The 72089-nt window shown below is 45.9% G+C and overlaps 2 pseudogenes; both read right to left on the bottom strand.

Annotated features, from left to right (window-relative positions):
• Window positions 1–27089: 27089 nt before the first annotated feature.
• LOC109786125 (probable L-type lectin-domain containing receptor kinase S.5) lies at window positions 27090–30328 on the bottom strand (annotated as a pseudogene).
• A 6597-nt stretch (window positions 30329–36925) lies between these two features.
• On the bottom strand, window positions 36926–61826 carry LOC109786090 (uncharacterized; annotated as a pseudogene).
• Between the last annotated feature and the right edge of the window lie 10263 nt (window positions 61827–72089).

The following is a 72089-nucleotide window of genomic DNA, read 5'->3' as shown; positions in this document are numbered from 1 at the left end:
CTAGAGTTCGTACTAAAGTAACACCTTAAGACACACATCAACCAAAACCCTAATGTCACCTAGATAGTCCAATGTCACCACAAGTATCCGCAGGTTTGATTATGTAACACCCCAAAAATTTGACCCTGTTTTATTAATTAAAATTTTGCCAGGAAATTAAATTTTTATTTTTCTGGATTTCTCCTTTGATTTCAGAACACCTCTTCTCTTTAATATTGTGGGATTTTACCTCAAGTGGAAACTTTCCAAAAATGTTTTTTGGACTTGTATGCCCCCTTTATAAAATCAATTCTTTATCAGTGGATTTATTTGCATAATTGTTTTTCATGAGCTTTATTCTTTCAAAATGATCTTTCATAAATTTGGAGCCCCTTTTGCACTGCAACCATTTGATAAATGCTTCTAATATTTTCACCAAAATTTTGGGGATGTCATGTGAGGTTTCCACATCACTTTTATGCAAAAATATCTTTTGGTTATTGGAGATTTTGAGCTCTACATCAATTTTTCAAATCTAGTTCAGTAGGTATTTTTGCACTACAACCTATTTAAACATTTCCCTAAAAATTCTTCCAAGTGTTTGGAGATGTCAGCAGATGCTTATAACTCAGCTTCATGCAAAAACCCAGTGATGTTCTTTGAAAAATTTGAGTGAATCATCTCCATTTTCATTCTGGTCCAGTTTGGTGATTTGTACTGCAACCCTGTTTTATTTTGCTCTAGTGCCCATGATCTTTTTCCTACTTATAGTTCTCCCTACCAAACCCTTAAGTCCAGGAGTTTGGACCCATTGGAGTATTTTTAGTGCATGCAATGATAGCCTTTAGTTTCTGCCCAAAACTGGTTTTCTCAAAAACTTGCACTAACAAATCTCTGTTTTTGCCAAACTAACCTTACCACCTTCTTTAGCTCCTAAAGAGACTAGGATCTGGAGATTTTAGCCACCCAAAGAGTTGCCTAGATGCCCACGGCATTCTGTCGAACACCCTGTGTGCAGGAACAGTTTTGGCATGTTTTCTAGTTTGCAATGTGAGCTTGAGCCCCTGACCCATCCAGCGTGTCCACTAACCTCCTAGCTATCCCTAACCCCGGCCTGTTAACTACCCGCATCACCCAAGCCCTCTAGAGCGCGCTGGCTTTTCGTCGAACACCTGGTGTGCGTGCTCTGGGCGCGGCCAGAGCGCGCGTTTTGCACGTGCGTGCGCTCGGGTCGACACGTCCCGTCACTGACCCCAGCTCGCCTGCAGAGCCGCGCCATGCACTCGCCCACTCACCGAAAACCTCCAAGCCGCACTGGCGCCCTACAGCGCCGCCGTCAGAGCTCCCTTGGCGGCACGCCGGCGTCGGCAGCGGGCTCTGCCGTGGACGGCACCGCCCAAGCCACCCGCGCGCGCCAGCTGCCCCCTGGGAACAGCCCGAGCTTATCCGCAAGCCGTCGGCACGCGCTCGTCGCCGCCACGTAGCCCTGCAACCACAGTACAGCGGTCGCCGGTGATCTTATCCTTGGCCGCCGCGGGACCGACCTCGAGCGCCTATTTAAGGAGGCCCCGAGCTCCTCCAAGCACTCAGGCAACCCCAGTCCACCCCCATAGTACTCCCGCAGCTAGCAATCGACGGGGAGGGGCCTTCTTCCTCGTCTCCGGCCAGTTCGGCCGCCGCCGAGCTCCGGTGCAATACGTCGCAGCCAGACCCTCCCCCGCCCATCCAACGCCACCAAGAGTCTCCCCATAGTCTTGCAGAGCTGCCTAGCACCTCAGCCTCGACCAAGAACCACCGGAGCCCAAAACCCACTTTGCCTCCGAACCACCGTCCGCCGCGGAACTCGCCGCTGGTGACTTCCTCCGTCCCCTCCTGCCTAGCACCCACCGGGAGGACCGCCCCAGTCTGGCGGATCCATCCCTGCCCTCGGGGCCCCGTGGGGAGCTGCCGTTCGCCGACGGCGATCGCCGGAGTCCCGCCCCGTTCGGACAGAGAGAAAGGAGGGAGAGGGAGACCAGTCAAACCTGACCAGTGGGCCCCCTGGACCCACTGTCAGTGACTCGCACGCCCGTCCCCTCTGGTTAAGTGATAGCGCAAAGTCCCGAGTACGTCTCCTCTGCTTCGAAAGCGTATTTTCCCCGAAACGTTTTCTTTTCTGGTTTTATTTAAAAACAGAACTTTGACTAATCTTTGACTGGCTATAACTTTTAAAATAAAACTCCAAATGAGTTGATTCTTTTTCCTACCTCTTTCAAATTTCATATAGTTTATTTTAAGATTTATTTCAAAAATATTTGGGACAACTTTTTTACTGTTTTTGAAATGTGTGTTATTTGAATATTTCTCAAAATAGGATTTTTGGAGAAAAGGCAACCTTCAAAAATGCACCCCCACATGCATACACTTGAAGGCAAGCATTCTGAACCCTGGTTTAATATTTTTGGATGTTGTTGATACGGCTAAAACATCACCTTGACTTGGAGCATACGCTATTTTGTGTGACGATATGATCATACGCATGGGTGCGCAAAATGGAAATTTCCTTGCTGTTATAAATGGATATGCTGATGGTATTCATCCTTGTAAGCTTCTCTTGCATACCGGAAGGAAGCCGGGAGAGTCGTGGTCTTGGGTAGACACGAGCTTGTCCCTAGTTCCTCGTCGGGACAAGTATGTCCGGTATGGCATGGTGAGGCTTGACGAGTGGTAAGTTTTACCTGTTAATGGAAATATTTTGTTATGCTAATCATGCAGAGAATACTTGAACCTCCTGAGTCGGCCGTAGATCGAGTCTTGTCCAGTAACCCCCATACTTGCTTCGTACTACCACTTGTCCCTGCCATAGGTAGGGTACGGTTCAGTAAGTTGTCAACCCCTTTCTAGCACACACCGTACAGAGAGGCCGTGATGAGGGTCCCATGGCCATGGATTAAAGCCAGTCATCCGGTCCGGGGGCATGGGTGTTTCGGTTGTAGCCGAAGGGGTAGCTCCCCTAGTTTGCGCGCGGTATAAATTTTTGTGATCCCATGCTACGTCGAGGTTGTAGCCTCCCCACTTAGAGTTTCGCTTGACAGGTGTCGTGGGTGATTCCAGACACCGGTAAAGTTAAGCTGGTGTGTGCAGGTCAGGCGTGTTTTCAATTAAAAGACCGTAGACGGAATTAGTCCCGATGGACTAAAGAAATCCGTTACCCGTGGGTAAAGAGTACACCCTCTGCAGAGATTATACATCTATTCGAATAGCCGTGTCCATGGTTAAGGACTACAGTCTGGGATAGGTCAAGTGTCGGTCTAAGTGTCGGTCTTCGGAGGAAAAACTGTTAAACCAGAACTTGGATCATGACTTGTGACTTGTGATGATTATGATTACTATTATGATGGACTAACCATTTACATTATTTTGAACTATTGAGTATCCCTGGGACGGTTCCACCTCCTGGATACTCACTGCAACTATTCTATTATAAGCCCTTTATGTGGTGTCGCTCAGACGCCCGACTGCGGCATGTTTGTTATTTAATTATCCTTTATAAGCCCTTTATGTGGTGTCGCATAGACACCCGACTGTGGCATGTTTGTCATTTGTTTTTTTAATTAAGCCCTTTATGTGGTGTCGCATAGACGCCCGACTGTGGCATGCATATTATTTCTTTTATTTATAAGCCCTTATGTGGTGTCGCTCAGACGCCCGACCGAGGCATGATTTATTTTACTTTCCTTTTCGAGGCGTCACTTCAGACACTCGATCGGTGCATTCTATGTCTACTCCCGTAATGCATTTTTAACTTGCATGCGTGCATCATGAATATTTTGTTTATCTCGTGACTGACGTTATGGTCATAAAATATTTCGGAGCATGATTACCCCTGGTTATATTATACCCGTGTTCTTGATGTTTGCGAGTACATTCAAACGTACTCACTGGCTTGTCCCTGGCTATTGTCTTGGCCAGGTTTCTTGCATGGAGAAGAGCGTTACGACGACAGCCCCGGAACCTATGCAGTGTTGACAGCAGCCTCGCGAAGATAGGAGTTATCCTGGTCAGCTGTTCTTGTGGGAAATGGAGTCCCATAGACGCAGATGAACCACAAACCGCTTCCGCCATCAACCATTAGAAACCAAGTGTTGTACTCATAGGCCACAATGGTCTTGTACTACATATTTTTGTACCTTGCTTGGAATTTCTGTATCAAGTTAGTGCCTCATCAGCTAACAGTAATCCTGGGGCTGGTGAGCACAAGGGCCATTTTCTGGAGAATTATTATCCCGAAAATCCGGTCCTGACAGATTATACGATATGCATCACACAATCTCAGATTCATCTATTCAAACCAACACAAAGAACCTCAAAGAGTGCCCCAAAGTTTCTACCGGAGATTCGAGACGAAAACGTGTGCCAACCCCTATGCATAAGTTCACAAGGTCACAGAACCCGCAAGTTGATCACCAAAACATACATCAAGTGGATCACGTGAATATCCCATTGTCACCACAGATAAGCACATGCAAGACATACATCAAGTGTTCTCAAATCCTTAAAGACTCATCCAATCAGATAACTTCAAAGGGAAAACTCAATCCATTACAAGAAGGTAGAGGGGGAGAAACATCATAAGATCCAACTATAGTAGCAAAGCTCGTGGTACATCAAGATCGTGCCAAATAAAGAACACGAGAGAGAGAGAGAGAGAGATCAAACACATAGCTACTAGTACATACCCTCAGCCCCGAGGGTGAACTACTCCCTCCTCGTCATGGAGAGTGCCGGGATGATGAAGATGGCCACCGGTGATGGTTTCCCCCTCCGGCAGGGTGCCGGAACGGGCTCCCGATTGGTTTTTGGAGGCTACAGAGGCTTGCGGCGGCGGAACTCCCGATCTAGGTTTCTTTTCGGGGGTTTCTGTATTTATAAGAATTTTTGGCGTCGATTTCAAGTCAGGGGGTCCATGAGGAGCCCACAAGGTCGGAGGGCGCGCCCGGGGGAGGGGGGGTAGGGCGCGCCCTCCACCCTTGTGGAGGCCTCGTGGCTCTTCTGGCCCAAGTCTTTTGCTTCGGGGGCTTCTTCTGGTCCATAAAAAATCACCGTAATTTTTTTGGTCAACTGGACTCCGTTTGATATTCATTTTCTGCGAAACTCAAAAATAAGAAAAAAAACAGAAACTGGCACTGGCTCTAGGTTAATAGGTTAGTCTCAAAAATCATATAAAATAGCATATAAATGCATATAAAACATTCAAGATAGATAATATAATAGCATGGAACAATCAAAAATTATAAATACATTGGAGACGTATCATCTATCGTGGCAACAAATTTTGGGCATACTCTCTTCCCTCGGTAAATAATGAAATTTATTTTTTTCATCTTGGATTGCCTGATTTATAAAGATTTGAAGGGATCCAATGGAGTTTTTTTTTTTGAACACAAGTACAGACGCAAGCGCTCATATACACGTGCATACACTCACCCCTATGAACGCACACACGCACACCCTACCCCTATGAGCACCTCCGAAAGACTGAGCCGTCATATCATCTTGAAATTTACGAAGTCACTGTAGGCACCTCGTCGTCGACGAGAACGTCTCCTCCCACGAATGCGCGTTGCCGGAACTCCTGAAATAAATCCAAGAATAAATGCGAGCACCAGGATTTGAACCGTGATGGACTAGAGATACCACAGTCCCTCTAACCATCGAACCATAAATTGGTTCGCGGGATCCAATGGAGTTAATACATAGAGAAAGAGCTAGTAATGAAATGGCCGTAAATGCATTCCAATATACATGGTGGAAACTGAACATCCCACTATTGCAAACCACCCAATTAGCTGAGAGGACGATGAAAACCATAGCACAATGCATCCTAAAATTAAAATTTGGCCTACCATGGCAGCAAAAAGACATAGCCTACCCCAACTTGTTTGGGACTAAAGGCTTTGTTGTTGTTGATGGCAACAAAAAAACATAAGGCGACTGAGATTAGCTATATATGTCGACATAAGAAAAAAAAGACGATCTAATGTAAATTTAGGGCTAGCATCTAGCTTACCTAGTTAGAAATAAGAGGATGGATAAACACAAACATCAAATTGGAGTCCTGGATCATGAAAATCATCCCTCAATCCTCATAATCAAACGAAAATATTAATTAACAGAACATCATGATATCACGTCTAGAAGATTATGCCGGAAACAACAACTACAGAAAAAAATCTTTTCAAGCATATCAACAAGAAAATGATACCTCTCACAAAGCAAGGTTGAAGAAATGGGCAGTGTGTTGGACAACACAATCGATAGATAACAATCCCAGCTTGGCACGTACATAAAACACACCAATTGTCCTTCTTACTCTTGCAGAAATGTGGTAGGATGGTAAAAAAGAAATTCACCTGTCTGAAACTAGTTAATTAAGTAATGAAGTAGCAGGTCAATACAAATGATTCCGCCGATTAAGTCCAACATTGCGCCTGTCAAAAAATCAAGCTGATCCTCAACAACACAAATAGAATATTTTTATTGTTGCCATCTTCAAGATATCTATATATACTGCACCACAATATAAAAATAAGATACTAATTGAGATGTCTTATTCATTCGAGCCTCTGACAAATGGAAATCTACCTCCGTTTTTCATTGTTAAAGAAAAGGAGCCGATTTTTCATTGTTTTTTTTCTTCAGTTTTTTTGTTTTTATATTGTTTTTCTATGTTTCTTTCTCCGTTTATTGTTTTTTCTTTTCTTTGCTTTTTTTGGTTTTCTTTGTTTCCTTTTTCGTTTTCACTAGCTTTTCTTTATTTCCCTTCTCTTCATTTTTTCTTTGGTTTTATTTGTTTTTTCTTGTTTGTTGTTATTTTTTTATGTTTTCTCTCGGGTTTCCATTTTTATATACATTTTTCGTATATATAGTACATTTTTCTAATATACTTTTAAAATTTTCCAAATACAAGTTTAACATTCTCCGAAAAGAATACAAGTTTAAAATTTATTGAATACACAATCAACATTTTTTCTACAAAGATTTACATTTTTCAAATATCGGATTAACATTTTTTGAATACATGGTCTACATATCTTCTATAAACATTTTACATTTTTTCAAATCCATGATTAATATTTATCAAATACAAGTTTAACTTTTTTTCAATACATGGTCAACATTTTTCTCATACACATTTAACAATTTTTTTAAATGCTTTGTTAATATTTTCAGAATACAAGTTTAATTTTTTTTCAATACATGGTGAACATTGTTTCCATACACATTTTTTTCAAATGTTGATTAAAATTATCCAAATAAAAGTTTAACAGACAAAAATGAGGCATTGGCCTCCCGCACACTGGGCCGGCCCATATGCTCGCGGGGCAGCGAGACGCTTCAGCGACGCCGGTTACAGTACATACTGTAAACCAGAGCACACCCGTCGCTCCGTTCTGGGCTATAAATTCTCTATTTTCTCTGTTAAATAGTGCGGCCGTGCTGGTTCAAACTCACAACCTCAACATTCTAAGGATACAACAACAACCACTAGGATATTTACCAGCTCGTGCACATTATCTTTTTTCCTTTCCCTTTTATTTCTTTCTTAAGTTCACGGGTTTTTTTTCGGGTTCGCTTGTCATTTTTTTGTATGTTTTTATTTAGTTATTCTTTATTCTTTCTTTTTTCCTTTTTTGTTTTCTTAAATAAGCGGGTCTTGTTTTCAAATTTGTCAATTCTCTCTTTTCAAAACCGATGAACTTTTATTCAAATTTGTTAAATTTTTTTCAAATTTGATGAGCCTTTTTTCAGAATCAATGAACTTTTTCATTTTTTGTGAACTTTTTTCAAATTCCATGATTTTTTAGTTAGATGAACTTATTTTCCAAAATCAGTGAATGATTTACAAAATTGATGAACATTTTGCAAACGCGATGAACATTTATTTCGAAATCGATGAAAATTTATAAAAAAAGTTATTTTCAAATTGGATAAACTTTTTTCAATTTGACTGAACTTATTTTCAAAATAGATGAACTTTTTTCAAAACCGTGAACTTTTTTCTATATCAGTTAACATTTTTCAATTAGATGAATTTTTTTTTTCAAAATAGATGAACATTTTTTTCCAAGTTGTGAAGCTTTTTCAAATTGATGATTTTTTTTTTCAAAACTGATGAACCCTTTTCAAACTCACTATAGTTTTTCAAAATCGATGATTTGTTTTTCAAATCGACTATAATTTTTTAAATTCTTGTACTTTTTTCTCAAATTAGTGGACTTTTTTAAAATTTTAATAAACCTTTTTGAATATGCTAGTTTGACTCAAATAGCGCCGCTACAAATCCAAGCATGCGCACTACAAGTAGTCACTAGCATTGAGGTGATACATTGGTAGCCAACCTCTTTCACAATTGTTGTGGTGTGAGTTCGATTCCTCGTGACAACTTCTTTTTTGGTGGGTTTTTGCATACATACTTTGGTGCACTGAGCGTTCATGAGACGTCCCACTAGATGCTGCGTGTGAGCGCCAGTTCGCTTCCGTGACGCTTAAAGCGCGGAATAGGAGGTCCCATGCCTTGCAACATGTCGGATGGTAGGAGCAACTAACGAAGGAGTGCTCCTTCGCGAGCCACGCCAGGGTCACCCTTTGGGGCGCTCCCTTCGATTTTTATTTTTTATTTTTCCACATGCGTTTTTGGCTTTTTATATTTTTTTTGTTTTTCATCTCTTCAGTTTTTCATTGGTCTTTTTAGCTTTTGGACAGAATTTTTTCTATATTTTGAGCATAAAAATACCTTTTTTACTTCCGGGATAGGCACATATTTGCTTCTGTTAGAGGCATGACCGTGTCTTGTGCCTCTTGTAAATGAAAAAACACGCTTTTTGCCTTCCGCGAGAGGCACGGTTGTGCCTCTTGAAAACTGAAAAACATGATTTTTTTTCCTTCTATAAGAGGCACGGATTTGCTTTCATAAGAGGCACGAATTTGCTTCCGCGAGAGACACAGTCGTGCCTCTTGGAAATGAAAAAATATTTTTTTTTCTTTTCGCGAGAGGCACGGCCGTGCCTCTTTCGGAAAGAAAAAAAGTGCTCCCAGGGTTTTTATTGAAAAAAAGTTTGTTAAAATCTATTAACATGGAACCTAGTTTTGAAGATTTGGACGTGAGAAATTCAACGGTGAAAACGCTTTAAGATTTGGACGCATAGTTTAAGAGATAGAATGTTTTGAATAAACTGATCTATGAAAAAAAAGGAAAACTCCCACAAGTAACGCACATGTAGTGCGTCACTTGTAGTAACGCGCATATAGTGTGTCACTCGTCAAAACCTGGGGAGGCGAGAATCTCTTTTTAAAAGAGTCCTCCTTAATTTATGATTTCGTCGAATGGTACCATTTTTTAAAGCTGGGGCTTATGTTTTTTTTGAGGCATAGTTGGGGCGTATGTGCGTCCTGCAACGAAGCGGATTCCAAAGCCCGTCGTCGCCCGCCTGGGCCTCGACATATGGCCCAACGAAGCCCAATCCTACATCCAGAAGAAGCGAGCAGGAAAGCGTCGGTCGGAGACTCGGAGTCCTTCTTCCCCACGGACTTCCCCGCGCGTCCTAAAATACCAGAGAGCCACCGCCGCCTCTTCGATTCCCCAATCCCCACTTCCCCGTCTCCTCCACGGACCCCCCAAAAATCCCAAATTGCCGGCGGAACCCTAGCTAGCTCTGGTGCTACTGCCACCTCCTCCGGCGGAATCGGCGGCGGCTCCTTCCCGGCGCCACACCTCGGAGGTTGCGCTGCTCGGCGCGTCCCCGTCGCGTCCTTCCTTCGGCTACACCTTCAGGATTTCGCGCCGCTCTCGTCCGAGGGCTTTGAACCGTCCTCTTACCTCTGTGCACATGTATGATTTTGCCCTTGGTAGCAGTAGTCTCTGTTCTTGGCCCTTCTATCGTTGATGTAGGTATACGCACCAGGGCCGGCCCTGGGCCATGGCGACGAGTGCGACGGCCTAGGGCCCATCCTCAGCAGGGGCCCATATGTCCCTAGAGAAATAGAGACTAGTACACAAGAGAAGCAGGCCCGACCCATTAAGAAGGAAACAAGTCACGCACGAACAGCAATCCGTAGATCCTTCTCCTTCGCTGGCTCCTTGTATCACGCCCTCCTTCGTCTCCGTTCCCCGTCTTAATTAATTGCCCGAACCTTTCAAAAGAAATTTTTAATTGCCCCAAGTTCCTAAGAGGCCAGGTCCCAATTCCCAAAGCTAATCAATGAATTTCTTTGATTCCTCGCATCCTCTAAACTGCCCCAAGGGCCCCCGATGGATGGAGGCTAGCCGGCGACACATCCTGGTCCTGGGCCAAGAACGCGAGAACAGCAACCTACACCATGGCCGTCCATCGTCAGAGCCATGGTCAGTGTCCGAGGGCAGGCGATGCAGACGTGAAGTCCAGGAACTGTTCAAGCGAAGCTCCTCCAGGTAATTTTTAGATCTCAATTCTGGATGTTGCAATAGTGTTGAGCAGAACTGTGGATAATAGGTTTGGATGAAGTAAATTGCAAAAAACCACCACAATTGAGGACCCTAATTTAGAAAATCACAACCTTCCGTTTTCTTTTTCTTCAAAAACCTGCTGCAATTGTGCTGACAATTTTCAGAAAACACTGATTGACTGATTAGAGCGGCTTCAGTGAAAACCTGACGCCTACAACCCGCGTGTAAGTGATGACGTGTCAAGAAAGGTCAACAATGTTTGCATAGCTCGTAAGTTGATATAGGCCCACTTGTCAGCATCTCCCGTCTCTCTCGATCCCTCTTTGGCATTCCGTCGAGCAGCTCATGAGGTCGCCGGAGAGCTCGCTATCGGCACCTGGACTCATCCATGGCGGCTACTGTGATGGACGATGTAGACCGGCGACATTGTGGAGTAGCTCCTCACCAGAGTCGATGGCGGCGAGGTCCTGGTTCCAGCTTGGATTAGGAGTCGTACCAATGCCCATCCTATGGAGAGGTGCTGCCCGCCGCCTTCCACCCTACCGTCCCCGTCGACGCTCAATGGCCGCCGTCCCGCACGATGGTGCGCACGAGCGGCCAAACTCCCGTTGCCTCTCCCTACTGGCCGAGGCCCGGCAACCACGGCGGTTCCGTGGCCCCCTCGTTCTCTTTCATAAGTTGGCCGCTTTTGCGGTCCCGGTGCTCCCCGTGGAGGCAAGCAAGGCTCTCGGTGGCTGGAGGCAGTGGCGCTGCAAGGCGGCTCGCTGGCAGGCGCGGGGCGGCGGCGCTGCAAGGCATGCTTGCGGGCGGGTGTGCGGCGGCGCTGCAAGGCAGACTCGCTAGCGGGCGCGGGGCAGCGGCGGGTGTGCTGCGGCATGATGGCTGTGATTTGGACTTGGACTGATGATTTGCTTTTGCTGAAACGCGAGCTGGTCAAACCTTAGCGTCGTGAGTACATGCATGACGGGCACCATCTAAACCCAGCCATGTGGCACCTGACAATTGGACCCATTTGTTAAATTCGCATCAAACTTCTCTCTAATCGATCAATCGACATTTTCTGAAAACTGTCAGTACAATGGTGGTGGGTTTTGAAAAAAAAATGAAAGATGCTGGTTTTTTGAGTTAGGGTCCTCAATTGTGGTGATTTTTTGCAGTTTATTCGTTTGGTATGATGCGTTTTTGTCTGCCTGCAGTGTTAACTTGTTCATTCCACTATCTGCGCAGTTTTTTTTCCTGTATAAAACACAAACTGACTATTATTGACCGAATAAATTACTCCGTGGGGTGGGTCGTGGTGGTTGGTCAATGTTGATCGACATTCCGTCATCCCGTGGAGTAAGTACTAACGCCTGTTTGTTTCAGTTCTAGTTGGCTTCGAATCACTTGTGGATTCGCTTCACTAGCAAGGTTACAGAATCAGCTTTGACACAGAAGTACACTTAAACGGGTTTCAGGAAATCGCATTGTGGCCTGAACCAGCCATCATGTAGGCATATTTCTCCTCCCGTGGCCTCTTTTGGACTCAAGTTCAGTGGGTCGCTTTTGCCAGTTTACTAGTTGATGGATGGAATTGTACATCCTCACCAACTTGATGGACCCACCATGTAATTTTCTCGATAAGTTGCACCAATGCCGCATGTCCTCCTACATTTGGAAGGAAGGGGGATAGCGTGGGCAATAAGATTTGTCAGCGGTGACGCTCTTCGCCGTTCTTTCTTTTGGGGGCATTGTCGTGGAGCTTAGGTGTGCTAGGTTCTAGTGTGGGGGTGTTTAGTGCTTCCGGTGCTTGTAGTTGGTAGTGTAGTCGTGTGCGTTGTGCGTTTACCGGATATCTCAGGATCGGCTTTGTAAGAGAGCTATCTTATCATTTTGTATTGTTCGCCCGTGTACATTCGGTCGTTGCTTTATATATAAAGCGGGACGAAAGCCTGTTTCGAGGAGGAATAAGATTGTCTTGCCTCTTGTGTACTACCTATGTTGTCCTGCTTTGGACTCAAGAGTCAAGATTGAGGATATTAATCTCTCATTTTACTACTACCTTTTTTTCAAACCCGAACAGTAGAACAATTGTTTTATGTTTAATTTTCATTAATATAAAAGTAATATTTACAGACAAGAAAAGAATAAATGCGGTGACTAATATACAGAAATGTTGTGCTACTACTACTTGGTTGGTGTGACTGATATGCACAAATGTTATGTTTGACTGAGTGAAGTAAAAGATGCGTTCCCGCAAAAGACATGTGGTTTGATAAAAATATCCTGATCTTTTCCCAGTCTCAGTTGTAGCTGCCCGCAAGCCAAGTATGATGAATCACGCACAATATGTCCTTTCGGTTCTTGATGGTACATACATAGACAGATCGTCCTTGTTGATTTGCAGTCTCCAACAAAAATTATTTGGGCAGTTGGGCCATACTTTCCGGCCTCCCTCCGTATATATTAGAAATAAGTAAAGAACCTAGGCGAAAATTCATCTTTGCACCCGAGCACATTTGCTCCCATGCCCCCTTAATTTTGTTTTTGCTCTCAGATATAGTAAATTAGAAAAATGCTAGAAAAATAAAAAGAAATTAAATTATATTTGCATGAAAGACGTTCAAGGTCATGATGTCCAGGCAAAAAATCATATTGTTTGGACATCTGAGGAGCTCGTGGGGATCGCCGGGGGTTCAACGCGGAGCTCACCAGCGACCTCCGCGTCCAGGTGCGCCAGCTCGCCATCTCCGACGGGATCATGTTGTGCCATCGCGTCGCCTGATCGATCGGCAGGTGCAGAGGATTGATTGATGCCGATGTTGGTGCTTAGTTGGTGTCGATCGACACATATTGTATAAGTCTGAATAAGAATAAGCACGTTGGATGTTGCAATAGTGTTGAGGATAAGTGTGGATAATGGGTTTGGGCGGAGTAAATTGCAAAAAACCACCACAATTGGGGACCTCACTTTAGAAAACCACCACCTTTCGTTTTCTTTTTCTTCAAAAAAACTGCCGTAATTATGCTGATAGTTTTTAGAAAACACTGATTGACCGATTAGAGCGGTTTAAGCGGAAACCTGACGCTTGGAGCCCAAGTTTAGCTGATGACGTGGCAAGAAAAGTCAACAACATTTGCATAGACCGCTAAGTTGATACAGGCCCACTTGCCAGCATCTCCCGTCTCTCTCCTTCCCTTCTCTGGCATTCCGTCGAGAAGCTCACGAGCTCGCCGGAGAGCTCGCTGACGGCACCTTGGCTCACCCATGGCCGCTACTCTAATGGACGATGCAGACCGGCGACGTTATGGAGGAGCTCCACATTGGAGCCAGCGGTGGCGAGGTCCTGGTTCAGCTCGGACAAGGAGTCGCACGGGTGCCCATCCCGTCACGAGGTGCTCCTCGCCACCTTACACCCTGTCGCCTCCGTCGACGCTCAATGGCCGCTGTCCCGCACGGCCAAACTCTCGTCGCCTCTCCCTGTTGGCCGAGGCCCATTAGCCATGATGATTCCCGTGCCCCCCCCCTCGTTCCCCTTCACAAGCTGGTCGCTTCTATGTCCCTGGTGCTCCCTGATGGAGGCAGGGAAGGCTCGGTGGCTGGAGGCAGTGGCTCTGAAAGGCAGGCTCACCGGCGAGCGCGGGGCGGCGGCGGGTGCGCGGCGGCGCTACAAGGGAGGCTCGCTAGCGGGTGCGCGGCGGCGGTGCAAGGCGGGCTCGCTGGCAGGCACGGGGTGGTGACTGGACTGGTGATTTGTTTTTCATGAAACACGAGCTGGTCAAACCTTAGTGTCGTGAGTACGTGCGTGACGGGCGCCGTCTAAACCCCAGCCATGTGGCATCTGACAGTGGGATCCACATGTCAGATTTTATATCAAACTTGTCTAAACGGTCAATCGGCATTTTTTGAAAACTGTTAGTACAGTGGTGTGGTTTTTGATTATTTTTTTGAAAGATGGTAGTTTTTCGAGTTAGGGTCCTCAATTGTGGTGCTTTTTTTGCAATTTATTCGTTTGATACTATGCGTTTCTGTCTGCCTACAGTATTAATTTGTTCGTTTCACTGTCCGCACAGTTTTTTTAAAACACAAACTGACTTTATTATTGTCTGAATAAATTACTCCGTGGGGTGGGTCGTGGTGGTTGGTCAATCTTGATCAACATTTCGTCATTCCATGGAGTAACTGCTAAGGCCTGATTGTTTCAGTTCTAGTTGGCTTTTGAATCATTCGTGGATTCGCTTCACTAGCAAAGTTACAGAATCAGCGGATTCGCTTCACTAGCAAAGTTACAGAATCAGCTTTGTCGCTGAAGTACACTTAAACGTGTTTCAGGCAATTGTATTGTGGCATTAACAAGCCTCACGTAGGCATATATCCCCTCGCGTGGCCTCTTTTGGACTAAACTATCACCACTATGTTATCATTAGTGCCAAATTTAGTGGGTCACTTTTGTCAGTTTACTAGTTGATGGATGGAATTGTTGTACATCCTCACCAAGTTGATGGATCCACCATGTAATTTTCTCGATAAACTGCATCCATGCCGCATGTCCTCTTACATTTGGAAGGATGGGGGACAGCGTGGGCAATAAGATTTGTCAACGGCGATGCTCCACGCCGTTCTCCCTCTTTGGGGTGTTGTCGTGCAGTTTGGGTGTGCTAGGTCTTAGCATGTGGGTGTTTAGTGCTACCGGTGCTTGTAGCTGGTAATGTAATCGTGTGCGCTTTGTTTTTGCCGGATATCTCAGAATCGGCTTTGTAAGAGGGCTACCTCACCATCTTGTATTGGTCGGCCGTGTACTTCGGTTGTTGCTTTACACATAAAGCGGGATGAAAGCCTGTTCCGAGAAGGAATAAGATTGTCTTGCCTCTTGTGTACTACGTATGGTCCTGTTTTGGACTCAAGATAAGCTCTCATGTTACTACTACTCTCTTTTTTTCAAACCCGAACCGTAGAACTGTTGTTTTATGTGTAATTTTCATTAATATAAAAGTCATATTTACAGACAAGAAAAGCAAAAATGTTGTGACTGATATACAGACATGTTGTGCTACTACTACTAGGTTGGTGTGACTGATATGCACAAATGTTGTATTTGACTGAGTGAAGTAAAAGATGTGTTCCCGCAAAAGAAAAGAAAAAGGTAAAAGATGTGGTTTCGATGAAAATGTCCAGATCTTTTCCCAGTGTCAGTTGTAGCTGCCCGCAAGCCGAGTTTGAAGAATCACGCACAATATGTCCTCTCGGTTCTTGATGGTACGTACATAGACAGATCGTCCTTGCTGATTTGCAATCTCCCACAAAAAATATTTGGGCAGTTGGGCCATACTTTCCGGTCTCCCTCCGATATATATTAGAAAGAAGTAAAGAACCTAGGCGAAAATCCATCTCTGCACTCGAGCCCCCTAAAAAAAAAATCCTGCTCTTGAACTACAGTAAATTCAAAAAACATGCTAGAAAAAAAATTAAACTTTTTGATTTTTTTTCATGAAAGATGTTCAAGTGCGTGATGTCCGGGCAAAAATTCGTCCTGTTTGAACATCTAAGGGGTTCGTGGCAGAAAAAAGAAAATCGGTGCGAATAGTGTGTGAACAGTAAACTTACTCACAAAGCCAAATTTTGTTTTGCGCGCTTCTCGAATGTCCGAACTCCACCAAATTTTGTACAAACATGACGCATACGAGCATATTGCTTGCAAAAAAAATTCGGAACTTTTTTATTTTTATCTCCTGTTTTTAGCGATTTTTGGATTTTGCTCGGGCTCATTTGAGCCCGGGAGCAGAAACGCGTGGGGAGTGGGTGTGAATTACTTATAAATTTATAGGGCATTTCTTCCCTTTTTCGTGGATAGATGTCCCTGATTTATCTGATCTCGTTAGCGCAGCGGTATTATCAAAGATTCAAATGGGTGTTCAAAGAAAAAAGATTCCAAGAGAAGACACGAATTTAGATGAAAGGCCTACAAAGAACTTATTACAGTGATGTTTAAGCAAAATGTAGACTAGAACTTGCACGCTGGCAAAAACTGGAACTAGACCGGACGACAGAGTACAGAAAACTAAAGCGACCAGGTGATGATCAACAGCAACGTACTGAGAAGCAGGCACGGCTGCAATTTCATAACTAATCACCCTTGCATGGCGGGCGGCGGCGGTGACCACGGCTCATGATCCACGGGAGTTGGTGTTGTCGGTAGTCCTCTAGCCGGACGAGGCAGACGAGGAAGCGGCCGGGCGAGTGACCGCGGGGCATGATCCGCCGGAGCTCGGCGTGTCGGTAGTCCTCTGGCCGGACGATGCAGACGATGAAGCGCCGGGGACGAGTTGGCGGCGAGCGACGGGGGCACTGCTCCGGCTGCACAACACCCGGAAATTTGTTCATATCGAGTAAAGAGCAAGGAAACAATCGAAACATAGCTAGCTGTTCCGAAGAGTTCGCAAGTAGTAGTAGTATTACCGTGCATGCGAGGGGCGCCATCTGCAGTGGGCACGCAGGATGGCTGCGCCGTGGCTCCTGACCGCGCTCCGACGGTGGCCGCCATGGCCAGGAGCATCACAAAGATGATGCCATGTTCCATTTCTCTCGGTCGCTCCTCTACCTAGCTAGCTGTATTGTATACCCGACCCTAGCCAGCTCGCTGCCCTGGGCATCGGTGGTTTCTTCGCATTCGGCATTACGAATATATAGGACAGCCTTACTGCTTGCCCATGAGCAAGGACGAGCAGTAACAGAAAAGCAGCATGGCTCGCGTGAACAACCACCCTTTTTTTTACACAAGGGCGAACGATTCATTCGGTTGCTACACGAGGGTCGCATGTATTTGTCGCATTGCATGAGCACAGAGCATCCGCAACCAGACTAGGCAAATTCAAACCCTAAACGGTGGATCGCACGTCCACTTTTAAAACCTCAAATCCATGCAAACACATGTACATTGATCATTTGATGATATAACTACACGTAACAATGAATGCTGCACAGTAATAATACTTATTCATACATAAAAATACATAGTTCAAACCCATCAGAATATTCAAATATAGAGTTTATTGATTTCCACCCACATATATGCTTCACGAGATCATTGAATAGTTGCACGTGTTGATCTAGAAGTTGTTGACGCATTTCTGCACCCCCTCTCGCCGGCCGAGGCCTGGCTGCGCCGTGAGCTCAAGCGAATCTACCTGGGCCTCGCTTCGCTCGAGAGATCTATTGCGCGCGAGCGGGCTTGTTTCTGTTGGTTGCGCGAGGGCGACACCAACACGGCCTTTTACAAAATCCACGCCGCTCACCGCAACCAGAAAAACCACATCTTCGGCCTGCAGACTCGCAATGGCACTATCACCGACGGCGATGCCATGTCCCTGGCCGCCTTCGAGCACTTCTCTGCCATCCTCGGTTCTGCGCCTACGCGCGCCCACTCCTTGCACATGCTATGTGGATGAAATGATGATACCATGCCAACTTTCAACCTTTTCAGAGTTCATTTGAAATGCTTTTCAATTTTAGGGTCTTATAGCTCAAAATAATTAGTAAATGTATGAAAAATGGTGCATGAAAAATAGCAAATAAAATAAATAAGTAATTAGAAACAAAATAATATAAACTTTATTAAAATATATAAGTAGAAACAAAATAAAATAAACTTTAATAAAATTTATGAAACTAAAATTAACAAAGTATTTTCTGTTCAAAACATTATAAGAAACCTCTAGTATTATTGAAACTAAAATCATATAAAATTGATGCAACTAAAATTATCGAAGTATTTTCTGTTCAAAATCATTAAAAGCAAAAAGAATTTTCATAAAGAACTTTTTTTGATAGAAACTTTAATAGCAAAAGAATTATCATAAAGTAAAATAAATAAGTAATTAGAAACGAAATAAAATAAAATAAATAAGTATTTTGTTGTAAGTAGAAACAAAATAAAATAAATAAAGCAAAAAAGGAAACAAAATAACTGGGGAAAAATAAAAAAATGCCACCTACTGGGCCACCACGGCCTGAATACGACTAGAAACCCATCCATGGGCCAGGATTCAGGCCCGCAGAAGGCCCAGCAGGCCCACAGGCATAGCAGTGCAAGATTAGGCCAGAGGCCTGCAGTTCAGAGGAGTTCAATGGAGATGGCGGGGCAGGGCTTATAAACAGGTCATGCCGCTCCTCGGCTAGCGAGGTGGGACTAAACATCCCACCGCACAGCGGCTTTGGCAGGCGCAGGACATTGGTCCCGATGGTGCCACGAACCGGGACCAATGCCCCCTTTGGTCCCGGTTCGTAGCACTAACCGGTACCAATGCCCCCCTTTAGTCCCGGTTGGTGCCACCAACCGGGACCAAAGCCCTCTGCTTCCCGCCCTTTGGGCTGCTGAAAAGAGGCCTTTGGTCCCGATTGGTACCACCAACCGGGATCAAAGAGGGGCATTTGTCCCGGTCCGTGACAAGAACCGGGACTAAAGCTTCATGTAGATAAGGCACACTTGTGAAATTTTTGGTTTGCATCTTGCAGTTCGCCCCCGACGACGCGCGCGGAGAGGACGCCGCCAGGCTGCCGGACGCCGTCGCCGTCGCCCCCGCCCCAGAGCCCACGCCGACGCCGTCGCCGTCCGCCGCCCCCCCCCCCCCCCCCCCGTCGCCCCCGCCCCAGAGCCCACGCCGACGCCGTCCGCCGCCCACGCCGTCGCCGTCCGCCGCCAACGCCGTCGCCGTCGCCCGTGCCCTGCTCCGCGCGCCCGCCCGGATCCTCTGCACGCCGACGCCGTCCGCCGGCCCCACCGTAGCCGTCGTCGACGCCGTCACCGCCCCTGCCGTCGCCCTAGCCGGCCGGCCCCGCTGTGAGCCGCCGTCGCCCCGAATCCTTTTTTTCATTTTTTTTGTATATGTATTTTTTCCATGTATATATACTAGTAAGTGTTTAATAAAATTAGTTAGATTAGTTGAATTAGATGTTTTTCCATGTATTTTAGATTGGTTGAATTAGATCTTTTTCTGTCAATTTATGTATATATATGTGCATATTTAGAAAAATTTTGTGTTGAACTAGTTAAATATAATAGAACTAGTTAAACAAGTTTATTTTTAGTAAGTGCTTAGTAGTTGAACTAGTTGATTTAATAAAACTACTTTATTTTACTATAGAAGTAGTTTATTTTAGTAAGTACTATTTTATTTTATTTATACTAAGTGCTTAATTAGTAGTTGAACTAGTTGATTTAATAAAACTACTTTATTTTACTATATATAGAAGTAGTTTATTTTTAGTAAAAACTACTTTATTTTATTTATTTATAGTAAGTGCTTAGTAGTTGAACTAGTTGAACTACTTTATTTTAGCAAGAAAATTAATAGAACTAGTTTATTTTTTTAGTTCAAGCAATTAATCCCGCATCGACGTCGACGATGCCTATCCCGCATCCTCGTCGTCGACTCGGTGGAGGAGGCCGGCTTGATCAGAGGGGCCATGTCCGGGACTGGGCTCCGCCGGGCTGGTTTTGGGAGGTGCTACCTTCCGGTGGGTGTAGGTTGGTGAGGAGCCAGCCCGTCGTTGACCCGATCCTTGTTTGGTGGCGGTCGCGTGGGCCAGTGACGGTGCCGAGGCTTCCGGACACCGCGGAGGTGGTACGTCACCGTGTCAGCGAGGAGGACCAGCACGTCCATCGGTACATGGTTGCGTTGGAGGGCAGGTTCGACTATACCTGGCAGGTTCTTCAGGGATCTCACTGGAGCTATTATCCTGTGATGGTTCCGTCCCTTTGGGTGTCCACCGCCCGCGCCGATATCCGTCGGACGCTACTGTTCTAGCTGTACTAGCGATGCTATATGTATGATAGTATTCGAGGTGTATTAGTGATAATATTCGACGATGTGCGGACGCATGGAGATGATGTAGTTTTGCTTATAATTGAATGCATCCTAATTTGAGTACTACTTTATTTTGTGATTTGATTTTGCTTATTGAATGCTCAAAGGGGAAAACTACTCCTACTTTGAATGCTAAAATTGGAGAGCACTATGCAAGGCGTATACATATGATTAGTTGATAGCTTATAGGGTTTTTGTTTTCGCAGAAATCTAGGAGCCCCGGCCCCTCCATCATCCCCGCCGTCGTCCCCGTCACCGCCCCCTCCGACATCGAGGTGAGACTAGCCAAATCCTCTTTTAAAAAGATAATTAAACGATATTTTGGGTTGACTGTAAGTCTGTCGAGTCTCCACCATATATGAGAGGACGAAGAATCCCGACTGTTGTCGTGGGGGTAGCTTCTCCTTCGTTCCCGTGTGCTAGACAATTTGGTGTAATGCACTCGAGAATGAAAGGAGGAGCTACCATACCATCACCGACGGTCGCAAATGTCAGAGAGGAATCAGTGAGGGAGAGTTCCACCATATATATATGAGAGGACGAAGAATCCCAACTGTTGTCGTGGGGGTCGCTTCTTCTTTGTTCCCGTGTGCTAGACATTTTGGTGTAATGCACTCGGGGACAAATGGAGGAGCGACCATTATCAACGGTCGAATGTATACACCACGTGAGCTGAGAGTTTTCAAGAAAAGACTCAACAAACCGATAGTCAACCCGTGATGAATAATAATGATCTAACTTAAGTTTTTTAGTACATATATTTAATTGTAGACGTTTAATATTTGAATTATGAACATAGGAAATGTCGTACTCGGACGACGAAAGTCTCCCGGGGGAGTGCGACTGGTGCCACGACGACCGAGGTCAGTGCGACAGGCCTCACCTGGACGAAGATCGGCGCTTCAGTATTAAGCTGAAGGAGACTTTCGATGTTGGAACGGTACGCAACGACGACAAGTGTTATTTTTTCGTAATTAAGCACGATTTCAACTATTTCAACGTGTACTTTTCATCTTTTACAATTCGGCTAGCTTATCCCATGCCATACAAGACGCTACGTCTTGGAGAGGATGGGTTTTGAAGACCATGAAAGTATGGAAACAAAGAAAATTCACCTAAGGACCCATCATGATATAGATTTTGAAGTAAATCTGTATAACTCTGAGAGCGTAACCCATTTTGGTTGTAAAAATTGGGAAGCATTTTGCAAGATGTATGGTTTTGATGAGGGTATGCTTGTCACCATGGATCTTGGTGATCCTAACATCGAGCAAGACAATATGGACATTTGGGTCCTTGTTGATACGCCTCCAATTCTATCGCTATGTGAGTTTCTCAAACATAGTTATTAGCTAATTTATATTGTTCATTTCAAAATAGTTGACAGCTTATTTTCATTGACAGCTTATTTCGATTGTTCAAACAATGTGCAGAACATGGTAGACAGAACCTACTACACCGATGGCTCTGAGTTAACTTATAAGGAGAAAACTCATCTGGTCGGATTTTGTACAATATCTATTGTAAAACTCCTCCACATTATGGTCAATATGTGCCACTAGTGCACGTGTTGAACTACGGTAACTACTATGAAGATACCCTGGTAAGATTTCTTACTATTACGACATCCGTGCATCTTTTGCATACTTCTAAAACTAGTACATCATTGCTAACTATGAAGTTATTACTATGTTTTTCAACAGATAATCCCAGAGGATTGTGTGCCTCATTTGATGTATCAGAATGGTAGGCTTGATGTTTTGAACATACAACCAGGTCATCCTACGAATCTCAACTATCCATACCGGATTTCTAAAAGAAGTGGAGACATGCAAATCAAAGAATGGAAAAAATGTATGGACAGTCGCAAGGAGGTTCTTGGAAGCAAAAGGAAGCGAAGCGCAAGAATTGGAGACAGGATGATCTCCATTCTCCATAATGGAGAGTCAGGGTCTATATTGTTTTATGCTATTTTACCTTAAAAAGGGTATTTCGGTCCTACCTAATACTGATGATCATGTGCTAAGAACAATTAAGTAGGGTTGGTTCGATGACTATGAGGATGATGATCGTATGACTGGTTATTAATAACGAGTAGAAGTTGTATGATGATGATTAGTATGACTTGTTATTATATATGATGATGCATGATGCGCGCATGAAGAGTTATTATATATCAGCGGGTGAAATGAACATGGATTGGATTCAAGTGAAGGCAACATGCATGTGGTGCATGTCGAAAGTAGTACAATCCAAACTTGATCAAGTTAGGATTAGTATTACTTTCGACATGCACCACATGTTGCCTTCACTTCAATCTAAGCCATGTTTAGGCATAGCAGTACGTAGCGTTGGTAAACCAAGCACGAAGATATAAGAGAGGACACTTCTCTCTAATAGCTACCTAATAACAACCTAAATTAACCCCCAAAACTCCTAAATCAGCCCCTTTAAAAAAAACAAAAACCTCAGCTGCAGTCAGATGCTAACGCGTGGATGCCTATTGATCCCGGTTGGTGTCACCAACCGGGACCAAAGGCCCCCCGGCTTGGGCTGGCCGCAGCAGCCACGTGGAGGCCCATCTGTCCCGGTTCATGTAAGAACCGGGACTAAAGGGTTAGGGCATTAGTAACGACCCTTTATTCCCGGTTCAAAAACCAGGACAAAAGGTCCTTACCAACCGGGACAATATGCCCTTTTTCTACTAGTGCTTGACTGCTCACGGGCCGTGACGCCCCCAACAGAAGAGCACAGCTTCTACGGGGATTCGTCGCTGCCGATGGAGAGCTCCTGCTTGTTCGCATTGTGGTGCCTGTGAAAGAGGAGTACGGCGGCTACAGCTACCCTGAAGAGTATTTTGTTTACCATGCCAACCCGTCAGGCCCCTCAATTAGGCGCCTACCTTTTTTTGACTGGGCGCGACAGCCTGGGGTTGTTCTTGGTATCATCAATGGCCGCAGACAGTTCTTTACGGTCGTGACCTTCAGAAAAATGTTAGTTTTCGGGGATACGTCTGAAGACACTGACAAGGAGCTGGTTGAGCTTGGTAGGTTCTCTGAAAAGGACCCGCTGTGGCGTGTGCAGGAAATAGGGTTGCCGTATGACCTTGAGAATGGGCTGGAGCCATTCCAGTGGCACACCGCCTTCTCCTTCTCCTATGAAAACAAAATGTGCTTTGTTGATTATAGAACTGGACTTATGTTCTATGATATTTGTGAATGTCCTCACGAGCTCCAGTTCGTCAAATTCCCTGTACCGGTGATAAAAGTTAACTTGAGTGATGGTAATGTGGAAGAAGTCGGCGCGCCGATCGAATCATACAGGACTGTTGGTGTCTGTGATGGAAAAATCAAGTTCGTTAACGTTGATAGTTTCTGCATCAAGACATGGACACTGTGCATCCCGGATATGAGGTGGGTGGAAGAAGGCAGCCTCGTTGTAAGCGAGCTATTGGTTGCCTTGGAAGCTTCCCACCTGCCTCTGTGTGTTCCGCGGCTCCCTGTTGTGGATGCACAAGACCCAGGTATACTACACTTCCGATTGTGGGGGGCGGATTATCATGATGACAGTGTGTGGTTAGTCAGTATCGAAATGAAGGCGCAGATACCGATATCCTGGAAGAAGTACAGTAAAGCTGAGCAGCATGACGATGACAAAGGGATGTTTATGTACAAACCCTTCATAAGTGGTGTACTATCCAAAGACCATGCATCAGGCAATTAAAGAATTTTATGCTTTATCATGTTCCATATTTGTTGATTCTTGTAGTACACAGTAACTTCTGCTTTATTTCATGAATATTAAATTCTGGAAAACACGGGCCAATCTTTTTATTGTCTTTGTTGTTGTATGTGTGTTATTAGTCATGTATATCTGTCTATGCCTTTCTTAGAAACCAGACTGTGTTGCATGCACAACTGCACCATCTTTCTAGATCTCCTAGGGCATCCCAAGTCTTATAGGCTGACGTATGGCCAGGCGATAGGAACCGGGTCCCTACCAGGACGAGCTCTTAGGTTGTAGGGGTGGACGGAGGGTTGGCGTGGAGGAAGGCAAGACCGGTGGCGCGCGGCGCGCGCGAGAGAGAGAGAGAGAGAGAGAGAGAGAGAGAGAGAGAGAGAGAGGGCGTAGGGGCGGCTAGGGTTAGGTCTCTCAGCTCCCTTCAGGAAGCCGAGCAAATATGTTTGCTTCTGCTTAATCTCAAAACGGGTCCTTACATGAGTTTATATAATCCTCCTAATAAGATAATTGGGCTAAGCCCCTAACACGATAACATAACTTGGGCCGGGCCCCTAACTGCCTGCGCCATGAGGCCTCATCCGGTTATAGTGTATGCCGGTCATTACATCTCTCCCCGCCTGCGCAAACAGCTCGTCCTCGAGCTGAAAGTCGCGAAAGTGCTTGCGGAACTGGTCAAGGTGCTCTCAAGTGGCGTCCTCCTCCGGAAGTCCCTGCCACTGAATCAACAAGCGCCACGCACCCCGGCTCTGCTGGGCCTTCAAAACCTTTGTTGGACCGGGAAGTAGACAGCCCTCGGAGGTCGTAGGAAGATCCGGCGTGGCCGCCGGTGGCTCGCCGCGAAAAGGCTTCAACAAGCCCACATGGAAAACGTCATGGATGTGAGGGCCCGGTGGCAGCTGAAGGCAGTAGGCGACGTTGCCGATGCGCTCCAACACCGGAAATGGCCCAGCATAGCGGGGACCCAACTTACGCTTTGCGCGCGGGTCCAGTGACTGCGTAGAGTGGTGGAGTAGGCGCAGCCAGTCGCCCACCGCGAACTCCGCCTCGCGGTGGTGGGCGTCGTAGTACTTCTTGGATAGCTATTGGGCCTGGAGGAGACGCTAGCGCACCTCGGCAAGGATCTCATCCCTGCCGCAGAGAAGCTCGGCCGCCGCCTCGGCCCGGGCCATCTTAGGCTGGAACGGCAAGATGGGTGGCGGAGGACGACCGTAGACCACCTCGAAGGGCGTGGCACGCAGGGTGGAGTGGTAGGAGGTGTTGTAGCAGTACTCCTCCCAAGAGAGCCAGTCGACCCATGCATGGGGGCGATCACCTGTAACACAACGTAAGTACATAGCAATCACCTTGTTGACCACCTCGGATTGGCCGTCGTTTCGGGGTGGAATGCCGCACTGAGGCGGAGCTTCACACCGGCCATCCGAAACAGATCGCGCCAGAGATGTCCCGTGAACACCGGGTCACGGTCGCTGACGATCGAGGAAGGAAACCCGTGGAGGCGGACGATGCTGTCGAAGAAGGCCCGTGCGACGGAGGTGGCGGTGTAGGGATGGCCCAGCGCGATGAAGTGCGCCTACTTAGAGAAGCGGTCGACCACCGTAAGGATGACGGACTTGCCGCCCACCTTGGGAAGGCCCTCGATGAAGTCCATGGAGATGTCGGCCCAGACCTGAGAGGGCACCTCAAGGGGCTATAGCAGCCCCGCCAGCTGCAGTGTCTCCGTCTTGTTGTGCTGACACGTCACGCAAGACCGCACCCAGTCCCGCACCAGCGCGCCGTCGCCGGGGATGTAGAAATCTGCTCGGAGACGGTGAAGGGTCTTCTGCACGCCCTCGTGGCCGGCCGAGTGGGCCAGCAGCAGGGCCTGGTGACGGAGGTCGCCATGATCCAGCACGAAGAGCCGGCGCCCGTGGAGGAGGAGACCATCGGCCAGCCGCCACGGCTCCTCGAGGTCGCCATCCTCGAGGCACTGACGGAGGAGCTGCGCATCCGTGGCGCTAGCGGTAGCTCGGCGGATGTCGTTGATGAAGGCGAAGGAGGGTCCCGAGCAGATGCAGAGGGCCGCCCCCGCGGAGTCGACGGCGTCCGTGTCAAGGTACGGAAATAAATTAAAAGAATATGTACTAGTAATGGCGTTTCCAATCCCATGTCATAGTACGTACCCACGTAACACCAGCTCTCTCCCGCTAATTTTTTTAAATAATACATTTTTATTAATTTTCATAAATATTACGCTGGATTCATAGTTTTCAAAAATAATGCACCATCGGCCCGCTGCTGGCCGACGGGCCAGCTGTCGGCCCAGTCGGCCTGCTGTGGGCTGACTAGGCCCAATTGGCCAGCAGAGGGCCGATGGTGTATTATTTTTGAAAATTTTGTATCAAGCGTAATATTTATGAAAATTAATAAAAAAATGTATTATTTTTTAAAAAAATTAGCCTCTCTCTCCATCCCCTCTCTCACATGACCATCAGGGCCGGCCCTGGGGGGTATGGCGGGAGGGGCGACGGCCCAGGGCCCAGGCCGGGAGAGGGCCCATGATGTAGGATACATAGCCCAGCAAAAAATAGGTATGAAAACAAATTATACATGAGAAAAGGAATGGGATGGGCCGGCTCTGCAGATAGCTAGATAGCTTTTTCTGATGATTATTCATCTGATGTTGATCTTGATGATTCTGTCTCTGAGTTAAAAGTGTTAGGTAACTTTGCCAGATGGTTTGATGTCAGCGCTTGAGATTCTTTAGTTTGTTATGAATGTAGATTGCTATCCAAATGTATCTCTTGCCTATCGGACCCTCTCAACAGTTCTTGTGTCTATAGCCTCAGCTGAAAGAAGTTTCTTTAAGCTGAAACTATTGGAAAATTATTTGAGGTCAACTATGTTGCAAGACAGATTGAGTGACTGCTGCATTGAGAAGGATATCTTGGACAATGTTGATCTTGATTGTGCCATTAATGCCTTGCATCAAGAAATGCCCGAAGAAACTTTTTCTGAAGCACCGAAGTATTATTGTTGTCAATGAGGTCAGTCGAATTTGATTCTTATTTAAGGTAATCATGTCATGGAATGCTATATTTTTAGTATTTGTCGTAATATGACATTGTCCTATAGTCAAATCTAAACTAAAGAAGTGTGGTTGAAAGTTTATTCTTAATAGGTTTATGTATCACGCACACGAATACATATATATGGTCTTAACACATAGGAGCCCATAGCCTCGAGTTCGCCTAGGGCCTCCCGAAACACAGGGCCGGCCCTGATGACCATCGAATTGCACCTAACTCGCCGGGTCGTGATATTGTGAGTTTGTGACCATCAATCCACCATTATACTATCTCAACAGCGACGAGGTCATCACCGTGCTGCAGGTGGCCGAGCTGCCGGAGGTATACATCTCCTCGTCGCCCTTCACGAGCACAGCCGGCCACATGAACGCGGGCCTCGACGCCGGCACGTCCGGCGGCGGGGCGGAGTGCGTCAGGATCTGCAGGATGGCCTGCGCCTGGGGCCGCTCCCCGGGGTTCGGGTGGCTGCACGCGAGGCCCAGCAGCAGGAGCCGCTCCGCCTCGGCCTCGTCGAACGCGCCGGCGAGCCTCGGGTCGACGGCCTCGAGGAGGCTCCCCGCGCCATGCAGCTCCCACGCCTCCTCCAGCAGCTGGCTGCACCCGGCGGGGTGGCAGCAGGAGTTCCGGCGGCCGCAGACGATCTCCAGCACGACGGCGCCGAAGCCGAAGACGTCCGACTCCCTGGTGGCCCTGCCGGTGTGGAAGCACTCGGGCGCGATGTAGCCCAGCGTGCCCGGCAGGCCGGCCCGGTCGGTGTAGGAGGTCTTGTCGGCGTCGAGCGCGCGGGCGAGGCCGAAGTCGCCGAGGCGGGCGTTGAAGGCGGCGTCCAGCATGATGTTGGACGGCTTCATGTCCCGGTGGATCACCACGTGGTCGTAGTCGTGGTGGAGGTAGTTGAGCGCCGACGCGACGCCGGCGGCCACCTTGTAGCGCTGCTCCCAGCTGAGGGTCCGAGACGGGGCGTCGCCGGAGCGGGGGAAGAGGTGCCGGTCCAGGCTGCCGTTGGGCATCAGGTCGTACACCAGCAGCAACACGCCGTTCTGGTGGCACCACCCTGCAAACAAACAAACAAGCGCGTCCATTATTCTTGAGCTGTTAATTAATCTACCTTTGTTCTTTGAAGATCACATGGGAACAGCTAAGTGTGATGACTGGTGAGTGCTCTCAGCTGTTAATCTATCTTTCTTTTCTTAAGATCACATGGGAACAGTCACGTCTCCATCACCCCAAAAGTTTTATACTAATGCAATTGGGGTGCTGGTGTGTGATGATGACTGATGAGTGTGAACTGCTGCTGCCGATTGGGAATTAGTTAAGTCAGAGGTGACCCATTTTCCGGCGACCTACCCTACGGATATTTTACTCAGAAAACTAAGGAATCAGGTCAAATTTGCATCATCGGAATGTGACGCATTGCTCACGTTCGATTCGACCATATCGCTTTATTTTGTGCAACTCCTCCAATTGCATGCAGATGCAGTCGCCAGCCCGTGAAATCATTTTTTTATTTCCAACGCCTAGCTAGTTGCCTACGTCGTGTAGTTTATTACTATACTGGTTCCAAGTTTGACAGAAATGCCCTATTCAACTGATCTGATTTTGATAAAAGCTACTCCCTCGGTTTTAAAATAGATGACTTAATTTTATACTAATTTTAGTACAAAGTTAGTATAAAATTGGGTCATCTATTTTGAAACAGAGGTACATGCAAAACACGTAGTGTAGCAAGTCAAAAAAAGTCAAACCTTTTTAACACATGACCAAACTAACTAAGAAATGAACATTCTGATCTGGACAGACTAACTGAGCATATAATGAGCAGTAATTCAGCAAGGAAAACAAAGATGAGAAATGATCTGGGATATGATTAAGCAATTCCTTACCGATGAGCTTGACGAGATTACGGTGGCGGAGGCGGTTGATGATGCTCAGCTCGGCGAGGAAGTTCTCCTGCCCCTTGGTGTTGGCCCCGGAGAACTGCTTCACGGCCACCTCCATGCTCCGCCCACCTTCCCCGGCCACGGTGGCGCGGTACACCACGCCGTACCCTCCCTGCCCCAGCTTCATCTTCTCGTCGAAGTTGTTGGTTCCTCTCTTGAGCTCCCTGAAGTCGAACTCCCTCGGCATCCCCGGGATAGCGCTCAGGTCAACGGCGGTAACGCCGGCAACCATCTTGCTCTTCCTCCTGATGTACAGGCCGGCGAGCAGCCCGATGGCGAGCACGATGGCGCACGGCACGCCCACGGCCGCCCCGATCTTCCGGCCGGAAATGGACCTGCCGGCGGTGCTGGAGTCGAGGAGCCTCTCCACCGTCATGTTCCACATGCGCACGCAGTTGAACTGGTACTTGACGCCGGTGGACGCCGAGAAGCCGAAGTAGGCCCGCTTGCCGAGGAGGACCGCCGAGAGGTCCAGCGGCGCGTCGAGCACGGGGACGCCGGGCCTGCTCCCGTTCTTGGCAACGTACGCCCGCACGCGCCGCGACTCGCCGTCGTAGTCGACCCAGACCATGTAGAAGCCGTCGTTGACGGTGGTGTCGATGGGGGCGAGTTGGATGCCGAAGGGCGTGAGCGAGGCGGCGTGGGTGGAGCGGACGCCATTCACGTCGAGGCCGACGTGGTTGTCGTCGGGGTCGTAGGGCTGCTTCACCGTGTCCAGCTCCACGGCCGCGAACCCGTTGGCGGCGTCGCCGTCCGTGGACGCGTTGGTGAGGCCGAGGTACCCGCCGTGGCTGCCCGGGGGCGGGCCGCCGCCGCCGTTGCTGGACGCGACGACGAACGCGAGGCCTTCGCCCTTGTTGGTCGCGTTGGCGCGGTAGAGGTTGATCCGGAACACGGTGGAGAAGGAGGCGACGTACCTGCCGCCGGCGCCGGCGCGGAGGCCCACAGGACGAACGGCGAAGAGAGGAAGACGCTGCCGGTCTGGTTGACGAGGAAGTTGTCGGGCCCGCTGGCGCTGTTGCTGTCCGGGGTGATCTGGAGCGTGTTCTGGGTGACGCTGGAGTTGCCGGCGAAGGTCAGGTTTGCGGGGAGCTGCATGAGGGACCGGTCGAACGTGGGGAAGGAGAAGGTGGTGAACTCCTTGCCGGCGACGGTGCTGGTGAAGGTGGCGGACTGGGCGCGGACGGCGTGGAGGGTCAGGCAGACGGTGATGCACCACAGCAGGACAGCGACGGTGGTGGAGCAGGGAAGGTGGCAGGAAGGCCCCATGGGGATGATCGAGCAGAGTTGACGGTGGTCAGATGGCAAGGGGTGATGTACGTATACGTGCACTGATGTACCAATCCAACACGGGGTTCCTCTTCCCACTTTTTCTTTACAGTACAAAAGCAAGCGTTCATATACACGCGCATACATTCATTCATATGAATGTACACACGCACACCCTATTTTTATGAGCACCTTCGAAAGTCTGAGCCGGCATATCATCTTGAAATTTACGAAGGCACCTCGTCGTCGACGGGATCATCTCCTCCCACTAAATGTGCATTGCTGGAAATCCTGAATAAATTCAGAAATAAATGCAAGCACCAGGACTTGAACCCTGATGGGTTGGAAATACCACAGTCCCTCTAACCATCCAACCACAGGTTGGTTCGCCCTCTTCCCACTTGTTGCTATATGTCCAATGCTCCTCCCAGAGCAGCCACAAATCAGCGTCTATATATTTGTGGACGGGCCTCAAGTTTTGCCATTTACAACCATAAACCATGTTTCCAAAACACTAAATACATGTAAACACATGCACGTCGATTATTTTAGTTAAATTGTTCGATGCACACATGCAACATACAATAGTTTCATGACAGAGGCGTTTTGGCACATGGGAGCATATGCTCCTCGTTTAAAAAAATGTGTTTTAAATATATTTTGAAATGTCACAAAATTCTGACAATGATCCTCGCGTACATCTCAACATTCTATGTGCACACAAACTCCTTTGGCGAAAAACCGACAACTTTTGTGTCACATGTAAAAAAGACAAGATTTAGTGTTAAAATAGGCTTTTCCTGAGACTTTTTTTTTGTCTTTTTTACACAAGGCTTATAAAACATCGGATTTTCACGAAACATGGCGTGCACACATACAATGATGAGATGTACACGTCAAATTTGTGTTCGGAATTTTTTTGACATTTTGAAATATATTTTTCAATGGCAGGAGCATATGCTCCCATGTGCCAAAGTGAGTTTCCGTAGTTTCACCTGCAAAAAAAAATACAAATAGTTCAATGCACATAAATACAAATTGATCGTACTTCAGATTTCCAGCGTGGATGTAACATCTGTGTTGGGCCGGTGTGGTTGGGGGCTTAGTCCCACCTCGCTGCGCGAGGAGCGACGCGACCGGCTTAAATTGCCGTGTTGTCCAAAAGCGGTAAGCTTCTCTCTCGGTATGGCCATCAATCTTCGCTTTGTCAAGGGTGAGTTCACGCCCTTCACAAATGCGAGCATTGATGACCCCTACTCACAATGAGAGAGAGTTTTTAAGTATGATAGCACCTTTTGAATCATTTCATCAAGCTGCGTCGGTCCATACTACTCATCCGGTGAGCCATCGGAATCCATCGTTCTGCCTACGGAAAAATCACAAAAAAACGCGTGAACAGATAGAGGGCAAGGTGTAGTCCGACTGTCCGAGAGTACCACGGGGGAGTCCGGGTCGTCGACGATGTCCGCGGCGGCGAGCACGAATGGAAGGACTGTTGTGTCGGTGCTGGCGGGGTTGAGGCTGAGAACAGTGGCGGAGCAAGGGTGGTGATGGAGCTAGGAGACGATCGTCGCGGAGGAGGGAGAAGAGAGGAGAGGAGCAAGTGAAATCAAGTAGGTCGAAGGAGGGATTTGATGAATTTTTGATGGGGTCGGGCTGTCAGGTCCGACGTGGCGGACGCGTCCGGGCCGCCCCATATCGGCCCCAGATTTAGGTTGGATATGAGGGGTGCTGGTCAGCTCGGACGTTTCAGGTCAGTTTGAGGCATCTGGGTCGCATTTCTTTTACCAGTCACTGATCGAGCCGTCCATACAGTCATTTGAAGGGGTTTGAGACATCCGGCTCTAGATGCTCTCATCTTCTTGTGCCCTGCTCGACGAGTTGGTCGTAGCAGCTTGATCGTGCTGACTTCATCTAAATAAAGCACCTTGGGCCTTTGGGAGTTACTACCTTCGTCCGGGTTTACTAGTCTCACTCGTATTTTGGGTCATATTTTGGCCATAATTTTTAGATCCAGTACTGACCAATCGTCAGATCTGAGAGCTTGTTCGAGCAAATTTGTTCATGCTCGATGGGGAGTGGATCGGACAATTTTGCTCGTTGGCAAAGAAGCCCCAATGCGACCCCTCCCCCAGTCAGGATTAAAGTTCTTGTTACACAAAAAAAACACGTTCCAATAGACAAAGTGGGCAAAAAATGGCCCAACTTGAAAAGTAAAAAAGCGGGCCTTAAAAAAGAGATAATATTCTGCACATGACTTATTTTAGCTAAAAACACACAAGAACTTGCCATCTCTTTTACAGTAAAACAACGCCACTAGTTAAAGATTCAAAACAATATAATTGCCATGACTTGTAGAAAAATTGTCATGTAAAGAAACCATTTGGCATTTTTCTGAATTTTAACATTGCTAAAAAATGTCATGGATTTAAAATTAGCCATTGTCCAGCAAATGCAAATCGCCATGGCTAGGAAGTTGGATTTGCAAGAAAATTGTAAAACTTACCACCTAAATGAAATTGGCCGAACTATTTTGATAATGCAAATGAAAATTTCCAAAATAATTGCCATTCGAGTTGGCCGAACTATTTTACGATTTGGCATGATGCTATTATTAACAATGGCAGTTTTACAAATTTTGGATTTCTAACAAAAAGCATGGAAAAATATTATAGCAACATCTCTGATAATGCTCACATGGCAATTTTATGGAGTTACCATGTCAAATATTTATATTTGGAAATTGACATGGAAAAAATAACATGTAAAAAAGAGTGAACAATAGAAACAAAAATTATGAACAAAAAAATTGCTATGGCAGATTCATATAAAAATTTTCCATGCTATTTTAATTTACATTTCCATGTGTTATATGATAAATTTTCCGTGTATGTAAAATAACACAAAATATGGACAGAATTGACATGGCAGATATACATTAAAATTTGCCATTGTGTTTTAATTAAATTTGACATGCTTTGTATGTAAATTCCACTGGCAAAAAGAATGAACAATACCAACACAAATTATAAACAAATTGTCATTGTAGATTCATATTAAAATTTGCCATGTTTTGTATGAGAATTTTGACGTGTATGTAAAATACACAAAAAATGAACAAATTGCTATTACAGATTCATATTAAAATTTGCCATGGTATTTAATTAAAATTGTTGTGTTTTTATATGGGAATTTTGCCGTGTATGTAAAAAAATGAAATTGCCATGGCATATGCAAATGAAAATTTGCCATGGTGTTTTAGTTATAATTGTCATGCTTTGTATAAGAATTGGGGAATAGGCAAATTAAAATTTGCCATGGTGTTTTAGCTATAATTTTCATGGTATTTTGTTGTGTATGTAAAAGACACAAAAAATGGACAAAATTGGAATGGTGCATGAAAAATGAAATTAGAATCCTATATAGATCATGCCAAATAAAAAAGGAGAATTTTCATGATCCATAAAGTCATATTGCCATGGTCTATAAAGTGAATTTGCCATGGTTCATGAAAAAACAAGTTTGACATTGTCTAAAAAATTAAAATTTCTATGGGCCATAAAGTGAATTTGCCATGGGACATAAAGTGAATTTGCCATGGCCAACAATTTAACCACCTTGCCATGTGAAAAATGTGTTTTGTTGCATGGCAAGAGTTGAATTGGAAATATGGCAAAAGCTAAATTGGTCACATGGCAAAAGCTAAATCGTGGGATTCGGTCGGTGTTTGTTTTTCGTGGATCAACTTGGATCCGCTCTTTCTTTGTCTATGCCGGTGTGTCTACAAGTTGAATTCTTCCAATCTACGCTTTTCTTTATTGGCGGCAGTTGTTGTTTCAGTGGTTGTAGTCGACGCTAGATGGTCTACGGACCTGGATATATATTTAAATGGGATTGTGGGCTGTGTCTGAGATACAAGATTTCATGGGATTGTAACAGACAGTAATGTTTAAAGATGCCCTCGTGCCATTTTGGTGAACTTTTCGATGGAAACATATTAATTTGCTTCTCCGTTGCAACGCACGGGCATTTGTGCTAGTTTGCATCTACACATGGTGGATTAAATTTGTAAGCTGTTTTTAGTATGTACATGAAGACACAAAAATGTGGGTTAAATTTGCGAACGTGTAGAACGCAAAAAGAAAAAGAACAAATGTACCATATATATCTTAGTAGTATGCCATGTTTCATAAAGAGTAAGAATTACCATGGCCACGTGAAAGCAAGAATTCTCATGAACAATGAAAATGAAAAGTTGTCGTGTATGTAAAGTAAATGTTGCCATGGCAATATAAAAGGAAATTTGCCATAGTCCCTAAGGTGAATTTTGCATGGCAAAAAAGGTACAAGTGTGAGTGATTGAATTAAATTTGTCATGTATGGTAAAGTAAATTTGCTATATATGTGAAAGTAAATTTTCCATGTCAAAAAAATGAAAGGTAAAATTTGCCATGGCAACGAAAGGAAAATATGACATGGCAAAAAGGTAGTAAAATTTGAATGGCAAACTGAAGGTAAAAATTGCCATGGCAATAAAAATTTGTCATGCTACAAAGTAAATTTTGCCATGTTCTTAAAATGTACAACATTATGAAGATCAAACCGCCATGGTAAAAATGCATACCAAATTTGCCATGTTATTTAAAAAAATAAAATTATCATGGGCTGGAATAAATTTGCAATGTAAGTAAATAAAAAAAATTACATGGTAAAAGTTTTATGGCAATAGAAAGTAAATTTTGCCATGATACGAGAAAAGACATGGAAATTGAAACAAAAAAGACATGGTAAAGTTGCCATGGCAATAAAGAAGTAAAATTTACCATGATACGAAAAATGCAAAATTTCCATGGTATTTGAATTAAATTTGCCACGGTCCATAAATTAAGTTTGCCATGTCCATAAAATAAGTTTGCGATGTTAGGAAAATAAAAATTAATATAAAATTCCCCCTTTAGTAAAATTGCTATGGCCCATGAAGTAGTAATGCCAACACATGGGAAAAGAGTTTGCCATGGGCCATGAATTAAGTTAGCCATTGTACTAAAAATGAAATTGGTATGGTGAATGAAGTAAATTTGCCTACATTAGCATATGACCATTACAAAACAAAAAACTAGAACATGCCATTTTTTTTCTATCTAAAGAATATATTGCAATGTGGCACAAGGCATATGATTTTTTTCCCTATCAAAATGTAAGTACCATTTTAGTAAAAAAAATCATGATGTAAAAAAGGCATTGTAATTGAAACAAAGAGACATGGTAAAGTTGTCATGGCAATAAAAAGTAAATATTGCCATGATACGAAAAATGACATGATCAATAAAAAAGTATTCTGCCATATACCATGACCTAAGATTGCCATGGTCCATGCACTAAGTTTGTCATGATGTATGTACTAGACTTGCCATGGTTACATAGGAAGGAAATTTTGCCATGTTGCAAAAGAAGAAGAAGAAAATTCCATGCTCATGGCAAAAATACGAGCTAAATTGTCATAGCAATTTTGGAGGTTGTGAACCCGGGTGAAAATTGCCATCACATCAACAAAATCATCACTATATAACATGCCCAAAAAAATGTGTGAAAGTGCCCATGGCAAAAAAAAGAAGACTATATTGCCATGGTCCATGCAGAGACTTGCCATGGTTACATAGAAAGGAAATTTTGCCATGTTGCAAAAGAAGAAGAAAATTTTGCCATGCTCATGGCAAAAAATACGAGCTAAATTGCCATGGCAATTTTGGAGATTGTGAACTTGGGTGAAAATTACCATCATAGCAACAAAATCATCACTATATAACATGACCAGAAAATGTGTGGAAGTGCCCATGGCATAAGAGAAGACTATATTCCCATGGCAATTTACAGAATGCAAATTAGGGTGGCAAAAAACGAATATATTTGCTATGTTTCCCAAAATGCCATGTTCTAGTGGGAGCTAGCGGGAAAAACCATCTAAATTATATTCAGAGCAGTAACAACTTGGGGAAAAGAAAAGACATAGATGGATCGACCTTGTGAGGGAAGACATGGTGGGAAGGTGGACGACCTCGCCCCCGACGAGCTCGATGGGATCTCACCGCCACCGCCACACATCGACTTGGCGTCCATGGAGTTCATGGGTTCAAAGGCGGAGAAGGCGCGGCCGTGGACGACGACCTTGGAGAAGGTGCGTCCGCCATTGTCGTGTCGCCGTGTCCACGTGGAACTCATCCTCCGCCCTTGACGCGCAGATGGAGGTGGCCGTGACGACGGAGTGGAGGAGTCACGTTGCCGGGAGTCCGTGTAGGCGTGTCGCCGGGGATGGTGAGTTCCACATGGCGCGAGGTGTGGAGCTGCATTGCTGGGCGGCAGCGGAAATGGGAGCTGGGGCGGCGATGGATTTGGAGCTGAAGAGAGTGAGGGGCGGTGGGGAGAGACGATGAGGAGACCTACACGTTCGTTTTGGTCACTTGTCCCACCGAACGACTGCGAAAAATGACATGGACACTACGCTCACATTAAGATTCATGTGAATTAAACGAATGGTGGAAACAACGTTCAGCCTGAAACATCGACTTTTATTGTTTCCGTTTTAAAAAGGGTTCATCACAGAAAAAACATTACTGTAGTAGTACTCAGTCATCAAAAAGTGGCTGAGAATGGAGGTCACGGAACCAAACAACAAGAGAACATCAATGCTAGCAGTGACCATCAGCTCTACGACCAACGTGACATCTCACAGGCGGAGGCCAATTGCCACGCTCCAAACGGTCAGCTCGCAGAAGAGGCCATGTGCGACGACGCTTAGGATCAGCTCTACGTTCAACGCCGCGTGGTTCAGGCAACGGCCATCTGTCATGAGCAAGTACAAGTCAATGAGAGATTTATTTATTTTAAACAATGTACAGATAAATAGTCTTAACTTGTGTAAGAAAGAATACTTGTTTCCATCAACCGCTGCGATAGCGTCAGTATTTCTGTGCGTCCCTCCAGGCAACAACCATCTGTTGTTGATAAGACATATTTCAAGAGGCATGAGTTAGAGTAATTGACAAAAAACTACCACATTTCACATATCCGTCCCACAGAACTACCACATTTTGAAAACTGGCCCCAAACTCCAGATTAATACTAATTTTGTGACAAAAAATACCAATTTGAGTTGATGACCGTTTTTATGATTTTAAACCTGTTTATGACATGTGGGACCGGCAGCAAAGTCAACTCTATTTATTTTGACCGTGAAGTTAACCGTTATGACAAATGGGACCCACACGTCATCATCAATCTTCTTCTTCCTTCCCTCCTTCTCTGTTTGACATTTCAACAAGCACCTTATGCGCATCGGGCAGCACCACCGTGCCGACGCGTCGACGCCGGTGAGCAGCGGCAGCCTGTGGCACCGGCGACCTTCTTCTTCCTCCTCCTGCTCCCTGCTCCCTGTGGCCTTGTTTGCGCGGCAGCGAAACGTGATGCTTGCTTCATGCCGTCACGCACGACGAGCCACCCGCGGGCAACCAGCCAGAGCGGCCGGGAGGGCGGCGGTCTTCACCGACGCAGCAGCCGTCCGCCTCCTGGCCGTGGCCAAAACCTAGCGCTGTGGCTGTGGTCGCTTCCCTCCTCCTAGTCCAAGCCAAGGTGGTCTCGCCGGCGCGTCGCCTCCGTGATGATGGTGCTGCAGGACGCCTGGGGCTTCGGCGCATACCTCCGCCACCCTCCGCTGCCGGGGCTCGCGGTCGCTGGTCTCCCACATCTGACCGACGCTGTTGCAGGCTGCTGCTACTCTCCTGCATCTGGACGGTGCCGCGGCCTGCTGCTTGTGCAGCGTGATGGAGACGGTGGTGGTGACCGGATCCACGCCGGCGGCGTGCGGGGACGATGGTGGCTACCAGATCCGCGGCTTGATGCACCGGGGCGCGAGAAGGAGGTCCTCGGCGAGCAGCAGCACCGATTGATTTAGCTGACGCCGGTGTCCTGCTCTGCTGTTGGTAAGGTGTTCGAGGAAATGCCAACAAGAAGGAGAAGAGGAGGAAGAAGAAGGTTGGTGCTGACGTGTGGGCCGTTAGCCGTTAGCGCGGCAGCCGTCCCGACAGGTGGGCCAGCTCTGTCAGAAAGGGGTTTAAAACAGTTAAATCGGTCGTCAACTCGACCTGGTAGTTTTTTGTCACGAAATTAGCACTAATCTGGAGTTTTTGGTCAGTTTTCAAAATGTGATAGTCCTGTAGGATGGATACGTGAAATGTGGTAATTTTTTGTCAATTACTCCATGAGTTACCGAATATTCAAACAATATGTACATATCATATTCAAGAAAGAATACCTATTTTCAACATCCTCGATAATAGTATCATCTGCGCTAGTCCTGCAAGTACCCCCAAAATCAAGCTTACCACGAGAAAACGAGTTGGTTTAAACCAATGACATACCAGCTTAATGCATTAAAAATAGACAATGGAGGATAAGAGCATGAGGAGAGGGTGCGGATAAGTACGGTATCAAGTATGTATATGATAATAGCAGATTCCAACAGAACACAACGATGAATTTAGTTCTGGGAATCATGTACTCCCTCCGTCCGGAAATACTTGTCATCAATTTGAATAAAAGGGGATGTATCTAGATGTATTTTAGTTTTAGATACATCCTTTTTGTCCATTTTGATGACAAGTATTTTCGGACGGAGGGAGTACCATTATATCACTACATCAGTGCACTACAGCTTGGGGCACACACAAGTGCATAGCACACGCACATTGTCATACCAGCCCAAACCAATTGGACCCAAATAATGTTTAAGTGAAAATGATTGAACGATGTGAAAACTAGAGATGAATGTACTGACAGGACAGCTTCCCTAAAACCCAGAACTTCTTTTATTTTAAACATAGAGGCATAACGTTTCTTAGTTAAGAGGCGGTGAATAACATCCCTCGGCAGGAACGGAGTTTCTTCCTCATCATAAAAGTTCATTCCAACAAAATTCCCATCATTGTCAATAAGAGGCCCCCCAATCCCAGCCTAGCAAAACAAAAGTAACACACATGAGAATGGATTTTTGGAACCCGGGTGTATCGGAGGACCTTATTTTAAATACTTTAAAATTCACATTTTAAGTTTCAAAAAAATTCGAAAAGAATTCTACGTGATCATATGGATGTATATTACATGTGTAAAGTTTAGTGATGAAATAAGTAAACGTGTAAGCTATACAAAAATGACAAAATGTTGATTTCCAAATAGTGAATAATACATGCACTATTCATCTTTTCATGCATAATCACGATTTTGTCATTTTTGTGTAACTCACATGGTTACTTTTTTCAGCATCACAAGTTGCGCATGTGTAATATACATCCATATAAACATGTTGATTTATTTTCAGAAGTTTTTGAAACTTTAAAATAGTATTTTGGCACTATTCAACCAATGCACCCGTCCTCCAAAGTTACTTTTTGAACATACAAGGGTTACTCACAGATAGCGTTTGATAGATGTAGTGAGAGCTAGCTTATATTAGTATTCCAATGCCAATAATTTTTTGGCATGTTAAAGGTACTGGGAAGTCCACAAGAAATACCTTGGTGATTTTACAGGTGGAGACACAAAGTTCTATGCAATCAAGTTCGCTTTGTTTGCCAATCAACACCGTCCCCTCGACAGCCATTAGTTTGCGATGTGCAAAAAGACTACCCACAGCTATTACGTCCATAGATGAGGTAACTGGATCCCCACTGATTTTTATTGTCCGAGGACGCCAAAATCCCATGATGTCAATAAGAGCAACATTGTAGTGTAAATTATAACAGTTCAATATCCCTACGACTAGAAATCCATTTGGAAGGACAACTTCAATCTGCAATGATAAGATTATATGTTAACCAGTATCTGAAATGAAAAGGCACAAAATAATAATTGATAGCAGTTAGTAGTAACAACCCTCAAGTTCTCATCAATCATGTGTGCACTGCCAGGAACTCTAACCAAACTTGCTGAAGTCAGAATTGTTGCAGAGCATGCTTTGCCCTTTATAAATATACCTGAGCAAGAAAACTTTTTTTGCAAATCCTATAGAGATAATAATTTCAGTTATCAATCATTGATCAAGTAAAACATGGAAAAGTAAGGACTGTATAACAGAGTCATCACCATTGAAGGAAGCAAGTGAGACAACACTTTGATTCATTTTTGAAGCAAGACGTTTGCTTGATTCTGAAGCAAGTGAGTAGGCACTTCGGTCCATTTCAAAATGAACACTTTTGAATGGTTTGCTCAAGATATCCTTCTCGAATATATCATCGAGACGATTAAGGTATCGCCCGCCTAGCATGATACACAAGTTAAATGTGTTTGATACAGTTTTTGAAGTGTGCGTGTGCAACATAAGGAACTACTCAGCAAAATAAGTAAAAATGTATTAGCCGCCAAGGGGTCATGGTAGGCCATTGTAGTTTCAACATGTAATCCAAGAAAATTGAAGTCTGATGGTGATGATCCATCTTCCTTATTCCATCCCACCTACCCTTCACCAAAAGTAACTCCCTGACTGGTGGAGTCATCAACCCACCATTTCCACATCTTGCTCAAGGGTTTGCATACCAATTATGTCATATGAGTATTCCTCACAGTTTTAATGTTTCTATGTTATCTTGTTTGCCAGACTCCAAGTCAGCTTCTGTGCCTGTGGATTTGCAGTCTGATGTGCCACATGCATGATTAAATTTACTTTTATGATTTCCATAGCAACAAGCGGGCATTCGCCTAATGCTAGTACTAATCAGTTGGAACGATTTTGCTATGTATGAACAGAATATGACCACACACCAAGTTAGTGGATAGGATCCCCAATAATCTCCCAGTTAGGTCGTTTATCACATAAAAAATGGGGAAGCTATCGTCCAGCTTGCCATGGATCTACGATGAGGAACACAATCTAACTTCCCGTGTAATCTCTGCGCCGTTCACCTCCTGGGTCCAGGGCTGCATCATGCTGGACTTACAGCCAATATCCTATGAAATAAATTTGCTCACCTCATGGCATGAAATAAGATTCTCCATAACGACTATTCATTTTTGCTACAGCATGATCAACCTCTTCCTTAACACTGCACCACAATGTAGAAAACTCTCTGATAAATCGACACAGAAAAGATAATACAGACCTTGATGTAGGGTGGAACCCTAGATGGCCGATCTTTCACGAAAGGAGCGGATCCCAACTAAGAACATGAAGAACACGAGGGGAAACACGAGGGGGAACACAAGAGAATCACTCAAACCAACAAGATTCGATTACACATGCGCTAGATTCAAGAACACAAAGGGGGATACACGATCCACGATCAACAAAGGACGATACAAAGGGTAACCGGTTCTTCTCTGTGAGGAGGTCTTGATGGGGGTCTTCTCCGTGAGGAGGTCTTGAATCCAAGGTGGATCGTCTCCGTAGAGGGGCCGCGGTCTCTCTCGTGGAGTAGATCCGATATGGATGAGCAAAGCTCTATCTCTAAATGAGCTAAACCAATGCTAACCCTAGAAAGAGGAAGGGGATGGAGTATAAATAGTCTAGGGGGGCGAAGAGGTACATGGGCTTCGGCCCTTTACTGTGCGCAAACAGACGGAGCCGGATGTCCGGGCGTCGGGCCGGATGTCCGGGGCTTTAGGAGGGGCCGGATGTCCGGGCTGGGGGCCGGATGTCCGGGCTGGCGGTGCAAACTTCTGTAGTCTCTGGATAGGCGGGGTCGGATGTCCGGGCTGGGGGACGGATGTCCGGCGGCTCGGGAAGAGCCGGATGTCCAGGCCTCTGGCCGGATGTCCGGGCTGACGTGGTTCAGCTTCGGGTGCCTTCTGTGATGGGCGCCGGATTTCCGGGCTGGTGCCGGATGTCCGGGCTTGCAGGAGGGGCCGGATGTCCGGGGCCTGGCCGGATGTCCGGGCCCTGTAGCCTTTCTCCAGTTCCTCTCGTCGTGCTCCTTCATCCTTGTACTTGGTGACTTGTCCATCATTCCGAGCATCTCCGAGAGGGTCTCCTTGGTACCTAGGCATGTGTAGTGTCCTTGCATAAGGTAGCAACCATGTCTCACATGAATGGAAAGGAGAAGCATTTAGGAGCGGGTTCACCTTAGGTCCAATGGCGTAGGCTCGAGTGTACATGGGGATGATCGTAGGATGCTCCGCATCATCTCCCCTCCCTTGGGAAAGATCCGACCTCGGATCGAAATCCTCATCACCATGGAAACGGTTGTCGTGGAAGGACTTGTAGTTGGACGAAGTGGAAGACATGGCGCAATCCAAGTACTCCAAGGTGTGTCCGGAGTGGTACACATGCAAAAAGAGCAAACACAAACAACACTTGGAAATACAATGGTTAGCGCACACAAAGTGTCCGTCATGTAAGAATGAGTCCGTGAGGCAAGATTTTTCGTGGCAAAGCGCATGAAGCTTATCAAGATGATATAGAATGATATGCAAAGTGTTCATGGGATAAAAATCATACATTGTGCACACAAATGTGTTTTGAATATGATGAATACAACCACGGTGCAAAATGATGTCATAGTGATACGGTTTATCAATAGCATGAATATGGCAATGGATGCTCAATATGAGTATGTTATCATGCAATTGATGGTAGGCAATGTGATCATTATGTATGAATATGCCATCAAGAAAGATAACAACAAATTTGCTAAGGAAATGCACAAGCTCATATATCATGGATGACATGGGAATAGGTGCAGCAAGACAAGCATAATGTGTGTCAATCCATGCATAAGATGCAAATTTGTCATGGGTGGTGTTGTACCATAGCTCGATGTCGTGGTAGAAGTGTTGGTCCGGTGGTGCATCCACTAAGTCCGAGCACTCCTCAACTTGAAGGTCCATAGGGTCCATCTCCAATGTCGGTCCTCCGTTCACGAGATGTAGCATGTAGAAAACAAGAAGGAAACAACAATGAAAGAATGACCCATCCAACATGCGTATTTGAAAATGGCTCAAAGGGAAGGAGTTCACCTTTAGTAGTTTCTCAAGGGTGATGGAGTTGCGCATCATGTATGCCTTCTCATAACCAAAATGTTTCGTGATCGTACCGCCTTGTGAATCCTTCAAAACGAAAGAACATGACAAACACTCGGAAAAACAAATGAGGTTAGTGCAAATGTAGCACCTATCATTCGAGTGGTAAGATACCAAACAAGTGTTCTCATCATTCTTATCATAAGAAAGGACAAGGTGTGGTATGGTATGAAAGCATATGATGCGAGAACAACCAAATACAATAGGCTCAATCAAACGAGCATGCATCACACGTAAGGTGTCAAAGTCTCCAAGATCAATAAGCATAGTATGGTTGCACTCAATACAATTGGATATGAGAGAGGCAACTAATGTACACAAGAGACAATGATCAAGATATATCATGTGAGAGGCATGAACATAGATGTCATCAACCCAAGAAAGCGAGTAATGGAACATGGGTGATGCAACCAAGCAAGTAATCATAGTGATCAAGTCAAGCAAGCTAGTAGTGCGAAGATGCAACGTACTAGAAGGAATCATGGCAAGCATGTCATGTGTGCAAATAGTGGTCATGAATAATGCACAAGACATATCACTAGCATGAAAGCAAGATATGAGCAATATATCATCAATGTATTGGCAAGAAGTCCTATGTAAATAGCAATGGAATATCATGACTCTCCCAACACAAGAATCAACAATAGCATGAGGCACATGATAAACATGGCAATAGCAACAAGGATCTCCACCAAACATGCAAATACACATAGGAGTAGCATTATGGTGAATCATGGGTAGATGCAAGCAAGGGTCACAATTGCATGGCAGAATCATAGAAAGAAGCATAGCATGCAAAGTGAACACGGGAAAATGGACATAACGTAACAAGTGATATATAGTCCAAAGCCGTGTGAGAGCCAAGTAAAAGGAATGCGTGAAGTTGTTGCGCGAAGGGAATGGTGGGAAGGACAATCCACGGGATCCCAAGTCATCTTTGCTCTCAAGAGCTCGTTTCGTCAACTCATGGGATTGTGAGGTTGACGAGTGTTCATAAGTACCTACACAAAACAAAGACAAAAGGAAAATTGTGTGTGCGTGGTAGATGTACACATCATCCATCATGATGCGCACGTGCTTGTGTTGGTTAGCACAAAATATCCAATGCTCAAATAAATGAGATACGTGATATAGAAACATGTCATCCATCATGAGAGGTTTGTTATTATGTATAGCATAATGGAGACTCAAATTGTGTAAAGCATCACAAGAAATGTCTAGAGCATTGTTATGAATGATATGCATATGGTGCAAGAATGATGGGAATCATGCAAAGTATGGAATGCATCAAGATCTCCTAATATGTATGAGGAAACTATGGAGGTCTCCTCATGAGCATTAGTGGAAACATCGCATGGAGAATATTGACAACATCCAAAACAATGCATATTTGGAAAAATGTGATCGTGGCATGGTATAGTAGATGAATTGCGCAAATCATGTAAAGGAAGCATGGCAATATCATCACATGAAAAACAAAAGCCAATGACCATCATCTCGTCATCTATACCATAAGTGCAAATGGGATGTATTTTAATGGGGCATGCATAGTTACTATGTTGAGATTGAAATGAAGCAATATGGGAGATCTCACTCATAGCATATGACAAGTTCAATGGATTGTCAAACATGAAGTGACCAATAGAATTTTCACATGATATCCTATGGAGCATAGCATCACAACTAGGCAACTCAACATGCTCATCATCATATTCATCATAAATTGGTAAGTCATGACATGAAGAAGTCGCACTAGCATGAAGCATGGGAATAGGTGGATCAACATCATGCAAGCAATCATTGGGAAAATAGTCCACTAGTGGGACAAGAGAAGCACTATCACCTATGTTACCTTTGGAGCGTAGCTCATGTGTTGTAGGAGAGGTTGCAACTTGATGGTACCATGTGGGGGGTTCATCATCGTCCACCATGGCCATCATCGTTTCCATTGGAGGTATGGACTCGTCGAGGATAGGCGTGTCGTCATGTAGGAGACCTAGCACCAAAGAAGAAAACACACTAGGAGTAGAGGTTAAGTCATTAGAAATCATAGTGGCATCACCTGCCGTGTCAACTACCTCACTCACTAAGTGTTGTGGCTCACTCACTCCCAATATGATGCTCTCACTCGTATGGTTGGTGAAGTCACTCAAATGGCTCTCAACCTCACATAGGATGTGTGGCATGCTCTCAAGTGTGGGGCTAGTGGTGGTCACACTCATCCTCTCATAGGCAATGCTCTCCTCACATGGCAATTGGGTCATCTCATGATATGTGGGTGTCGGAGAGATGTTGGTGCAAATGTCTCCATGCTCAACCTTCGTGTCGCCGTCTTGTTGTTGGAGGCCCATATGATGTGGCACCTCGTAGCTCGTCTCCATGACCGAAGGGAATTTCCCATGCTCGGCCATCTTCCTTGAGGGGCTTCCGAAGATGGAAGTGTCGCCCTCGCTCGTAGGTGGTTGCCTTGTTGTTGAAGATGTTGATGTAGGCGAACTCATGGGAAGTAGGCGAAGATGCCGTACGTCCAAAGGCGAAGATGCCTTCATAGCACTTGGCGAAGATGCCGAAGTGGTTGTTATAGCCGTAGCTCTGTCTTGGTGGTGCTCGTCTCGCGGTCTTCTCTTATGCTCTTGAAGCGTGGCCTTGGCGTGAAGTAGGGCTTGTTCGGGCTTATGCATTTGCGCTTGTGGAGCATCTTCATGTTGATGGTGTCATTGTCGTACTTGAGCTCGTAGTAGATGTCGTTCATCGTCGTCGTGCACATGTTGCTTGGAGGTGACTTGCCCTTCATGATGATGTGGATCACGAGCGTGATGGTGGTCACCATGTATATGTGGATGTGGACGACTTGCACTTGCGTCGCGTGGGCGCTCCGAAGATGATCGACTTGCTCGCCGCCGCCTTGAGGATGATGAAGGGGAAGAAGACTTGTAGTCGGCCACCATGTCCTAGTTGATCCTTTAGCTCGCCCAACTTGGTGTCGATGTAGTCCCTTTTCCTTGCTTCGGAGTGGTGTATGTCGATGGCGAGGTTGTCGAGGCGCTCTCGCAAGGTAGATTGTGTTCCTTGCATTTGTCGTTGTAGATCGAAGATGGACGCTTTGGTGTTGTAGTTGTTCGCGCCGTCGTTGTTGTCGAAGACCGGAGATGAAATGCCTTGCCTATCCATCACAAGACTCGAGCAAATATGAGTGGGAGAAAGAGAAGAACTTATACCAAATGTACCTTGACCGATGTTGAAGATGGATCAATGATCACTCAATGTGTAACAAGGAAATAGCACAATTAGTACCAATTCTTGTCGGTTTCTCACACCTACACAAATAAGGCTTATGGTGGAGCTTGGTGAGGATAGTGGCACAAAAATTTGATGCAAAATGTTAGCAAGAGTCAATAATGTTGAAAGAGATTCACAAATTCGCAAGTGAAACAAGTAGACCAATAGCAAAGAATGGCACACGGAAACACACACACGGATAGATAAATGGGGTCGTGCAACCAAGGAAAGTGCACAAAATGTGGAGTCCACGGAAAACGCTCGTGTTGCACAACTCAAGAGAGACGCTAGCACGATTGCTCAATAGGCGGATACTACACTTGTGCACAACCTATGATATGCAAAATGGATAAACTTTCTATCCCAAGTATGCTATGTATGTATGGTTCCCGGTGTTTCTTTCAAGATGATCGGATATGACAATCTTATATGCAATGTGGTATGATGCTATGGCACTTGCTTACAAGCTTCTTTGCTCACTCTTTTTCTTTGCTTAAAAGCTTATTCTCTTCTTTTTATATATGTATGGCCACTTTTGTACAATGCACAAACCAAGATAGCAATTGTGTATATGCGGGAACAAACTTGAGGCACACGAGATGATATGATACCAATATGATATGGTATGTATGCAATGTATAGTGTAGATCACTAATGTGCACAAGTACCGTTGCCGGCAATACTCAAATGGCTAGTCTCGATAGGCAAGTGACGCAAAATGGGCTAGGGGTTAACAATGCAATGTGCAAGGGAATATACAATGGAGGGATACCACGATACCAAGATGATATGGAGGTTACCGTCCGAGGCGATGATGAGTGGCGGTGTTCTTGATGTACATACCAAGATGATGGAGACTCGTCCCTAAGTAGCCGAAACACCTTAGGAAACGGAAAAACCGCGAACTCAAAATCTCAAATGTCAAAAGTCAAAACGGTGGTAGCGGGAACTCAAAGGGATTGCGGAAATGCAATGATGGGGTTTTTGCGAGTAGGCAATGCGGAAGTGGAGGGTAAGGTGGTGAACTATACATGGTGTCGGGGTTGGAAGCACGGTCCCTAAGTAGTCGAAACACCTTAGGAGACGCAACTCACAACACAAACAAAATTGGGTTAAGTTAGGGTGGCGGAAGTGTATGGTGGGTAAGCCTATGCGGAAGTTATGGTGGTGGTTGATGAAGAAGCAATCATCCCTAAGTAGCCGAAACACCTTAGGAGACTCAAATCACAACTCAAACAACCTCAAATGCTAAGGGGAACAAAATTGGTTAGGTTGCGCAAGTCGGTGGTGGTTATGCGGATGTTGTGGTGGAAGCCCTAGGCAAAGATGCCAAAGTTTTCAAAATTTGATGGAGTCAAATGGGGATGGGACCTATCTAGATGGATAGAGGATGTCAATAGCTACTCAACGAGCTAAAGAACGCGAAAATCGGACTCCGGATGTGGAAGTTATGCACAAAACGGTGAAACGGAAAAGCTGAAATGTACAGGGGTCGGACATCCGGGGCTTTGGCCGGATTTCCGGGACCTGATGTCCAGAACCGCGCGCGAAAAAGCGCTCCAGGAGCCGGATGTCCGGGGGGCCAGATGTCCGGGGCTACGGGCCGGATGTCCGGGCTCCAAATCCGAGGATGAACTCGAGGAACTCGATTTTAGGGGCGGAAATTGATGATTTCGGGGGCAAAATTGGAGAGATTTCGTGGATGAAAAGTGGGGAAAATTGGGGGAAAGCTAGATCCACAAGTAACAAAGCAAATCCACGGATCAAATTCAACAAAACATCATCAAACCAACAAAAAAAAATTAGGGCTATTTTTGATGGGGAATTTTCGAATTAGGACGAAAAACAACAAAATCAAGGCTAGAAAACACAACGGGGAGGCTCCGAAATCGTGATCAATGTGGCTCATGATACCAAGATGATGTAGGGTGGAACCCTAGATGGCCGATCTTTCACGAAAGGAGCGGATCCCAACTAAGAACACGAAGAACACGAGGGGAAACACGAGGGGGAACACAAGAGAATCACTCAAACCAACAAGATTCGACTACACATGCGCTAGATTCAAGAACACAAAGGGAGATACATGATCCACAATCAACAAAGGACGATACAAAGGGTAACCGGTTCTTCTCCGTGAGGAGGTCTTGATGGGGGTCTTCTCCGTGAGGAGGTCTTGAATCCAAGGTGGATCGTCTCCGTAGAGGGGCCGCGGTCTCTCTCGTGGAGTAGATCCGATATGGATGAGCAAAGCTCTATCTCTAAATGAGCTAAACCAATGCTAACCCTAGAAAGAGGAAGGGGATGGAGTATAAATAGTCTAGGGGGGCGAAGAGGTACATGGGCTTCGGCCATTTACTGTGCGCAGACAGACGGAGCCGGATGTCCGGGCGTCGGGCCGGATGTCCGGGGCTTCAGGAGGGGCCGGATGTCCGGGCTGGGTGCCGGATGTCCGGGCTGGCGGTGCAAACTTCTGTAGTCTCTGGATAGGCGGGGTCGGATGTCCGGGCTGGGGGGCCGGATTGTTCGGGAACGTAGCAGAAATTCAAAATTTTCTACGCATCACCAAGATCAATCTATGGAGTAATCAAGCAACGAGGGGAAGGGGAGTGCATCTACATACCATTGTAGATCGCGATGCGGAAGCGTTGCAAGAACGCAGATGAGGGAGTCGTACTCGTAGCGATTCAAATCGCGGTTGATTCCGATCTAAGCACCGAAGAACGGTGCCTCCGCGTTCAACACACGTGCAGCCCGGTGACGTCTCCTACGCCTTGATCCAGCAAGGAGAGAGGGAGAGGTTGGGGAATACTCCATCCAGCAGCAGCACGACGGCGTGGTGGTGATGGAGGAGCGTGGCAATCCCGCAGGGCTTCGCCAAGCACCGCGGGAGAGGAGGAGGAGGAGGTAGGGCTCCGCCAGGGAGAGGAAAACTCATGTGTTTGCAGCCCCCAATACCTCAACTATATATAGGGGAGAGGGAGAGGGCTGCGCCCCCTCTAGGGTTTCCACCCCAAGGGGTGCGGCAGCCCCAAAACCCATCTAGGGCGGCGGCCAAGGGGGGAGAGGGGGAAACTTGCCCCCCAAGCAAGGTGGAGGCGCCCCCTCCCCAAACCCTAGGCGCCTTGGGCCCTGGTGGGGGGGGGCGCACCAGCCCACCTGGGGCTGGTCCCCTCCCACACTTGGCCCATGCTGCCCTCTGGGGCCAGTGGCCCCACTTGGTGGACCTCCGGGACCCTTCCGGTGGTCCCGGTACATTACCGATATCACCCGAAACTTTTCCGGTGACCAAAACAGGACTTCCCATATATAAATCTTTACCTCCGGACCATTCCGGAACTCCTCGTGACGTCCGGGATCTCATCCGGGACTCCGAACAACATTCGGTAACCACGTACATACTTTCCCTATAACCCTAGCGTCATCGAACCTTAAGTGTGTAGACCCTACGGGTTCGGGAACCATGCAGACATGACCGAGACGTTCTCCGGTCAATAACCAACAGCGGGATCTGGATACCCATGTTGGCTCCCACATGTTCCACGATGATCTCATCGGATGAACCACGATGTCGGGGATTCAATCAATCCCGTTTGCAATTCCCTTTGTCTATCGATATGTTACTTGCCCGAGATTCGATCGTCGGTATCCCTATACCTTGTTCAATCTCGTTACCGGCAGTCTCTTTACTCGTTCCGTAACTCACATCATCCCGTGATCAACTCCTTGGTCACATTGTGCACATTATGATGATGTCCTACCGAGTGGGCCCAGAGATACCTCTCCGTTTACACGGAGTGACAAATCCCAGTCTCGATTCGTGCCAACCCAACAGACACTTTTGGAGATACCTGTAGTGCACCTTTATAGTCACCCAGTTACGTTGTGACGTTTGGTACACCCAAAGCATTCCTACGGTATCCGGGAGTTGCACAATCTCATGGTCTAAGGAACTGATACTTGACATTAGAAAAGCTCTGAGCAAACGAATTACACGATCTTGTGCTAGGCTTAGGATTGGGTCTTGTCCATCACATCATTGTCCTAATGATGTGATCTCGTTATCAACGACATCCAATGTCCATGGTCAGGAAACCGTAACCATCTATTGATCAACGAGCTAGTCAACTAGAGGCTTACTAGGGACATGGTGTTGTCTATGTATCCACACATGTATCTGAGTTTCCTATCAATACAATTCTAGCATGGATAATAAACGATTATCATGAACAAGGGAATATAATAATAACCAATTTATTATTGCCTCTAGGGCATATTTCCAACAGTCTCCCACTTGCACTAGAGTCAATAATCTAGTGCACATCACCATGTGATTAACACTCATAGGTCACATCACCATGTGACCAACATCCAAAGAGTTTACTAGAGTCAACAATCTAGTTCACATCACTATGTGATTAACACTCAATGAGTTCTGGTTTGATCATGTTATGCTTGTGAGAGAGGTTATTAGTCAACGGGTCTGAACCTTTCAGATCCGTGTGTGCTTTACGAATATCTATGTCATCTTGTGGATGCTACCACGCGCTACTTGGAGCCATAAGTAATTGCTCTACTATACGAATCCGGTTTACTACTCAGAGTCATCCGGATTAGTGTCAAAGTTCGCATCCACGTAACCCTTTACGACGAACTCCTTTTCACCTCCATAATCGAGAAAATTCCTTAGTCCACTACATACTAAGGATAAATTCGACCGCTGTCATGTGATCCATTCCCGGATCACTATTGTACCCCTTGACCAACTCATGGCAAGGCACACTTCATGTTTAGTACACAGCATAGCATACTGTAGAGCCTACGTCTAAAGCATAGGGGACGACCTTCGTCCTTTCTCTCTCTTCTGCTGTGGTCAGGTCTTGAGTCTTACTCAATACTCACACCTTGTAACACAGCCAAGAACTCCTTCTTTGCTGATCTATTTTGAACTCTTTCAAAATCATGTCAAGGTGTGCGTTCTTTGAAAGTATCATCGGGCGTCTTGATCTATCTCTATAGATCTTGATGCCCAATATGTAAGCAGCTTTATCCAGGTCTTCCTTTGAAAAACTCCTTTCAAACAACCCTTTATGCTTTCCAGAAATTTTTTACATCATTTCGGATCAACAATATGTCATTCACATATACTTATCAGAAATGTTGTAGCGCTCCCACTCACTTTATTGTAAATACAAGTTTCTAACAAACTTTGTATAAACCCAAAAACTTTGATCACTCCATCAAAGCGTATATTCTGACTCCGAGATGCTTGCTCTAATCCATGGAAGGATCATTGGAGCTAGCATACCTTTTAGCATCCTTAGGATCGACAAAACCTTTCTGATTGTATCACATACAACCTTTCCTTACGAAAACTGGTAAGGAAACTTGTTTTGACATCCATCTGCCAGATTTCATAAATGCAGCTAATGCTAACATGATTCCGACGGACTTAAGCATCGCTACGGATGAGAAAATCTCATCGTAGTCAACTCCTTGAACTTGTAAAAATACTCTTTGCCACAAGTCGAGCTTCATAGATGGTAACATTACCGTCCATGTCCGTCTTCTTCTTAAAGATCCATTTATCTCGGATTTCATGGCTTCGAGCCATTCGTCGGAATATGGGCCCACCATCGCTTCTCCATAGCTCGTAGGTTCATCGTTGTCCAACAACATGATTTCCAAGACAGGATTACGCATTACTCTGAAGTAGTACGCATCCTCGTCGTCCTACGAGGTTTGGTAGTGACTTGATCCGAAGTTTCATGATCACTATCATAAGCTTCCACTTCAATTGGTGTAGGTGCCACAGGAACAACTTCCAGTGCCCTGCTACACACTAGTTGAAGTGACGGTTCAATAACCCTATCAAGTCTCCACCATCCTCCCACTCAATTCTTTCGAGAGAAACTTTTCCTCGAGAAAGGACTCGCTTCTAGAAGCAATTACTTTTGCTTCCAGATCTGAAATAGGAGGTATACCCAACTGTTTTTGGGTATTCTATGAAGATGCATTTATCCGCTTTGGGTTCGAGCTTATCAGTCTGAAACTTTTTCACATAAGCGTCGCAGCCCCAAACTTTTAAGAAACGACAACTTAGGTTTCTCTAAACGGTGTCGTCTCAACGGAATTGCGTGGTGCCCCTTTTAAAGTGAATGCAGTTATCTCTAATGCCTAACCCATAAACGATAGTGGTAATTCGATAAGAGACATCATGGTATGCACCATATCCAATAGGGTGCAGTTATGATGTTCGGACACACCATCACACTATGGTGTTCCAGGCGGTATTAATTGTGAAACACTTTCCACAATGTCTTAATTGTGTGCTAAACTCGTAACTCAGATATCTCTATGATCATATCATAGACATTTTATCCTCTTGTCACGACGATCTTCAACTTCACTCTGAAATTACTTGAAACTTTCAATAATTCAGACTTGTGTTTCATCAAGTAAATATTCTCAGCATCTACTCAAATCATCTGTGAAGTAAGAACATAACGATATCCACTGCATGCCTCAGCATTGATTGGACTGCATACATCAAAATGTATTACTTCCAATAAATTGCTCTCTTGTTCCATCTTACTGAAAACGAGGCCTTTCAGTCATCTTGCCCATGTGGTATGATTTGCATGTCTCAAGTGATTCAAAATCAAGTGAGTACAAACGATCCATCTGCATGGAGTTTCTTCATGCATATATACCAATAGACATGGTTCGCATGTCTCAATCTTTTCAAAAACGAGTGAGTCCAAAGATCCATCTACATGGAGCTTCTTCATGCGTTCTACACCAATATGACTCAAGTGGCAATGCCACAAGTATGTGGTACTATCATTACTATTTCATATCTTTTGGCACGAACATGTGTATCACTGCGATCGAGATTCATTTTAGGTGCAAGACCATTGAAGGTATTATTCAAATAAACAGAGTAACCATTATTCTCCTTAAATGAATAACCGTATTGCGATAAACATAATCCAATCATGTTTATGCTCAACGCAAACACCAATCTCGATGGTAGAGAGAGCATGCGATGCTTGATCACATCAACCTTGGAAACACTTCCAACACACATCGTCATCTCACCTTTAGCTAGTCTCCATTTATTCCGCAGCTTTTATTTCGTGTTACTAACACTTAGCAACCGAACCGGTATCTGATACCCTGGTGCTGCTAGGAGTACTAGTAAAGTACACATTCATATAACGTATATCCAATATACTTCTGTCGACCTTGCCTGCCTTCTCATCTACCAAATATCCAGGGTAGTACTGCTTCAGTGACCGTTCCCCTCATTACAGAAGCACTTAGTCTCGGGCTTGGGTTCAACCTTGGGTTTCTTCACTAGAGCAGCAACTGATTTGCCGTTTAATGAAGTATCCCTTCTTGCCCTTGCCCTTCTAGAAACTAGTGGTTTTACTAACCATCAACAATTGATGCTCCTTCTTGATTTCTACTTTCGCGGTGTCAAACATCACGAGTTTCTCAAGGATCATCATATCTATCCCTGATATGTTATAGTTCATCACGAAGCTCTAATAGCTTGGTGGCAGTGACTATGGAGAACCATCACTATCTCATCTGGAAGATTAACTCCCACTCGATTCAAGCGATTGTGGTACCCAGACAATCTGAGCACATGCTCAACGATTGAGCTTTTCTCCCTCAGTTTGCTGGCTTAAGAAACTTGTCAGAGGTCTCATACCTCTTGACGTGGGCACTAGTCTGAAATCCCAATTTCAGTCTTCGGAACATCTCATATGTTCTGCGACGTTTCAAAAACCGTCTTTGGTGCCACAATTCTAAACCGTTAGCATTACGCACTGAACTATCACGTAGTCATCAAAACGTGTATGTCAGATGTTTCGCAACATCTACAGACGACGCTGAGGTTCAGCGCACCGAGCGGTGCATTAAGGACATAAGCCTTCTGTGCAGCAATGAGGACGATCCTCAGTTTACGGACCCAGTCCGCATAATTGCTACTACCAACATTCAACTAAATTTTCTCTAGGAACATATCTTAACCAGTAGAACTAAAGCGCAAGCTATGACATAATTTGCAAAGACCTTCTGACTATGTTCATGATAATTAAGTTCATCTGATTAATGAACTCCCACTCAGATAGACATCCCTCTAGTCATCTAAGTGATACATGATCCGAGTCAAACTAGGCCGTGTCCGATCATCACGTGAGACGGACTAGTCATCATCGGTGAACATCTCCATGTTGATCGTATCTACTATACGACTCATGTTCGATCTTTCGATCTCTTGTGTTCCGAGGCCATGTCTGTACATGCTAGGCTCGTCAAGTCAACCTAAGTGTTTTGCATGTGTTCCGAGGCCATGTCTGTACATGCTAGGCTCGTCAACACCTGTTGTATTCGAACGTTACAATCTATCACACCCGATCATCACGTGGTGCTTCGAAACAACGAACCTTCGCAACGGTGCACAGTTAGGTGGAACACTTCTCTTGAAATTTTAGTGAGGGATCATCTTATTTATGCTACCGTCGTTCTAAGCAAATAAGATGCATAACATGATAAACATCACATGCAATCAAATAGTGACATGATATGGCCAATATCATTTTGCTCCTTTGATCTCCATCTTCGGGGCACCATGATCATCTTTGTCACCGGCATGACACCATGATCTCCATCATCATGATCTCCATCATTGTGTCTTCATGAAGTTGTCACGCCAACGGTTACTTCTACTTCTATGGCTAACGCGCTTAGCAATAAAGTAAAGTAATTTACATGGCGTTATTCAATGACACGCAGGTCATACAAAAAATAAAGACAACTCCTATGGCTCCTGCCGGTTGTCATACTCATCGACATGCAAGTCGTGATTCCTATTACAAGAATATGATCAATCTCATACATCACATATATCATTCATCACATCTTCAGGCCATATCACATCACATAGCACATGCTGCAAAAACAAGTTAGACGTCCTCTAATTGTTGTTGCAAGTTTTTTTACGTGGCTTGTATAGGTTTCTAGCAAGAACGTTTCTTACCAACGTAAAACCACAACGTGATATGCCAATTTCTATTTACCCTTCATAAGGACCCTTTTCATCGAATCCGTTCCGACTAAAGTGGGAGCGACAGACACCCGCTAGCCACCTTATGCAACTAGTGCATGTCAGTTGGTGGAACCTGTCTCACGTAAGCGTACGTGTAAGGTCGGTCCGGGCCGCTTCATCCCACAATGCCGCCGAAACAAGATAAGACTAGTAGCGGCAAGAAGAATTGGCAAAATCGACGCCCACAACTACTTTGTGTTCTACTCGTGCATAGAAACTACGCATAGACCTAACTCATGATGCCACTGTTGGGGAACGTAGCAGAAATTCAAAATTTTCTACGCATCACCAAGATCAATCTATGGAGTAATCTAGCAACGAGGGGAAGGGGAGTGCATCTACATACCATTGTAGATCGCGATGCGGAAGCGTTGCAAGAACGCGGATGAGGGAGTCGTACTCGTAGCGATTCAGATCGCGGTTGATTCCGATCTAAGCACCGAAGAACGGTGCCTCCGCGTTCAACACACGTGCAGCCCGGTGACGTCTCCCACGCCTTGATCCAGCAAGGAGAGAGGGAGAGGTTGGGGAATACTCCATCCAGCAGCAGCACGACGGCGTGGTGGTGATGGAGGAGCGTGGCAATCCCGCAGGGCTTCGCCAAGCACCGCGGGAGAGGAGGAGGAGGAGGTAGGGCTCCGCCAGGGAGAGGAAAACTCATGTGTTTGCAGCCCCCAATACCTCAACTATATATAGGGGAGAGGGAGAGGGCTGCGCCCCCTCTAGGGTTTCCACCCCAAGGGGTGCGGCAGCCCCAAAACCCATCTAGGGCGGCGGCCAAGGGGGGAGAGGGGGAAACTTGCCCCCCAAGCAAGGTGGAGGCGCCCCCTCCCCAAACCCTAGGCGCCTTGGGCCCTGGTGGGGGGGGGGGGGCGCACCAGCCCACCTGGGGCTGGTCCCCTCCCACACTTGGCCCATGCTGCCCTCTGGGGCCGGTGGCCCCACTTGGTGGACCCCCGGGACCCTCCCGGTGGTCCCGGTACATTACCGATATCACCCGAAACTTTTCCGGTGACCAAAACAGGACTTCCCATATATAAATCTTTACCTCCGGACCATTCCGGAACTCCTCGTGACGTCCGGGATCTCATCCGGGACTCCGAACAACATTCGGTAACCACGTACATACTTTCCCTATAACCCTAGCGTCATCGAACCTTAAGTGTGTAGACCCTACGGGTTCGGGAACCATGCAGACATGACCGAGACGTTCTCCGGTCAATAACCAACAGCGGGATCTGGATACCCATGTTGGCTCCCACATGTTCCACGATGATCTCATCCGATGAACCACGATGTCGGGGATTCAATCAATCCCGTATGCAATTCCCTTTGTCTATCGATATGTTACTTGCCCGAGATTCGATCGTCGGTATCCCTATACCTTGTTCAATCTCGTTACCGGCAAGTCTCTTTACTCGTTTCGTAACTCACATCATCCCGTGATCAACTCCTTGGTCACATTGTGCACATTATGATGATGTCCTACCGAGTGGGCCCAGAGATACCTCTCCGTTTACACGGAGTGACAAATCCCAGTCTCGATTCGTGCCAACCCAACAGACACTTTTGGAGATACCTGTAGTGCACCTTTATAGTCACCCAGTTACGTTGTGACGTTTGGTACACCCAAAGCATTCCTACGGTATCCGGGAGTTGCACAATCTCATGGTCTAAGGAACTGATACTTGACATTAGAAAAGCTCTGAGCAAACGAATTACACGATCTTGTGCTAGGCTTAGGATTGGGTCTTGTCCATCACACCATTGTCCTAATGATGTGATCCCGTTATCAACGACATCCAATGTCCATGGTCAGGAAACCGTAACCATCTATTGATCAACGAGCTAGTCAACTAGAGGCTTACTAGGGACATGGTGTTGTCTATGTATCCACACATGTATCTGAGTTTCCTATCAATACAATTCTAGCATGGATAATAAACGATTATCATGAACAAGGAAATATAATAATAACCAATTTATTATTGCCTCTAGGGCATATTTCCAACACGGCTGTCCGGCGGCTCGGGAAGAGCCGGATGTCCGGGCCTCTGGCCGAATGTCCGGGCTGACGTGGTTCAGCTTCGGGTGCCTTCTGTGATGGGCGCCGGATGTCCGGGCTTGCGGGAGGGGCCGGATGTCCGGGCCCTGTAGCCTTTCTCCGGTTCCTCTCGTCGTGCTCCTTCATCCTTGTACTTGGTGACTTGTCCATCATTCCGAGCATCTCCGAGAGGGTCTCCTTGGTACCTAGGCATGTGTAGTGTCCTTGCATAAGGTAGCAACCATGTCTCACATGAATGGAAAGGAGAAGCATTTAGGAGCGGGTTCACCTTAGGTCCAATGGCGTAGGCTCGAGTGTACATGGGGATGATCGTAGGATGCTCCGCATCAGACCTTACACAAAACGAGCTATTAAATGAGGGAAATATAGACGCCAAATAGTTGCAGATGTTTCAGAGAAATGTAAGAAAATCTAAAACAATTTCTCCAGAGTGTAGCAGAAATATGTATTAGCGCCAGATTAAAATAACAACCGTAATCTAGTACAGTAAAAATGCAGCTTGTTGGGCTACGGGAAGGGATGGTCACAGATGCAGAGCAACAGACGATGTAAAAAAAACACAAGTACAAAAAAGCTAATGGGGCAGTTTTGGGGATAAAATCGTAAACCTCGGAAGCTGCTGTTTGGCTTTCAGAATGATACACCTTACATAAATTCAAATAGAAATAGGACAGGGAGATGTAGTATAGGATGAAGTGAGAGAGAAGCATGGATAAGCCAGACAGAGTGTGTGGTTCATCGATACTGAAAAGTGCGCATACCTGACCATCCCGCGAAAGAACATGAATTCACGAATTGAAGGCCTTTGTACGTAGGGGGTCTTTCTTTGTTTGGTACCAGAGCAGTTCATCCCAACAAAGTTGCCATCAAAGTCAACAAGGGGACCTCCAATCCCGATCTAGCACAAACAATAGGATGAAGTTATGCTTGAAAAATGCAATTCATAATGCCTGAAACTAAGGATATGCATCATATACAGTTATCATTTGAACTGTACAAACTAAAGCAGCTAGCTCATCTCGTGGATTCGGCATGTGCTTAACATTTTCTCGTCGATATGAACGCTTACAGAGGAAAGATCTACCCCGCTTGTGGTCTTTAATTCTCCTGAATCAAAATAGCGCCATACAGCTGCTACCTTCCTATAAGGCTCAAACGGCATGGCACGATCAAGACTTAGACGACTTAGATGAGCGGCATCAGTAACAGCAATGTTCTTGATTTTGACGATGAAATAATCAACATATAACCGAGGATTCTCTATCCACCCCATGACAGCTTGATGATCGGGAAGGCGTACTTTTATCTGAAACGAGAACAGGGCAATGGTTGTACTGAATTAATCATTACAGGTGCAGCATATATATTACTCCCTCCGTTCCATAAGATAAGAGCGTTTTTGACACTATACGGAGGGAGTAGCATAATTAATAATCCAGAAAAAGTTACCGTCAAACTTTCAGCGATCTTATCTCTAGGCCAAGTATACGGAATCAAATTTATCGATGTCAGGAAACACGTAGCATCAGGACATGCACTTTCAACGCATATACCTGTGCATTCGCGTAAGATGGTATCACCTGAAGAGGGAGAGAGTCATACGTGCAAACTGAATAGCTGATCATAAAAAAATGTAACATGAGAAATTATGAATAGTATGATCACCAACCGTCGAATGAGGCCAGCGCCACAACACTCATGCTTAATCTCGAAAGTACTTGCTTACTCAAGGCGCCATTTCTGGATTCACTCAATCTCGCTACGGACTTAGCGCTCAAACCTAGTTAATTGAAATAAAATCATGTGTGATACAGTTAATAGAACAGTCACCTATGAATAGGCAGGAAAAGGAAGCAAAAATGGACTCACTTGGCCTAATTGCTTTCATCTCACTGCTCATTCTTGCCCTTGTAGTATCATCGACCCCTTCCTTAACTCTAACACTGCAGCGCAACGTAGAAAACTCAAGTGTTAAATCCACAAAGGCAATATATCACAACCACATTAAACAAGGGAAAGTTAGAACAAGAATGGAGCCAAATAGTTACAGATATTTCACCGCAGAGAAATTTAAGAAAATCTTTAACAATTTAAGAAAAGAAACACATGCGTACAAAAATGGCTAATGGGACAGTTGTTGGGGTAAACTCGTAAACCTTAGAAGCTGCTGTTGATACAGCTCGCACAGAAACTCAAATAAAAATAGAAGGGGGTATGTGGCACAATACGATGCAGCAAGAGAGACACATGGGTAAGCCAAAGAGGGAAGGGCAGTTCATCAATACTAAAAGTGTGCATACCTGACCATCCCCTTACGCAACAAGAATCGAAGAATTCGCTCCCTTCGCACGTAGGCAGTCTTTTCCATTTTGGTACGAGAGGAGTTCATCCCAACAAAGTTGCCATCAAAATCAACAAGGGGGCCTCCAATCCCTGCCTAGCGCAAAAGTGACAATGAAGTTACACAGAGAAAATGCAACTCATACTCACTGAAACTAAGGATATGCATCAGTGCATACAATTATAGAATATACTATTAAGTCACTGACACCATCATAGAGTTATTTGTGTGAACTTTACAAAGCAGCTCACCTTGCGGATCCGGCACGTGCTTGCAATTGTCTCACCGGTTGGAATGCTTGGAGAGGCAAGATTTAGTCCGCTTGTCAACTTTAGAAGTCCTGAATTGAAACAGCGCCATACAGCTACTACCTTCGTATGAGGCTCAATCTGCATGTCACGATCAAGACTTGCGGCATCAACTCCAGACACATTCTTGATGTTGACAATGAAAAAATCAACACATATCCCAGGATCCTCTATCCGCCCAGTGACAATCCGATTATTCGAAAGGCGTACTTTAATCTGGAATGAGCATAAGGTGAATTAATGATTACAGGTGCAACATGCATACAAGCATAATTAATAGTCCATGATAGGAGTAGAGAGAAAAGTTACCGTCAAATTTGCAGGCCAAGCAGGTGGAATCAACCGTCTTGATGTTAGGATTGTAGCTTCAGAATCAGGAGCTGAGGTTTCAATGCATATGCCTGTGCATTCACGTAACTTGGTATCACCTACGCACACGTGCAGACCGAATAACTGGTCATTATAATAAAACAGGCAATATGAGAAAGTATTAACAGTAAATATAATCACCAACCACCAAACGATGCAAGCGCCACGACACTCCTACTCAATCTTGAAACTGCTTGCTCACTGAGTTGACTCAAGGCGCCTGCCAATTAAGGAGATATACCATCCAAAGCTAGTTAATTGAAATAAAATCGTACTATGTGATAGTACAGCTTAACAGAAGAGAAGCGTCAATTTTATTGTTATATGAGTGTAAATATGCACTTGAAGGGAAACAGCGGCATGGACTGACTTGGCCTAGCTACCCTTTTTAAGAGCATCTCCAACCGTTCGGCCCCCCAGGGCACCGAAAAACTGCGCCCTGGGGGCGAGCCGGCGCTAATTCGGCCCCTGGGGGCGGCCTAGCTCCCAGCCACGGCCCCAGGCGCCCCCCCAGCCTTGGCAAATTCAAACGTAGTTCATTCCCGTGCCCAAAAATAAACGCCACAATCCGGCGATCAAGCGGTGATCGGCGATCGATGAAAAGTTCGGCGTACAAAAATCAGAACAGAAACGCGCATCAGACGGCGAGGTCGGCCTCCAGCGTCGGCGGAGTCGGCGTGCGCGGGCTTGACGGGGTCTCTGTGCTTGGCGGCGTGGCTTCTGCGCTGCGGGCAGTCTCGGCGGCATCATCGGTCGGGCTTGTTGGCGGCGTCGGCGTGCGCGTGGGCGTGGGCGGCGTCGTCGTGGGCGTGGGCGTGGGCGGCGTCGTCGAGGGAAGCTGGTCCAGGATGAGGCCGACATGCGCCCTGTACCACGCCTTGACCGCCTCGTCGGTGCTCTGGAGCATGTCCGCCCCGCCCAGCAGGAAAGCCAGGTTGGTGTTCCTCTTCTTCGCGGCGACGTTGGTCCGTGTGTCCATGGGGGAACGTGACATTTGGGTTGAACCCACCGTGCACGTCCCCGTCGGCGTAGCCCGGCGATCCCCATGGCTGCGGCGTCGGAGACCCGACACCTTGCTGGCCCCAGGGCGCGTACGGCGCGTGGTTGCCGGGGGGATTCATCATCCCCGTGCGTGCCGCCTCGGCCTCGGCCTGGTCCGCGGAAGCGGCAGCGGCGCGTGCCGCGTTGTCACGGGCCTTCTTGGCGAGGGCCCTGTTCCGCCAGTCGGCGGTGACGGCCTCCCGTCGCTGTACTTCTACCCTCCAATCGGCGTTTGTCATGCCCGGCGGCTTGGACGGCGGCGCCCTCGGCTTCCTCTGCTTCGGCTGGGCGACGGAGGCGGTCGCGGTTGCCGCGACGCGGGGACGACGTACTTCTTCGGTGCCATGGCGGCCGGCTGGGAGGCGAGCGGGAGAGAGAATGGCGGGATGAAAGGAGAAAATGGGAGGGAACTGGGGAAAAAGCGGGGAGAAACGGCGGGAAGAGGCACTCGACTCGCCGACAGGGCGGACCCACGCGCGCCTTTTCGCTTGTGCCGGCGCCCCAGGCGTCCCCCAGGGCGCCGGGTTCTGCCTGGGTCCGCCGGCACCAGATTCGACCCGAGCCGGCGAAAAACGGGCTTCTGGGGCGACTGGGCCGTTTTTTTGGCGCCGGCGCGGCAAAAACGTTTGGGGAGGGCCTGTTGGGGACGCGGCTGGAGATGCTCTAAGGGCGTTGCTCTTCATCGCCTCTCGTCAGCCGGCGCTTCTTGTTTTCCATCCAGCCTGAACATCAAGGAACAGAATTCAACTAACACTGAACAGAATTCAGCTAGTGGATCGATATGGTTGCCAAATAAATTGGAGGGACTGAACTATCCGTATACAATATATGTAGATCGGAGGAGGAAACTAGGTTAAAAAAAAACCAAGAAAGAAAGATTTTGAATTAGATCTCGGACAATCCAAGCAACCAAAATTTCACCGGAGGTGGAGAAGCGATATATATAGTACCTTGGAAACAAGATCACCGGCCGCCGCTGGATTCGTCGACCGAAGGACCTCTGCTCCGACTAGTCCAGCAGGATCGGTTTCTCGGGGAAGCGGAGGATGTTGTCACGTCCCAATAGTAGTCGAAGTAGGCTTTGGTAGAATATTTTTTTAGGGTTAGTTTTTTTTTTTCGAGAATCCTTAGGGTTAGTAGGCTTTGGTAGATGAATTGGGCACTTCCCGGACTGCAGGCCCACGGTCATTCGTCGGCCTTTCCGCTAGACTCCTTTTTATTCCTTGTCCGTGCCCCTTATTTTCTAAAAAGTAGCCAGGACAGACTTAATTTTAGGACCCCAATAAATGTCACATGCGTGGCATGAACACATGGCACTTTGAACTTTTCGACGGCAAGTTTAGTATGCGAGGATGGCATTTTTAGTTGTCAAGTATGATAACTTTTTTTTGGATGGCAAGTTTCATTTTTTTGGGGGGTTTTTTTTTGAATGGCAACTTTAGTTTAAGAAAATGTCAGGGTCGAATTGCTTCGTGCCACACGTGTAGCACTTATTATTTGGGTAATTTTAAGATATCATCTCCAATTTCTCAGAAAGAAAATGGGAACATATCCTTTCCTTGATATAATTATATAGTGTCCTGACATTTTGCATACAACACCCCATACGTCAATATTTCATTAGCGGTGACAAAACAATGCACACATTTACTTATGATTTAATACTTGGGCAATATTAGCATCACCTATAATAATTTGAATTTATGTTAACATTAGAATCCCGCCGTCGGTGAGGGCTTCTATTTATCCGGACCATGTGTGCTCTATAATCTTCTTAGGACAAAACTTGATGAGTATCTATTCGTTTCACCATATTATACATATTTTTAGCTCATTTCAAATCAGCAGTATTGGCATTCAACAATATATCGTATGGCTCTTCCATCGCTTGCCCTCACTTTGAGCTATTGATTTTATTATTATTTTGAAAATGTTCTTTTTATTCTTTTTTATTATATATGAATGTTTGCCATTAACATTTATTTATTCTGTATGGTTTTCGCATAATATTTATTTTGGTAAAAAACCGTATCAACAAATGCTCCCTCGAGGTTGGGTCCGAATGCATTTTGATTCGGGCCAGAGCTCGAAACTTTCTTTTTGAACACAGTATAGACGCAAGCGCTCATATATATGTGTATACACTCACCTCTATGAATGCACACATACAATCATACCCCTGTGAGCACGTTCGAGATACTGAGCCAGCATATCATATTGAGATTTATGAAGTCATCGTAGACGCCCCGTAGTCTTTTTTGCAGGAATAAAACTTGTATTACTCAATCAAAGTATCTTTACAAGTACTTCTAAGCTTCTTTATCTCAAGCACTACGTGAGCATATATTGATCTGTCAACTTCCATGCTCTGGATCATGTTCACTGCATTGACTGAATCCAGTTTAATAATGATAGGCAAATCACTCTATAGGGCAAAGGCCGCGCAAAGTTCCGCTTCTAATGCCTCCCTACGAGAGTACAACTTCGTACATGTTGAGAAGATGATTGCTCCTGTATCGTCCCTGAGAATCATGCTAGCGCCAACTTCTCCATTCGATATGTATGAACCGTTAGAATTCAACTTGACCCACCCTTGCGCTGGAGGTCGCCAACTGGAAGCAGCACCCGGAGCTAGGGCGCTGTTATTTTTAGCAGTCTGGTCAAGGGTTATGACCATCTTCCCTTTACGTGTATCAACATTCATATTCAATTTAATTCTGATGATTGAATCCAGGTAACTTTGAAGAAAACAAATAGAGACCTCCATTGGTGGTGCCGGTTTATTGTGAACCACTTCATTGCGAACATGTCAGCTTCTCCAGAAGGTCATTAACAACATGCATCTAGTAGCTTAATCTAAGGGCGGCAGAACTTGGAGCAACCATTCCTTCCCTGAGTTCTTAATGCCCTGGCGACACGGGGGGGGGGGGGGGGGGGGGGGGGGGGGGGGATCCACCACCTCCGGCCCTAGGCCTCCGCTCTAGTCTCCCCCCTCCTGCCGCCGCCCGAGGCCACGCCGGCGTAGACTGACCAGTGACAGTAGCAGCGGGGCCTTTCCCCTCACGCGGTGGTGGCGATCTCCTGTCGGCGGCGGCTCATGGCTCGGCGGTGCACCGGCAGCAAGGAGCAGCGGGTGCCCGGCGGTGAGTGTGACGGCAGCGGCAGTGCAGGCGCGTTCTACCCGCGGCTGAGGAGCACCTGTGGCGGCGGCCCAAATCACGGGCCTCGCCTTGCCCAGATGGGTTTCGACGGGCCGGCAGATCTGGAGGGCGTCTACAGGCGGGCGGCTTAGGCACCGTGGTGGTGCCGTGGTCGGTCAAGCGACGGCGGCCTGGATCCATCGTACAGTTCCCGGCAGAGATGGCGGCGATCCATGCACGAGATGCTTGATGGAGGTCCTTCGAACAGATCCGGGTGAAAACTTGCTTTCGGCTTACTGCCAAAGCCTGTGGTTGAAAGGATCGAAATGGACCTAGAGGGGGTGAATAGGTACAATTACAAATTTTAATTATTACTTAGCAATTTTAGGCAATAATGCAGAATATGAAAGTGAGCCTAACAATTGCAAGTGTGATGCTAAGAACTAAGCAAGATAAACGAGTAACACAAGTAAGAGAGTAAGCAAGCACAATATGATATAAGTAACTGCTAAGAGACAAGTAACCACAAGTAGAGAGTTAGAGTTAGGAATAACCACAACTCCGGGAGACGAGGATGTATGCCGATGTTCACTTCCTTGGAGGGAAGCTACGTCACCGTTAGAGAGGTGGATCTTACCACGAAGGCACACCAACGCCATGAAGGCTCACCCTATTCTCCCTTTGAGACAACACCACGAAGGCGTTTCTCAACCACTAGTGGTAGACCTTGGGGTGGTCTCCAAACCCTCACAAACTTTCCGGGGGTAATCACAATGGTCGATTCCTCTCCGAAAGACTCCTACCGCCTAAGAGTCTCCAACCTCCAAGAGTAACAAGAACGATGGGGAAAAGCCCAAGACTTGCTCAAATCACAAATTCCTTTGGTGCAAAGAAGGGGAAGGAGTAGATCTATCACTTAATCAGACAACTTCTCTCAAATGCTCTCAGATTTGGTGTGGACGAGTGAGAGAGAGAGAGTGAAATGTGTTCTAGGGTTTGTTCAAAGTGAATGGTCAACCCTCTCCCGTGGGGGAGAAGGGCTATATATAGTGTGAGCTCAAATGTGGCCGTTGTAGCACAAGTGAACGGGCAGGCCGGACATCCGGGCAAGGTGGCCGGACATCCGGGCTGGCGAGGCACTAGAAGAACAGAGGAGAAGCATAGATAAAAACAGAGGGGCTGGACATCCGGGGGCCAAGCCCGGACATCCGGCAAATCAGGAAACCCCGGACATCCGGCACATGCCCGAACATCCGGCAAGTTCACCAAGGTGAAGACGCCCTCTGGATAGCACAAGCCGGACTAAAGGAAATATGCCCTAGAGGCAATAATAAAGTTGTTATTTATATTTCCTTATATCATGATAAATGTTTATTATTCATGCTAGAATTGTATTAACCGGAAACTTAGTACATGTGTGAATACATAGACAAACATAATGTCACTAGTATGCCTCTACTTGACTAGCTCATTGAATCAAAGATGGTTATGTTTCCTAGCCATAGACATGAGATGTCATTTGATTAACGGGATCACATCATTGGAGAATGATGTGATTGACTTGACCCATTCCGTTAGCTTAGCATTTGATCGTTTAGTATGTTGCTATTGCTTTCTTCATGACTTATACATGTTCCTATGACTATGAGATTATGCAACTCCCGAATACCGGAGGAACACTTTGTGTGCTACCAAACGTCACAACGTAACTGGGTGATTATAAAGGTGCTCTACAGGTGTCTCCGATGGTACTTGTTGAGTTGGCATAGATCAAGATTAGGATTTGTCACTTCGATTGTCGGAGAGGTATCTCTTGGCCCTCTCGGTAATGCACATCACTATAAGCCTTGCAAGCAATGTGACTAATGAGTTAGTTGCGGGATGATGCATTACGGAACGAGTAAAGAGACTTGCCGGTAACGGGATTGAACTAGGTATTGAGATGCCGACGATCGAATCTCGGGCAAATAACATACCGATGACAAAGGGAATAACGTATGCTGTTATGCGGTTTGACCGATAAAGATGTTCGTAGAATATGTAGGAACCAATATGAGCATCCAGGTTCCGCTATTGGTTATTGACTGGAGATGAGTCTCGGTCATGTCTACATAGTTCTCGAACCCGTAGGGTCCGCACGCTTAACGTTAGGTGACGATCGGTATTATGAGTTTATGTGTTTTGATGTACCGAAGGTAGTTCGGAGTCCCGAATATGATCACGGACATGACGAGGAGTCTCAAAATGGTCGAGACATAAAGATCGATATATTGGACGACTATATTTGGACATCAGAATGGTTCCGGGTGAGATCGGTCATATACCGGAGTACCGGGAGGTTATCGAAACCCCCCGGGAGGTATATGGGCCTTATTGGGCCATAGTGGGAGAGAGGAGAAGGGAGCAAAGGAGGGGGCGCCCCCCCAAAGCCCAATCCGAATTGGGAAGGGGGCCGGCCCCCCTTTCCTTCCTCCTTCCTCCCCCTTCCTTCTCTCCTAATCCAACTAGGGAAGGGGGGATCCTACTCCCGATGGGAGTAGGACTCCCCTTGGGGTGCGCCTAGGAGGCCGGCCTCCTCCCCCTCCTCCACTCCTTTATATACGGGGGAGGGGGGCACCCCATAGACACACAAGTTGATCCTTGATCTCTTAGCCGTGTGCGGTGCCCCCCTCCACCATAATCCACCTCGGTCATATCGTCGTAGTGCTTAGGCGAAGCCCTGCGCCGATAGCTTCATCATCATCGTCATCACACTGTCATGCTGACGAAGCTCTTCCCCGACACTCTACTGGATCGTGAGTTCATGGGACGTCACCGAGCCGAACGTGTGCAGATCGCGGAGGTGCCGTACCTTCGGTGCTAGGATCGGTCGATCGTGAAGACGTACGACTACATCAACCGCGTTGTCCTAACGCTTCCGCTTACGGTCTACGAGGGTATGTAGACAACACTCTCCCCCTTGTTGCTATGCATCACCATGATCTTGCGTGTGCGTAGGAAATGTTCCCCAACAGTGGCATCCGAGCCACTTTTATGCGTAGATGTTATATGCACGAGTAGAACACAAGTGAGTTGTGGGCGATAATAGTCATACTGCTTGCCAGCATTTCATACTTTGATTCGGCGGTATTGTTGGATGAAACGGTCCGGACCGGCCTTACGCGTACGCTGACGCGAGACTGGTTCTACCGACGTGCTTCGCACACAAGTGGCTGGCGGGTGTCAGTTTCTCCAATTTTAGTTGAATCGAGTGTGGCTACGCCCGGTCCTTGTGAAGGTTAAAACAACACATACTTGATGAAAAATCGTTGTGGTTTTGATGCGTAGGTAAGAACAGTTCTTGCTCAGCCCGTAGCAGCCACGTAAAACTTGCAACAACAAAGTAGATGACACCTAACTTGTTTTTGCAGGGCATGTTGTATGTGATATGGTCAAGACATGATGCTAAATTTTATTGTATGAGATGATCATGTTTTGTAATGGAGTTATCGGCAACTGGCAGGAGCCATATGGTTGTCGCTTTATTGTATGAAATGCAATCGCCATGTAATTGCTTTACTTTATCACTAAGCGGGAGCGATAGTCGTAGAAGCAATAGTTGGCGAGATGACAACGATGCTACGATGGAGATCAAGGTGTCGCGCCGGTGACGATGGTGATTATGACGGTGCTTTGGAGATGGAGATCAAAGGCACAAGATGATGATGGCCATATCATATCACTTATATTGATTGCATGTGATGTTTATCCTTTATGCATCTTATTTTGCTTAGTTCGACGGTACCATTATAAGATGATCTCTCACTAAATTTCAAGATACAAGTGTTCTCCCTGAGTATGCACCGTTGCGAAAGTTCGTCGTGCTGAGACACCACGTGATGATCGGGTGTGATAAGCTCTACGTTCACATACAACGGGTGCAAGCCAGTTTTGCACATGCAGAATACTCGGGTTAAACTTGACGAGCCTAGCATATGCAGATATGGGCTCGGAACACTGAGACCGAAAGGTCGAGCGTGAATCATATAGTAGATATGATCAACATAGTGATGTTCACCATTGAAAACTACTCCATCTCACGTGATGATCAGACATGGTTTAGTTGATATGCATCACGTGATCACTTAGATGATTAGAGGGATGTCTATCTAAGTGGGAGTTCTTAAGTAATTCGATTAATTGAACTTTAATTTATCATGAACTTAGTACCTGATAGTATTTTTGCATGTCTATATTGTTGTAGATAGATGGCCCGTGTTGTTGTTCCGTTGAATTTTAATGCGTTCCTAGAGAAAGCTAAGTTGAAAGATGATGGTAGCAACTACACGGATTGGGTACGTAACTTAAGGATTATCCTCACTGCCACACAGAAGAATTACTTCCTGGAAGCACCGCTAGGTGCCAAATCCGCTGCAGGAGCAACGCCAGATGTTATGAATGTCTGGCAGAGCAAAGCTGATGACTACTCGATAGTTCAGTGTGCCATGCTTTACGGCTTAGAACCGGGACTTCAACGACGTTTTGAACGTCATGGAGCATATGAGATGTTTCAGGAGTTGAAGTTAATATTTCAAGCAAATGCCCGAATTGAGAGATATGAAGTCTCCAATAAGTTCTACAGCTGCAAAATGGAGGAGAATAGTTCTGTCAGTGAGCATATACTCAAAATGTCTGGGTATAACAATCACTTGATTCAATTGGGAGTTAATCTTCCTGATGATAGTGTCATTGACAGAATTCTTCAATCACTGCCACCAAGCTACAAGAGCTTTGTGATGAACTATAACATGCAAGGGATGGATAAGACAATTCTCGAGCTCTTCGCAATGCTAAAGGCTGTGGAGGTAGAAATCAAGAAGGAGCATCAAGTGTTGATGGTCAACAAGACCACCAGTTTCAAGAAAAAGGGTAAAGGGAAGAAGGGGAACTTCAAGAAGAACGGCAAGCAAGTTGCTGCTCAAGTGAAGAAGCCCAAGTCTGGACCTAAGCCTGAGACTGAGTGCTTCTACTCCAAAGGGACTGGTCACTGGAAGCGGAACTGCCCCAAGTATTTGGCGGATAAGAAGGATGGCAAGGTGAACAAAGGTATATGTGATATACATGTTATTGATGTGTACCTTACTAATGCTCGCAGTAGTGCCTGGGTATTTGATACTGGTTCTGTTGCTAATATTTGCAACTCAAAACAGGGACTACAGATTAAGCGAAGATTGGCTAAGGACGAGGTGACGATGCGCGTGGGAAATGGTTCCAAAGTCGATGTGATCGCGGTCGGCACGCTACCTCTACATCTACCTTCGGGATTAGTTTTAGACCTGAATAATTGATATTTGGTGCCAGCGTTGAGCATGAACATTATATCTGGATCTTGTTTGATGTGAGACGGTTATTCATTTAAATCGGAGAATAATGGTTGTTCTATTTATATGACTAATATCTTTTTGGTCATGCACCCTTGAAGAGTGGTCTATTTATATTGAATCTCGATAGTAGTGATACACATATTCATAATATTGAAGCCAAAAGATGCAGAGTTGATAATGATAGTGCAACTTATTCGTGGCACTGCCGTTTAGGTTATATTGGTGTAAAGCGCATGAAGAAACTCCATTCTGATGGACTTTTGGAATCACTTGATTATGAATCACTTGGTACTTGCGAACCATGCCTCATGGGTAAGATGACTAAAACGCCGTTCTCCGGAACAATGGAGCGAGCAACAGATTTGTTGGAAATCATACATACTGATGTATGTGGTCTGATGAATGTTGAAGCTCGCGGCGGGTATCGTTATTTTCTCACCTTCACAGATGATTTGAGCAGATATGGGTATATCTACTTGATGAAACATAAGTCTGAAACATTTGAAAAGTTCAAAGAATTTCAGAGTGAAGTGGAAAATCATCGTAACAAGAAAATAAAGTTTCTATGATCTGATCGTGGAGGAGAATATTTGAGTTATGAGTTTGGTCTTCATTTGAAACAATGCGGAATAGTTTCGCAACTCACGCCACCCGGAACACCACGGCGTAATGGTGTGTCCGAACGTCGTAATCATACTTTACTAGATATGGTGCGATCTATGATGTCTCTTACTGATTTACCGCTATCGTTTTGGGGTTATGCTTTAGAGACGGTTGCATTCACGTTAAATAGGGCACCATCTAAATCCGCTGAGACGACACCTTATGAACGGTGGTTTGGCAAGAAACCAAAGTTGTCATTTCTTAAAGTTTGGGGCTGCGATGCTTATGTGAAAAAGCTTCAACCTGATAAGCTCGAACCCAAATCGAAGAAATGTGTCTTCATAGGATACCCAAAAGAGACTGTTGGGTACACCTTCTATCACAGATCCGAAGGCAAGATATTCGTTGCTAAGAATGGATCCTTTCTAGAGAAGGAGTTTCTCTCGAAAGAAGTGAGTGGGAGGAAAGTAGAAATTGATGAGGTAACTGTACCTGCTCCCTTATTGGAAAGTAGTTCATCACAGAAATTTGTTCCTGTGACTCCTACACCAATTAGTGAGGAAGCCAATGATAATGATCTGTAACTTCAGATCAAGTTACTAATGAACCTCGTAGGTCAACCAGAGTAAGATCCGCACCAGAGTGGTACGGTAATCCTGTTTTGGAGGTCATGTTACTTGACCATGACGAACCTACGAACTATGAGGAAGCGATGATGAGCCCAGATTCCGCAAAATGGCTTGAGGCCATGAAATCTGAGATGGGATCCATGTATGAGAACAAAGTGTGGACTTTGGTTGACTTGCCCGTTGATCGGCAAGATATCGAGAATAATTGGATCTTCAGGAAGAAGACAGACGTTGGCGGTAATGTTACTGTCTACAAAGTTAGACTTGTTGCGAAAGGTTTTTGACAAGTTCAAGGAGTTGACTACGATGAGACCTTCGCACCCATAGCGATGCTTAAGTCCGTCCGAATCATGTTAGCAATTGCCACATTTTATGATTATGAAATTTGGCAAATGGATGTAAAGACTGCATTCCTGAATGGATTTCTGGAAGAAGAGTTGTATATGATGCAACCTGAAGGTTTTAT

Source organism: Aegilops tauschii, chromosome 5, assembly GCF_002575655.3.
Source record: "Aegilops tauschii subsp. strangulata cultivar AL8/78 chromosome 5, Aet v6.0, whole genome shotgun sequence".
Taxonomy (NCBI): Eukaryota; Viridiplantae; Streptophyta; class Magnoliopsida; order Poales; family Poaceae; genus Aegilops; species Aegilops tauschii.
This window is presented reverse-complemented; position numbering and strand designations above follow the sequence as displayed.